The following is a 72,089-nucleotide window of genomic DNA, read 5'->3' on the forward strand; positions in this document are numbered from 1 at the left end:
AACCCCTACCGATTTCGCAGTCACACTGTTTAAGGTCCAGGTCACAGGAGCCTGAACTTGGAGAACCATTTCCAGTCAGTAACTTGAGAACCACTCGACTCAGAATGTTAAAATTTCATAGGATGATTGGACATACAGAGTACAATTAATAATCCCTATTGATTTTGGGGGTCACTCTAGATCTGTTAAAGGTCACGGTTGCAGCATATAGAAAAATGGAAACCATCTCCAGTTTATCACTTTAGAACCATTTGACCTAGAACTTTTAAACTCCATAAAAAATTATAGAGTAGGTGACCCCTATTGTTTCTTTTTAACCAATCTTGCTCACAAGTTGTATCACCATAAGATCAAGGCTCCTTTCATACAGAGTACAATTAATAATCCCTATTGATTTTGGGGGTCACTCTAGATCTGTTAAAGGTCACGGTTGCAGCATATAGAAAAATGGAAACCATCTCCAGTTTATCACTTTAGAACCATTTGACCTAGAACTTTCAAACTCCATAAAAAATTATAGAGTAGGTGACCCCTACTTTTTCTTTTTAACCAATCTTGCTCACAAGTTGTATCACCATAAGATGAAGGCTCCTTTCTTGAACCAACCATATCCCACAATGAGTTCCAGAGTTACTGCCCCTGTGTTTCCAGAAACTTTGTCCATTATGTTTCTTCTTCATGCATGGAGGGATTTTGGTGTATATTCATGAGACAGAGTGTCATGGGCAAGGACTAGATCTAAGGTCAAGGTCCCCAAAACCACTTTTCTGTGGTATAACATGTATGTTACATCCGATTTTAGGTGTATTTTGATCTCTTCCTAATAACGAGTTTTGGTGGGCTTCAGTTATATAGAATTAAGGTTTAACTTCCCTATATTGTTACTATTGATAACTAATTTTATAACTTTCATAATTGGCCAAAATATTTTACATGCAAATACAGGTTCTAGTGTAAAGAAATTTGCTACAGAAATATAAAGACAGTAATATATGTATTGTGGTAATTTCCACACTTGTACAAATGAAAACATTTCTTATTGTAATTTTGGTTGGTGTGGAAATTTCCACACCAAGATTGTTACAAATGATTTTAAAGGTTAATTTTTAAAACTACCATGTTGCTTGTTATATTCCACTAAAACGATTCTTTGAAAACGTGGAAATTTCCACGTTTATGAAAGAAACCTTTAGACAATTTATGTATTGTGGAAATTTCCACACCAAGATTGTTTCAGATGTTTGTAAGGGGTTACTTTTGAAGCTGCCATGTTTTGAAATTTTACACTTTTTATTACGTATTTTACGAGGTGTGGAAATTTCCACACTTGTACAAGTGATAACATTTCTTAGTATAAATTGATTTGAACATTGTTATGTTTAATATTTTACGGAATAATGGGTTGACGTGGAAATTTCCACACCAAGATTGCTAAAGATGTCTATAAAGGGTAAATTTTGAAACTACCCTGTTTTGATATTTTGAAATTTTACCCTATTTTATTGTGCATTTACGGGGTGTGGAAATTTCCACAATGTTCTTTACTGCTTGTAATATTTCGCCAAAGATTACTGTTTGAAAACATTTAGACAATATATTTATTGTGGAAATTTCCACACTGACTCGAGTGATCAGATTTCTTAGTAGATCTATAGATTGATATTCAACATTGTTATGTTTTATATGGGTTCACGTGGAAATTTCCACACCAAGATTGTGCCAAGTAATGTTGAAATTACCATGTGTTGATATCTTGAAATTTTACCCCGTTATATTATGCATTCGACGAGGTGTGGAAATTTCCACAATGTTTGTTATTACTTCTTTTATTCCCTCAATAAATATGTATCTATATGCCAACTATATTTGTTGTTATTTTATTAACATTAAAATGGGTATTCCTTAGCATATTTGTGGTGTGGAAATTTCCACATTCGCACAAAAAGATGAAAAGGAATGAATAAAAGCGTTGTGATATTTTACATATTGTCGTAGAAATTTTCACATTCTGTGTGAAAATAGGAGAAAAAAGAGGCAAAAAAAGCTAATTTTGCCTCTTTAAAAGAGGATTATTGGTGTAGAATCCTCTTTTTAAAAAAATCAAATTACATACTTTCGCTAGCTTTCTCTTCTAGTGTGGTTGAATAAGGTTGACACAAGAAACTACGGCCAAAGAATGCATGAATTTAAAACAAATGTTTGAAAGGAAATGACGTCAGCGTCATCAGACAACTACATGATGCTGTGCAACGTTATATTATTTTGAAATCGTTTTCACTTTAACATAAACATATGCAACAAAAAGTTTATAAAACTGGGCTGGTAGCCTTAAGGCGATATTGGCATACTAGACCGGTAGTAGCCCTCAGGCCAATACCTCTCCTAGTGTGCCAATATCGCCTTAAGGCACACCATCCCTGTATAATGACCTCTAATTTTGGTGGAATTCTAGGCATATCAAAAAGAAAGAAAACTGAATAAATTCAAATTTTCTCAACGTCTTTTTCTCACTGACAACAAATTCTATAAAATCAGATTGAAATGTTTGATTTTATAAACACGGATACTACTGGTCCGTGCATGCAGGAGGAAATGAGTTCAACGTTTTTGTTCTTGTGTAATGCGTACAATCCAGTTGTAATTGGTTTTATTTGACACATTCTCGTTCGCCCGAACATACTTAGGCCATTTGATGATTTGAATTCTTTTTTATAACATTAAAAAATATGTATAGAAATCGGAAGTTTCTTTTTTGTTCAGTATATTTTATGAAATGACATCTGAATACACTTGAAATAAAACTGGAAATGAGCTCAGTAGTGTAAATGAGTCTAAAGTTAAACTACAGAAAGTGCAAAATGTTCAATCCTTCCAGATTTTGTCTGACTGTAATTATTTTACTCCATTAATTTACACTTTACTACTTCCTTTCACTCCTACCAATGATGACATACGTTATAAGAATAATTAGAAAGGTGCCAATTCCCAATCATCCTTAAAATCATAGTGGTCACGATGTCTTATTGTCTCAAGCAAATTAACAATGTTAATGTTTTTAGCAGCTTGAAATAATAACAAAATGACCGAGAAATATTAATCAAAGGAAATGTGGCGTCAGCACTGGGTGATTAATATTTCATTTAATCCTCATTAAGATACAACTAAAAGTGTTGTCCCCAGTAACCATTGAAGACATTCACAGTTCAATCACATTGTTTCCCATGAAACTTCATTTTCTCATAATGTGAATCAACAGTTCAACTTTAAAAATGAACAATCTATGTAGCAAAGAATTTTAGATCGATCCTAAAAATGTATAGGTTCTAGTTGGAAATGTGTAGTTATTATCAGGAAGTAAGATACATAGAGCTGTTAATTTTGGCTTTGTTTTTGTTGGGTTTAACGCCGCACCGACATAATTATAGGTCATATGGTGACTTTCCAGCTTTGATGGTGGAGAAAGACCACAGGAGCCCTTCCGTACATTATTTCATCACGTGTGGGTACCTGAGTAGAACCATCGACCTTCCGTAAGCCAGCTGGATGGCCGCCTCACATAAAGAATTCATCGCCCCTAGTGAGGCTCGAACCCATATCGATGAGAGGTAAGTGATTCCTGAAAAGTCAGCTACTTTAATCACTCAGCCAGGGAGGCTTATGTGTATTTCATATTGAAACATAAATTTGTTCATTATGCTTAATTTATTATGGAACCACTACTTTAAGAGCTCATGAACATACACACATATATTACCAAAAACACAAGGACAAATGTATGTGACTGCACAAAATACATATCTAGAAAATGACTTGTACCTCAAGTTTACTGTTCAGTTCTCTTTTTGTAATATTGAATTGTTTGTTTTTAAAGAGATACATACCACAAACGACGAAATCGCCTACTAACAGCGGTTGTTGCAAACACACTTTTGGGAAAATGCACGCAAAGACGGGACGTATGGTAATATTTGTCGACCGCTGTGGAGTGCTCTGCATTTGTATACATCGGCTATATAAATCTGCAGCTAAAATGCATTTGGGCTATAAATATTAAGGTTTGAACGATGACAAGATATACATAACACAGGGAAATTGTATGAAATGTATTTTTATGCCATACCGAACATTAATTCACTATTTTTTGCAAAGATTAAACATTTATACTTCAATGGAATATTTTATTAAACAATCAAATATTTCAATCTATGTGTCAAAAAACGTTCACTGTACGTGGAAAATCTGGGAAAATGCACCTGGCGACGGGGCGTATATTAACACATATACTCAACCTTGACTGTAACTGTTAAGAAATCCAATTGATTGACTGAAAACAACTCGATTTATCTGATTTATATCGGTTAAATGAATCTTTCTCAAGGAACGTTCAGTGTGCAGGTTAAAACGAAAGAATGCAACACTATTTCTACAATGTGCAATGTTCAAACGAAAGCTATGTTAATATTCATTCTAGCAAATTCAATGCTTTTCAATGCCAAGACTGATGTTTTATAGGCTGAAAGATAACTATCGATTCATTTATCGTTGCATTGTTTGGTCCCGTATATTTTTGTACATTACAATTTCAATTGTATGATATTGAAACATAGATTATTAATTACTAATATAATTATGTTGTCCTCGTGTTTGCGTGTGCCTGAATTACGAATAAGGAAATGTTTCCTTTTAGATCAGTATTAGCGTAATCCTCATAATTCCGAATCCCAACCAAGTTAGGAGAATTTGCCCTGTAAAACGTCTTTTTAAACAGTTTTAAATCCCAACGGGACTGAACTGTTTTGATTTCTGCATTCTGGCCTGTTTTGTCGCGTTCTTAAGGGAGCTCTTGATATTTGGTCTAATACATACGTTTCATAATTAAATATTAAGTGACTGGAGAAGAACAAAAAAAAAAGGAAAGTTTTATCTAAATACGGATAATGCAATTACAAATGTATCGAAATACAGCTTTTCAAATGATGAAGTATACCATTCTCCTTTTTAATAAATTCTGATAATGTCCAGAACCCCAACACATTTGAATAACTGTCTATAATTTGTCAGACCAATTTCTGATCGTTTATCGTTTTCTTTTGTATCCGACCAATAATACACTGGCTAAACATTATAAATCATTGGTTTTTCATTGACTTTCAGGGGAAATATGTTGGGTCAGCTCGGTACATTGAGGCCAGGCCAGGCCAGGCCAGGCGAGGCGCTAGCTGTAGGTAATTAGTATTTCTTTTTAAACCGACATAAAACTCTGCAGACCATCTACAAAAATATAAAAATGCACCATGTGATCATTTTTTTTCAAGAGTGAAAATACCAGAATCTTGCAGAAGGTAAAACGGAAAAGATTAAATATATTTCAAAATAAAGTGATCACAGCCTTCGATGAAACATACAAAAACATAATTCTTAAACTAAAACCCGAGTTTAATAAACTACAGTCATTTGACTTAAACATATTAGTTGAGAAATACATATAATACGTCATCTGTCACTGGTTGAAGGTGCGGATTGAAATATCTGGCTCGAGGTTAACAGTTTAGGTGGTAAAGAGGCTCTGGCAAGTTACCGCAAAACGGTTACCCATCAGCCAGATATTTCCATCCGCACCTCATTGTGAGAAACTTCAATATGCTTTAATGACTTTGAGAAATGTGAACACTATGAAATTGTGAGAAAAGTGCACAATAAGTATGATTATTACAGGACTGTATTCTATTGTTTCTCTGATTGGCTGAAAACGGTTCGAAAAGTAATGAGTACATATCATATCAACCTATCTTGGGTTATGAATAGTACGAAAATAAAAATAGATCGAAGTACGTGCTTGGAAAACCAGTATCATCCTGATTTGGTCTAAATTTATTCCTTATTTCTTTATTAAAGATACAATTGTAATAACAAGACTGACTATACATTTATTCATGTAATAAAACAATTATTGACTTTTTCATAGGTTGATATCAGGATTTATCAACCCTCAAAAAGTTATATTTACCTCGTTTTCGGCTCGGTGAGGTGAATATAACTTTTTGAGGGTTGATAAATCCTGATATCAACCTATGAAAAAGTCGATAATTGTATAATATTCAAAATATATTAATGATTGTGGATTTGTGCATATTTAATAGCACTTAATTCATCATTTGTGGTTTTTCACTAACATTTCCAGCGCTTCCCTGTGTCCCCCTTTATTTGCTTGTGCTTTCTTTTTGCCTGTTCGTTTATCAGTTGCGCTCTGTATATATACTTCGTGTACATATTCAGTTATAGCTCATTCATGCATTTTTTTTTTAATTTTATGAAATTTTATTTATTTATTTATTTTATTTCAGTCTCATCCATTTACATATAGTAAAAACATATAAACAGTAAAAGTCACATAATGTAAAATGGCCACTCTCTAAGAGATACAGGAGACTATGGATAATTACTCATATGAAATTATTACATATATATTATACAAATACAACAATTAGTATGTTGTATAAGGTCATAAGAGGCGCTTCCTGTCAACTGACTGTGACTGTGTACGGATGAGTGGACAAATGAGAGGGTGGACAGGAATGAGTGAGTGAGTGAGTGAGAGTGAGTGAGTGGGTGGGTGGGTGAGTGAGTGAGTGAGTGAAACAGCAGACTGATGGGTGCATGAGTGGATGAATGAATGCCTGCATGTGTGTCTAAGTGTGTGGGCGAATGAATGAACAAATTAGCAGAGTTGCTTTAATAGAAATGCCTCTTATGACGCTAATACCTATATTTACATTTATACAGGTAAAAGTAAAATGTATTTGCTAATCCGTATACTAATAACTGCCATAAGAAAATGAAAATAAGACACTGATTTTGTATAATGGTACTAATGCACGACAGTTGAAAAATGGTCTTAAAATAAAGAATCTACATATGATCAGATCATCTGTAGTTTGATTAGCAAACATATTCTACGGGTGCTATAAAAACAAAGTTTATTACCAGATAAGAATACTAAGAACATTATCTACAGATATGTCTAAAATTACTTTTGACCACAATAAAATACTTTAATGCCATAAAAATAGTGCTTTTTAACCCGAAAATACAACTATAGACTATATGACATAATTTAGTACAAAGTTTACATCTTTATACCATTTGTGTATCTTTACATATATATATTCACTTAAAAACAAATAAAATGTTTGTTAAGTGGTATAAACAATCTCTTCTTATTCTAAGTATATCTGAGCAGGATTTGGCAGTATATTTAACAATATTTTCATTTGATAATAGGAAGCAGAACTTTTCAGTATCACTATATGTGTTAAACAGTGGACAACCATCAGTAGCTTTGTCAAACAAGGTCTGGTGAATATCATTATATTCAGAACAGTGAAGCAATACGTGCTTTTCATCTTCTATTTCTGATTTACAAATAGGACAGATTCTTTCATTTATATCTTTCATACCTTCCGGTCTCTAAACGAATTGGGGCCACCCCCATTCGAAACTTTGCTAGTGCTGACCTATGACCATAAGGCATTACCATATTTACATATTGTTCGTGCTCATAGTCAAATTTAAACTTCTGATGTAAACGTAGTTTGTTTTTACTTTTACCATCTTTACTTACTAAACTATGTACAGACTGTACCCATTCATCAATACAACAGTCCATGGCAGAACTCATTACTTTCGGAACAAGTATATATTTATTCAATGGTACACTAAAATCACAACATTCTGCACATCCAAATTTTAAAGACAAGTTGTTCACTCTAAAATACCAATTTCTACAATTTCTATTGCCCATATTATAACGATATTTTGCCACTTTGTAGCTGAGCCTAGTCTGGTTTATGACTAATATTCTAACCCAAGAATTTGCAAGACATTTTAGCTGTTTAACGTAAACTGAATCCCAGCCCATATCTCCAGCCACAGCAGAGCCAGGAATGTATTTGCCTGTTCCAAGAAAGAAGCGCATGGCTCGGTTTTCCACAGCCTCAATACATGAAAACCTTGTTGTCCCCCAAATAGCTGCCCCATAAGCTATAACCGGTCATACCATAGAGTCATACAGCTTTTTATATACATGATAGGGCATACCACCTACAAGTTTATATTTTGCAATTAATACACCCAAAGCTCTGCTTGCTGCCTGGGATACAAACTTGGCTGTGATATTATAATCTAATTGTTCACTTAAAACCAAGCCAAGATATACATATTTGTCAACAATCTCCAACCTTTTATCACCACATGGAAAACTAAAATTTGTTTTACAGGTAGAAATATTCCTAAAATGCACAATTTTGCTTTTCTTATCATTTATGGACATATTATTTGTATCACACCACTCTGACAAACAATTTAACATTTTCTGGAGATCTTCATTCGAGGCTAATAAAACAACATCATCCGCATAGAGCAAAACTGATATTTTCTCACCATCATCAATATCAATTCCAAGTCATAGCACCTTTATCTTAATTGCCAGGTCATTAATAAAACAGTTAAATGATAAAGGTGACAAAATACAGCCTTACTTAACATTGAACCATTCAGATAATAAACCATACACTTTTACACCGCATGTAACATTTCTGTATATTGCCTGGATAGCATTATACTTTTTTCCAACTATGCCTATATTTCTTAATTTATCAAATAGAATATTTCTATCCACATATGCCTTTCGAAAATCTATGAAGGCTGCAAAAGTACTCAGTTTTTTCTTAATACGTGATTCTATTACAGAAGAGAGCAATGATATGTGATGAACTGTGCTCCTATTTTTCTGGAATCCATTTTGCTCTTCCACAAGTTTGTTATTTACATCTATCCATTTTGCCAATCTTTCATTTATAACGGAGCAATATAACTTATACATGGTTGGGGCAAGGTTAATTCCACGATAATTTAAGGGCTGTCGAGGGTCGGTCATACCAGGCTTAGGTATAGGGTTCAGAATTCCTTTGCCCTATTCGGAGGGTGTTCTGCCAGTCTGATAGCAGACATTGAAAAGTATATGCATAAAAAGAAACAGCTATGTCATTTTTAAACACTTCATATGGTATATTATCAAAACTGCAATGTTGCTTTATCAATAGCTTTCCTTATTTCAAAAACTGAAAAATTATCTTCAAAAGCTACCTCAGTCATATCATTAATACATGAAGTTGAACTACTACTATTGGTATACAAATCATTATTCAAGAGATTACTAAAAGTACATTTACAATGATCTAGAACTTTGAAGGAATCATATTCGATTGAACCATCCTCATTAACAATTTCCATGGGTATTCTGTGCAATTTTTTACTAGCCACACCATTTTTACCAATAGTCTTCCAGAATTTGTTCGAATCTTTCTCAACAGAATCAAGTAGCTCACATTGTAACTTGTACCAATATTGTCGTTTACTTTTTTGTACATATCTATCAAATGATTTATGTCTGTTACAATACAAAGTTCTAAATGTAGACTTAAGTGATCTATCAGTAGCTCTAAGTCATTGTTTTTCATAAAAGCATAAATCATTCCATAAGTTTGTAAGCTGATCATTCCACCAGGGTTCATAAAGACGTCTCTTCTTATTATTTCTACAACTAAACAAAGCAGGCGTTTTACAAGACAATTTACTATTCATCTCTTCTTAAATAATTGAACATAAAGATTTATATGCATCATCAATATTTTTCTGTGTTCTCATACTTTGTTCAAGAATGTGTACCGTCTCTAAAAGACTATTACAAGGTTCACCAGAAAATAAATCATACTTGAAATCTAACATTATCTGCATTGACCCTTACATCAGAAACATTATGATTACTACTTTGAATATTTCTGTCGAAGGTAAACTCCCAAGTAAGCAAAGAGTGATCAGGAATTCCCATTAATCCCTGTACACCAGCTTTTTGTACTAGTTCTCTAGACCTTATTACTGTGAACTTACTGTAAAGGTGCAAAGATTCATGGCTCACCAGGCAATAATCTACAACAGAACATCCCTGTGGGCGTATGCAGGTAAAATCATTTTTCAAGCAATTTCTACCATTTAGCATTACAAAATTTACATCATTCAAAAAGTTAAAAGTAACTCTCCATAACTATTGGATGTATAATCAATAACCTCTTTTGAAGGCAAATCATCAATTCCTTCTATAAAACTGGTAATTCACCACAGCGACCATTAAAATCGCCAAAAATACAGATTTCACCTTTATTTTGAAAATCATATATACTAGTAAGTAACTTATCAAAATACATCTTAGCATCAATTAATCGTGTCGAAGGTTTTGGCGACAAATAGCAAACACAGCAGTATAAACAACTGTTTGTATATTTATGACTAAGCCATACCCATAAGATGCCTTCAAATGAACATTCTACAATTGAAACATAATATTCTTCCAATATTTCAGTTTTAATCAACAGTCCAACCCCTCCTGAACCTGTCCAGGCATTTACATGTATATCATTTCTATTGTTTCCATACCATTTTATAGCCATTTAAATCAATGTTTTCACCAGCTTTTAAATGGGTTTCAGCAACCCCTATAATATCAAGTTCTAAAATACCAATACATGCCTCCCTGATTTTAAAATTGTCAGAATTAAAATTTTTATTAAAACCATTAACGTTCCAAATCGTGACTTAAATCAGAAATTTCCGTATCTGCCACGACCTTGTCCTCTAGTGCCACGACTGTTGCCTCGAATGTTTCCCCGGTTTGTTCCACCAGCGACCATACTCCCCGTCCACCACGGGCACCACGAGAGTTACCATTTACCCTAGAAAAAAATATCTTAATTTCCACTATTGTTAGAAATGTTACGTTGATTACCACCATTTACACGATCAGTATGATTTTCACAAGAGTTATTATAGTCACTGGCATCTGAGCCTTTCATAGATTGTTCATTTGCAGACTGCTCCTTCAATGCTCCATCTACTCCATTGTCTGGTCACTGTGTATGAATACTTTTTTAGTAGGAAAGGGTTTTCCCTAATTTGCTTTTTGCTGCTAGAATCTTATTTTTGTCTTCAATATTTCTACATTCTCACGCTACTATTCCTGATGTACTGCCTGACATTGCCTCCTTACGTTCTACTCGTACATACGGGACTTCTGGCAGTTGGAGAACCTTTTGTGTCAAATCTGTCATTTTCTTATGAACACTTTCAGAACTGTTAAATGGCAAATTACGTACCACAATATTAAGTGCGATATCATCCTGTTTTTTCACATAACTGTCATTACTAGAAATCTCGTTAATCTTCTGGTTCATCTCATCCATATCCGTAGAGAGTTCACTACGCAGGTCACCAATCTTGTTCTCTATCTCTTTTGTCATGTCATTTTTCATGCATGACACCTCTGAACTTACACGTTTATCAAAAACTTTTGTCATTTTGTCTATTATGCGCTTTTCTGATCCAGAGAACTGTTCTTCCAATGCATCAATCCTTGAATTAAATCTATCTGACAACATTCTCACCTCCTTTGACAACTTTAAAATGAGCTCTTTCATGTCCCTTGAATCATCTATCCTTTCCCCTTCACTCTTAACACCATCCGTTTTTATTTTCTTAGTCTGATCATCACTATTTTTATCTGAAGATTCTGAAAAGTGTCTTTTCCTGGTTCTCTAAGGAGGTGTTGATACCTTTTCCGCACTGTTCGTGCAAAACACCGATTGTACATATTGAGACGCCTCTGTTTCCATAATTCAACTACTGTCTATCACCATACAACGAAGAATATGCCCAAAACTTGTCTTTTTGAACGTCGCGAAAAATAGGTGACACGATAATTTTAGACAACGTCCTGTCACGGGCACAACTAAGTTTCTTACGACAATGAATTCTCACAAACACTGTCGTCAAACCGGTGTTTATATATAAAAAAAAACAATATGGAAAAAGTGTTCGCTCATCGATTCAAAGTCTAAATTTCTCCTATGTTTCGTTGTCTTTCATGCAAAATCCGATTTCAACAAATCTATTACAGTTTAATTCTCCTCTCTACGCAGATATCCAACTGAAAGTCTGCCAATATATTTTTTTAAAACTGTAAATTTTGTCCTGTACGATTTTCAAAATAATGTGCTTAGGTCTAACACCACTATATCACTATGCATACACCGCTGCAATTTGTTTGCATACAGTTGGACGTAACATTATTGTGCAAATGTACAACAAGCATTGATCAAGGCTACGAAGTTCAGATTATGAAAATGATTATGGATAAACAATAAATTATAAAGATTTGCCTCTTATCGAAGTTTCAAAATGATTATAACATATGTAACAGGTCATATTTGAATGGCATTGTATTCATGCAGAATGTAATATTCTATGACCTTTTGTCAATGAAGGTAATGCTTATATAAAACAAGTACAATTATCATCCACCAGAAACAATACATTACATCATATAATCCATTGTAAATTCAATCTAGACAGACAAATAAAACAAAACAAAATCAAAAACAAAAAAACACTATAATATTAAATTAGCCATTTTAATGAAATTGGTATATGCGACGAACAGTATGCATTGAGAGTCGCACGCATCGCACGCAGTGGTACAATCATTTCAAACTATAAAATGAAATATGGCGAATGTAGAGTGGGTAGTTGTATGTTTTCAACAAAAACAAATCAGTATTCATAAAGCATCTTAAGTATAAGTATAAGAAATTGATTATTTACTTAAGTATTACTTAGGTAAGAAATTTATTTTACTTAAGTAAATTTGTTATTCATAAAACAACTTAATAAGTAAAAAAAAAAACAAAGACAAATATCAAACAGGGAATGCCACGTCCCAAAAACGCAGCCCCCCCCCAAAAACGAAACCCACAGCACGCAGACGCGTGCACCACAAGCACACACACACACACACGCACACGCACACGCACACACACACACACACACACACATACACACATACACACAAAGCCAACACATTAGGACAAAACGAACAAACAAAGGAACACAGTGGGGCACCGTCTTGGAACGGTCAGTGGCAAAAACACCACTGGGGAGTGAGGTCGGGTGCGCACCAAAAACCGGTTTAAGCTAAACCGGTTTATGGTGCGCACCCAACCTCACTCTTACCCCCACCATGTTCCAAACAAACGGGACAGTGTAAATAAAAGTTATCTCCTCCAGCTGAATCTCTAACACACGTAATGGAAACAAAAAGGCATGGCATGTAAAACACAAAAATGCTCGTGTATAAATATATAAAAAGCAAACTTTTAGAATCAAAAACATATGTACTCAATGCCTTTTCAGAAGACAGAGCAACAAGAAAAACACCCTTAAGGGCCCGACGAAACAGGCCAGAAGACAGATATCAAAACAGTTCAGTCCTGGTCGGATTTAAAAACTGCTCATCATAGAGTCCTCCTCTTCGTCAGACATATTCTTGGCTTTTATTGTGGACGAAAACATTAAAAAAACAACATTAATTTCAGACAGATACAACATGCACAATTATGTTTAAAGTGCTTTTATCTGAAAAACAATTTAATTTAATCGTACTCACGACGCTATTTTGTTTTCTGACTTAAGTCATTTCTTACGTATCTTAAGTTTAAGCTGTTTTATGAATAGGACTTAAGTGTTTTACTTAAACTGAAGCTGAAATCAACACAATCTTAAGTAAAATCTTCAACTTAAATCAAAACTTATACTCAAGATGCTTTATGAATACGGCCCCAAACCTAATCGTTCAGGGCTTTGTTGATTTCGTCTATATAAGATAGTGTCACGTTTTGTCGCCAGATGTATTTTATGTACAAGATTGCTTGTAAATCTAAACGAAATGTAAACTGGACATTGTGGAGTCATTGATATCTTTACTTATCAGTTAACTAACAAAACTTTCTAAAAGGAAATGCAAGATCTGAATACAAAAATTCAATTTTAGTCCCTTATGACTTCAACTGGTTTATAATTCAAGTAAGCTTCTTTCCATATTAATCTACAGTTTTGCATCTAAATGACGTTCGTTTTAAAAATAAGCAACGGCCACAAAATAAAACAAAATGTATGGACATAACATTAATTATGTACAACTTATTCAAATGCTTGCTAGAACTACACATACATAATATGCTTTGTTTCAATGCCTGCCCTACATACATACAATACTTCTTTAAATGCTATCGCCTATGATATTTTGTAAAGCAGTCGCCATCAAAATAAAGAAAACATACACACGTTACCGTTAAAATGCCATTCAAGACAAAATTTTGACAGAGTCTGTACATATTTTGTTTATAAAAGTCTTACAAATAACAGTAAAGTATTTCGCAAATGTGCATCAGAGTGCACTCAGATCAGTCTGCATTTTAAGACAATTAGTTTAACATTTATTATGTGACTGTCGCCGCCATCTATTCCATAAATATTATAGATATATAAATTTAAACGATATATTATCATATTATAACTGACTAAATGGGACCTCCGGGGGAATAATTTCTTTGTCTGTCTCGGACAGTCGCAAGTCCAATTTCTCTTTCTCTCCTATTTGTAGAATAGTGCATTACTTATAAAAGGAAGTGCAACTAAATTAAATATATTTATAAACGGGTGTTTAATCAGATTAACTTTTGTGTACTCAAAAATCGAATTATTTCATGAGCTCGTAATTTCAATATTCGCTTAATCCCTATACTACTACATCCCAAGAGCATCTTTATCGACCTTCATTAAAAGCGATTTACCATAACAGTATATATTGTTTCAGTATATAAACCGTGAAACCATGCAGAACGCCCAGGAGATTGCTTTTAAAACCCAGCACAACACATCAATTGAGCCCTGACCAGTTATGTTGCTGGGTACAAATGTTTCTTTGATGTGAATGAACAGGAACTTCAAACAGATAAAGATCAAATAATTAGCAATAGTGAGTCCACAGAGACGCAAAAAATATGCGATGTGTAGAAATAGTGAGTTCAAATTATATATATTTTGCTTATATACATTGTGTTAAAATAGATGTTGGTAAATTTGCGATGCTTATAAACATTTAGGTTTCTGTTTTGTTTTGTTTTTCTTGGGTTTCAAGCCGCACTGACAAAATTATAGGTCATTTGGCGACTTTCCAGCTTTGATGGTAGAGGAAAACCCCAAGTTCCCCTCCATGCATTATTTCATCACGAGCGGGCACCAGGGTAGGACCACCGACCTTCCGCAAGCCAACAAATTAAGGTGGCTTCCTCACATGAAGTATTCAACGCGCCGAGTGAAGCTCGAACCAAAATCGATGAGAGGCAAGTAATTCGATGTCAGCGACCTTAACCACTCGGCCGCGGAGACTCTAAACATTGAGTTCAGATATATACTGATCAATATAGGATGTGTATAAACACTGAGTGTAAATATGTGCTGATCAATATGTGATGTATACAAACTTTGAGTTCAAATATGCTGATCGGTATGTGATGTGTAAAAATATTGATTTTAGATATATGCTCATCAATCTGTGATGTGTATAATTATTGATTTAAATGCTAGTATATGCTAATCAGTCTGTGCCGTGTTTAAACAGCGAGTTCAAAAATATACCAATCAATCTGTGTAGTGCATAAATAATCAGTTCAAATATATATGCTGATCAGTCTGTGATGTGCAGCAGCTAGTTTAAACGTGTGCTTATCAATCAGGGGCATTGGCACTAGCTGTAACTCACAGCTTCTAGGTTTCAAGTGTTGTTTAGCTTTCTTCCTCATTTTACTTTAACATAGAACAGAGTCACTAGAAGCACTTTCATAATTCATTTTACCTTATCAAGTCAATTTGCCTCTTCTAATTCCTACGATTTGTATCTGTCGTATGAGTCAAATAATATTATATTGTTTCCTATTATATCAAGTGTAATAATATACAAGTGTATGTAATCTTACGTAATGCTCCCATCTATGAGAGATTCTATAAAGTGCTAAATTTCTGATAAAGAGTATTTCGAATCATGTTAAAGATATTGCAATGCAGGAGAATTGATTGCAGAATCTTACCATTGATACGAAAATCTATTGAATACACGCAATTTCAAGGCGAAAAGAAGTGTAGAATATAATATGGGTTATAAATAACAACGCCTTCAAAATGTCTAGCAGTGTATTTTTATTGAATTTCTTGTAATCACAACTAGACAAATGTCCGTCTTTGGCAATGTCAAATTTGGTACTTAAAAGTATTTAAAAAACGATACGTCAAATACGTACAAACAATAAATTGTTATGAATGAATATTACCTGAAAAAGCTATATGTTTAATAGTCAATATCATTTGTGAATGCCTTTTCACCGCACATGTGAAACGTTTGGACTGCTTCTCTATACCGTTATCCAAAATGGATAGTGATATAAGTAAGTAAGTAAGTAAGTAAGTTGTTTATTATTGTGACATGTGCATAAACAATTTCATTATAACACATAATTATATATACAACATGATAGCACCCGGCCCAATGGACCTATAAGTCACCAAATCAGATAATCAGTATGTACAAAAAGCCATATCAAAACATGAAACATAATAATCATGGTTTAAGTAAGTACGGAATGAAAGGATTCTGGATGGACTATGATTCAATAAAATAAACATAGATAGGATAAATATATACATCAATTGTATAGCATATACAGCATTGATATCTTTCTTGTTTACGTAATTATATCAGCTCTAGCGATCAGTGTTAAGAATATATGTGGTTCCTTCTGCAAAGATATGCCTTAACAATATATTTGGACACTTTTCGTGGAAATTTTACAATCAAGTGTGCGAGTCTTTGCTCATTCGTTAAGTTAGCGAGAGAATTGTCTGTCAGTAAATTTTCAAATAGTTCATGTCTAATAGAATTATATAAGCTGCACTCTAATAAGAAATGTGTATCTGTTTCAATGGACCCGGATTCACAAAGTGTACAAAGTCTGTTTTCTACTGGTTCACCAATATATCGACCTGTTTCTACGCGTAGAGGTAAAATACCAGTCCTGAATTGTGCTAACAGCGATCTTTCGTTTTTTCTCAGGTTTAGACATAAATACTCCTCAGTCTTAAATTCTGATTTAAAAAGTCTATATGTCCTCAACTTTGAAACGTTCTGTACATCTTGTGCCCAAATGTTTGAATAATAATTACTAATCAGTGATCGAGCAAATGGGAGATTAACCGGCGTTAAGTTGTCAAAATTAGTATTTAATCCCAATGTGTACATAACGGTTTTAAGATCACTAGACCAGTTATTGCAGCACTTTCTATAATCCATTTCAAACACTTTGTACGTAAGTCTTTCATTGTCCATTAAAACCAAACGATTCCAAAGGCGTAGAGCAGATGACCATCGGCGATACCGACTTGGTAACCATCCCGTGTCTCCTACCATTGCAAGCACGGGTGTAAATCTATGGACGCCCATAAAGTACCTCATTGCGCGGTTTTGAATATTATCTATCTGCTGGAAATGTTTATAACCCCAAACAGAAGCACAATAGTCAAGTATTGGTGTAACGCATGAATTGTAAAGTTTTTCAAAAGACTTAAATCCAAACTCTTTGTAGTTATGGATTTTGTTAATAATGCTGCCGACAGCACGTCCGGCACCTTTTGCTAAAGCATCACAGTTGACTGAAAAATCGTTCTTTTCATAGAAAAGTACACCTAAATACTTATATGTCTGAACAACCTCTAACTCGTTGTCTCCGATGGTGAATTTAAAGTTCGTTCTCTGTGACCGCCCTTTTCTAAAGTGCATACACTTCGATTTATTTGTATTTATCAGAACTCGCCATTTCCTGCACCAGTCGTGAATTGTATTCAACATTGTCTGTAATTTCTCTTCGGTGTCAGAAACAAGTACAATGTCATCAGCGTACATAAGTAGCGAAATTTTAATACCATCCATTGGTATACCGAGGTCAAGGTCATTTATTTCTTTTGCAAGGTCATTTGCGAAGATGGAAAAGAGCGTAGGCGACAATGTGCAGCCTTGCTTCAAGCCGGTGACACAATCGAACCAGTTAGTCATTTTCTGATTTATTCTGACACATGAGGTAGAGCTGGTGTAAATATTTTTTATGGAATTGTACATTTTCCCGTCTATATTATGCATAAGTAACTTGTATAAAAGCATATCTCTGTCAATATAATCAAAACAGCGCTTTAGGTCGATGTACGCTGCAAAGACCGATTTATTATTACGCACAATACTGTTTAGTGTAAACACATGGTCCTCACATGATCTATTGGTTCGAAACCCATTTTGCTCATCTGCCAAAATATTGCCATCATCTAAGAATGTAGTTAACCGCTTGTTGAGAAATGCACTATAAAGTTTACTAATGCAACATAGAAGGCTAATTCCACGGTAATGCATTGGTACTCGTGTGTCCGATTCAGGATCCTTAAGGATTGGACATACTATCGCTTTTCTCCAAACAGATGGTATAAGGCTATAATCAAAAACAAGTTGAAACAATTGCTGCAAAACAGTGATTATTATGGGATACTTAAGTACGTCGTATGGGATGTTATCAAAGCCACAGGCAGATCCTGATTTCGCTTTATGAACGATATTCACGCATTCTTCAACTGTGATATTCGCATTAAGTTCCTGGTTTGACTCATAGAGCGGGTCGGCAATGTTCATTTCTAGTAAATGTTTATGTAACTTTGCACGATTGTAATGATCTTCATCAAAGTCCGTATCATCCTGGGAATTGTATAAATTCTGAAAATCCAATCTCCATCGTTCGAACACAACGTGTTCGTCACGTATGATTGACCCTTGACTATACACTATTTCAATGGGGATTTCTTTATGTTTTCTGGGTCCAAGGTTCTTAATTTTACGCCAGAATTCATTCGGGTCATTCGTTGACATATCTTCGATTTCAGTAGCTTTTAATTGTCTGTAAATGCGCTCACTTTTCCTAAGTATCTTATCAAAATTACTTCTGGCTAAAATATATTCCCTTCTCAAACGTGTCCTAGTTTGCTTATTGTCGCAATTTAAATATCTATTTTCTTTATCTCGCATTATGTTCCAAAGTGTGTTTAAATTGTCATCCCAGTATGGTTTACGTACTCTGAAACGCCGAGAGGTACCACGCGAAGAGCCAAACTTGGGAATTTTCTCATTCATTTCATGTCTGATTGTATCGCATAATTTTTCGTAAACTAAGTCTACATCATTTTGTGTTTCTCTTGTTCTTTCAATTTGAGTAATAACATTTATAAAAGCTAATCTACTTGTTTCGCAGTTCATGAAATCTACAGGATATATTTAATTTCACACCCTTCTTAATTAAAAAGTAAAGTGATGTGTTTGTTTATTATAGTGTCACCCCTACTGAAAGGGTCAGCCATATTGGCTTATGAGACGCATTCATACATTGAACAGATTTACTTCCCGATTCATATTTTGTAATGCCAGGCACCCGGCAGGTAGGCAATTGGTAACCGTTATTTAACTATCTGGCGGCTCACCAACCGGTCTCTCTTCAGTAATAAGACCCGCCTCTGACAGGGCAGGTGCCTTATCGATTAGTTAAATATACATATTATTCTTCAAATTCAATGAAATGTATTTGTGTTACACAAAACGTCCAAAATACTTCATATCAACAAGTTTAACTGGCTTTTTAAACCATATATATATATATATATATAAAAGCTAAAATGTATTTTAGACTATAAGTAGGTACAAATGACAGAGTGAGTCAGTCGTTGCTTTACTCATGAAGTAACCAAAATGTTTCTTATTGTTCAAGCATATAAATAGACATTAAAAACATTGAAAGTAGATCATAGATGTAAGCTGCAGTTTAGGTAGGTGGCATTCGTGGACCGTGTCGTTCCCCGTGGTTATAAAACATCCCAAAGCAATGTTACCATTAAAAATCTACCATTATTTCGAGTAAGGCATTAAAAGTACTGTGAATGACAATTATAGAAACGAAGTCAAAGGAAAACTGAAATAGTATATAACAAAAATGAACAATAGGCCATGTGTCAATCGATCATTTCTTTCTGAAATTGAAGTCCTTTGATTAACTGAATTGTAAGAGTCAACTACTGAAATTTATCCATATTTGCAACCTCCTTATTTCAGTAATTGAGAACTCTTTTTACTAGCCTGTTAGACACTAACTACGTTATCACACGACGCTGAAATATATAAAACCATGTACATGTACTATTTGGAAAGGAGATTAGCTTCCATAAAGGACTTAGTTTGGAAATATGTTTTAAACGTGACATATTGCGTCTCGGGGATACACTCGTTTATTCCTCATAAAAACGTTTAATCATGCTCCAATTCAGCTGATACATGCCTCGGTATTTAAATTAGATTAGTTTAAATTAACTTGGAGAAAAACACCATTATTAATTTGATTCAGTTTCTTAGCATTAAACAACATTGTTAAAATCACAAATTTGACTGATGACTTAATCTGGTTTCGTGATCATTAAAATCCATACATGTGTGTCTTAATATGGCAAAACACGTAAAGAGCAGAGACAATTCTCTGAAAATACCAGATAAGCCCTCCGAGCAGATCCGTAAAGTGAAAAACATAACAAAATCCAAACTCTTTGATTATAACTTCTCTGATTTAATCAAAGAAAAAAAACTTCACAAAAGAGTGGTGAGTAAAGAGATCAAATACTTTGGAAGCAAAAGTGCATCTTCATAAAAAGTATATCAGGCATTTTAATATTCTTTTAGTAAAAGTTCCACATTTAGATGTGGACGTACCCCATGTTACATCTCAAAAGATGTATATTTATCAGCTGATTAATAGTTCCGAATTATCATATACATGTATATAAACAAAGGCCATAATAAATTAATTCCTAGATTATCATCCCCGCCCGACCCCTCTATTTTAATAATATCTGTCATGTCTGCAAGCCTCATTACCGCCCAATGCGCAGGTGCCCTCGAGACAGATATTTCTATCCGATTCGTAAACACATGACTGATATTTTTTCTTGCATATCGCATACATGCTAGCATTTTTTTTCTGGCACATCATTTTGCTTGCATACCGTATTTTACAAATAACAGGTAGAAATACTTACATAGCACTCTTTCTTATAGTAGAGAATGAACACAAAGCGCGGGAAATTAACGTCCGTAAGCAGAAGTGACGCCATGATGTTTTGCGTTACGCACAATTATAACAAAGTTCCACATAAGTTTTATCGTTTGTAGCGTAACTTCAAGTTCTTACGGTAAATCGAGAAATATACTATCTGGAACGGAGAGAAACTATCAAGGTACCTGCTTTTATCGAATGTTTACATAAACAATATATTATCAGTGCATAAACCATTAGTTGTCATTAACAGCACGAGAGTCATCTGGCATGTGGGGGTGGGTGGGGGGTGGGGGTTTGGTGGGGGGGGGGGGTCAGATGGGTTTTGCCGGCATGGGTAAAATCACAGGAAACGCCAGTCCGATGTGCAAGAATATGCCGCCCCGACCTTTTTTATTTCTCTCTCACAAAAAAAAAAAGAACCAAAAACGTACGAACCGCAATAGGGTCCCGTATATTAATTTTAATGCTGCCGCAAAATACCCGTAGATACCCATGTATAATGGATAGCTTTTTACCCCCGGGACCAGCCCCGTCTCGTGGGTTGGCATTTTACACAGGTAAAGACGATTTTCCAACTTCAAAACAAATTTTGTGTCCGATTTTCGCCATTTTGGTAAAGGGAAACTACACTCCGCGCTTACTATCTACGCTAAAATCTAAGATTGCCGTTATGTTCCGTAAAAGATCGAGTAGTTCATTTTTTCTTTCAAACAAAATTAATTTCATATAAATTTAAAAAGTATTTTGATGAAAGAAATATTAAAATCACACACAGTAGGATACTTATACAAATCGGGGATTATTTTAACCGAGATCAAATTGTGAACAACAAAATTGACACGAGGTGACAAACTTATTGCCGATAATTACGCAAGTAATTATCTGGCTATTTCGTAACAAAAAGACTATCACACCTTCCGTTATCGGTTTGAATTGAGAAGCTCATGTCATTTTGAACGATACCATTCCGATTTATTGAAACAGTAACTATTGCTCTCTATTTGTTCAAAATTTAATTAAAAAAAAAAAAGAAAAAATAACAAATGTAACAATATTTTACTAGTTTTATCTCGAAAATAAAAAAATCGATAGTACTGCGAGACGGATACTGCTCTCCGCCGCGGAGGTAGATGCGCTACTTTCGTTTTCTATCCACCTCAAAGTTGAACAAAATGTTTTTTTTCCAGGATTTTGGGCTAAAATCGTGGTGCGCATTGCAAAATAACAACTTTCACTATGGCTTTCATAATCATCGTGGTGGTTTTTCAATGTAAAATAACACTCAAAGACTGGTTTGTGTGCAATTTTTCCAATGCTAACTCGTTCCTGGACCTATAAAATGGCTTTATTTCGGGCAGTCTAGATCATAATGTTGGTTGATCTAAAGTCGGTTCATCAAAAACACAGGTCGATCCAGCTCCTAAATAAAATGTTGAATTGTTGATAAAGTTGTTTTAAAAATAAAAAATAAAATTCTCTCCCACCGCCCCCTTATTAAACAAAATTTGGATGGTAAACTAGGAATCAATTTATTATGGCCAAAGGAATAAAAGTGGAATTGTCTTCGGTTAAGGCAACAGCTTCACCATGTATCCTAACCATGTTCCGAATTAAACTAGTATACCCATGACATCTGCATAATTCATTTTTTATTTTTACACTGTAAAAATTCTGAAATGCATTTTCTTAACGAAGAACCGTAGTGTCTAATTGTCTTACTCAATCAAATTATCAACACAAAATTGATTTAGTCCGAACTGTTGATATTGTGAATTGATCTAAAATAAATCTTATAAGTCTTTGGAACACATCATTACAAACTTGGCTGTATGCACATGAGTAACAGCGATGTACTGTTATGAAATATCGGTATTTTTCATGTTATCATTCCAACATGTTCATGTTACGGAAACATTACTTTAGTCAATTTGCATAAAAGCTAATTCAAGTATTGCAACAAGACTACAAGTTTTCAAACCCCTACACTCAGAAGATATTGAAATGCCGGTTATAATTAATGACTTTAACATGACATGATTAGATGATTCAATACAGTAACTCGTCTTCAGAAAAATATCTAACACATGTACTTCCTTATCAGTTACACGATCTCAAACCACAAACCAAAATGCAATTAACAATTATACCTTATATTCAAATGTCCCATCAACGGTAGCAAACATCACTTTATTAAGGAACATTATCTAGATGCCATGCTCTCATAATAGTCCTGCATAACATAGTGCAACTCACAGAGCAGCTCGAAAGGGCTACTATAACCACTCGACACTTGAAAATTTAGTTGAAGCTGCTAACAAATGTAACATAGCGTGATAAGATCATTTTCATCACGAAACAGACTGTATTTTTCGACACATTTTGGTGTACAGTCCTTATAATAATATGAACAATCTTTCATTTAAACGGGCATTTTTTTATTACTCGCCTAGTCCAAAAGGGAATATGCTTTAACAATCAATAATCGCGCTATAATGGATTTACTGTTTATGAAGCGTACTACTGCGTGTTTGTTCGTTTTGGGTTTAACGCTGTTTTTCAACATTTTAATGCAAGTTATTACAGAACGTGCTTAATAAACTAAAAACTGATATCTTAAAACCAAAGCTGCTGCGAACATTATAAAACAAGTTAAAAAGTTTAACAAACCATCATGTTTAAAATTTATTAATTGATGAAGCGTTATAAAATTGATAGCTTTTAAACTTTGAACGAAATCGTTTCTCGTTTTTCAGTGGAGGATGGAATCATTATCAGATATGGGTTTCAAATCATTTAGAAAATACCTAAATGTGTATAAAACATATTTATAGCAATTCAAGCACATCATCAGTTATACACAAAGTTAGTTAAGTACGTTCAACTCTAGACTAATACACCAGTATAAGTTATTAGTTTTTGATTGTAAAGGGAACAAATTTGTAATTAATTAACTAGAATGTAAATCCTGATATGATTAAAATAAAAGCACAACATATAGCTTTTGAAGATTTCTAGGAAACTACCATAATACTGCTAATGGTACATTTTTTATTATAATAAAATAACATCACATCTTAATGAGGGTTTGTCGCCTTTGCTTACAAAGAGTCTAGCATAATACAAATGTATCAGAATATGAGCTTCATATGAAAGTTAATGTGTTTTTTTACAATAACACGCTAGTATTATTAAATTTGATATAAAACACATAAATATTGTATTTAACATCGTTTACAAAAACATAAACTGTCGGTAAATGGTCTGGTAATTCTTTCATTAACAGGATGCGGCTAAATGTTAATGGTTATCCATCTGTTTTTCATCAATATGATGAAAATGATTGCATGTTTCTTAATACATGGTTTAACATCAAATCACGATTACATTGTTAATGATCAAATGTGAAAATTAAATGCGCATTATAAATAGCGACTGAATATTACAAAACAATCCTTGATAGTAAGGGTTGCCTTTGATACCATCATTATTGATTGTTTTCCAAAAACAAAATGTATCAATCAGTTTTGCAAAATGCGCTTTGTGGAGCCGGAGGCATGCTTTTTTTTTGTTTTCAGCCTGTGAGGAAACTTTCTGTAATTACTCTTTGAATTTGATATGAATATATAGAAGTTTCCTGTATTTAACCCTTGCAGGAACATACCTTTATTGAAATCACTTTTAGATATTGAATAAGATCAATTTAAAAGTTACATAGGTTATGAATACAGCTCTGTACTATCAATTTTCAAAACGTTTTTTTTTTTGTTTGATTTGGGTTAAGTATCATACGAAAATCTGTTTACTCTAATAGCAGATACTTCTGATATTGTGTATATATATATGATACAATCCAGAATCCAGTATATGGTCATAGTTACCATGGCTATTTCTTTCGAACACCTTTTTGCATCAATTTTATCTTGATTTCCCGAGGGAATATCAAAGTCGCCATTCGTTGTGAAAGAGAAAGAGCAACTGTGGTATTGCGACTTATTAAGCTTGCTAGAAACAGAAACGGAAACAAATATACGGTAAGCGAGAAAAAGGACCTTAACTGACCTTATGATGTCTGCTATGGTATGATAAATTGGTTAAATAAATAGATTAATTGCATAAATGAAGAATAAACAGAGTACTCAAAATAACGACATGTCCTCGTTCGAAAAAGATGGCTATTTATTTTCAGATGTCTATCTATCTGTCTGTCTATCTATCATTCGGTTTCCGGTCAGTTAGTAGAGAACACTTGAAGATGCAGCCGTAAAACTTCATAAAAGACGGAAAATTGATTTATCTGATTGTAGATCATAGTCAGTGGGGCAGTGCTATTGAGACGGAAATCGGTGGGAAATCGGTGTCTAAGCATTACTGTGTTAGATAATAAACTTCATGGAGTGATTTCCTGTGGCCGAGTTTATCGCATACAGGATAATGCTTTAACATATATCAGATAAATATGGAAAAAGATAATTGCCTTTGTGTAGTAAATATTGTTTACAATATACATAAAACTAAAGGTAAAAGCTTCCTCTGGCAGGCCATAATGCGGGGAATGTGTGTTAGTCACTGCATGAATTTATTGCTCCTTTCCCAAATTTCATTTAATTTGCAAAATCAAAAACTAATGTAATCACTTAGCTTGGATTTGATTCCTCCTTTTAATATTTCGAAAACATGTTCGAAGGAATATTTATAAAGGCATGCAATAACATATTTTAAGAATTATCCAATTACATTACATTTCTTTTAATGTTTTGTAGCATTCAATTTGTTAGCACAGGTTTTGCTTTAAACTGATTACACAACTTGATGAATTCTTTAATTAATTAAATACTTGCTGGATCCGAAGGTTCAGCTCTGTTTAAAAATAGTTTTAATTCTTTGTTCCTAGAAAAAAATGAATTATAAACTAATCTTGTTTAATTATCATATCAAATGAAGTTGAAGTGAGAGCATACTCAAACAAATCAAACATTTTTTACGGAAAAAAAAAAAACATTGAGGAACATTTAACTGTGTGCCATAATATTCAAAGTTTCGTTTTAAATCAAATAGTTTTACTGAAGTTATTTTTCTTGTTTTATGGAAACCGAATTAATTCAATCATTTGTCAAGGAATGTTTTCCCTTAAGCCAGTGCAAAGGTTGGAAAGAAAGGTATAAGAGATTCTTATACTTTATAACCTCCCAGTGTACATATTTGGTATTGTAAAATTTCTCTTGGCAATGCGTGTTATCAGAGCACACAATACGTTTCGAGCATTCGTCGTAAAGTAACACATTCAAGGAAACATAGGATTGAACATTTTAAGTATTTTGCTCTACATTGTCCCAAACCCCTTTTCTACCCCCTACCTCTTCCTCCCCCTTTTTCTATATTTTGCATAAAATTAAAATGTACTTGTTGGATTTTTGAAGCTATAACACTTTTCCGTTACAGCTTCTTTTTGTTGTGGGCCTACTTTGCAAATGCGTGGCTCTATAGCTGTGTTTGTGGTGCTCTGTGCTTCCAAGAAATCTACCCTTACCTATTATCTTTTAAAGTACACATAACGGCAATATACTTTATATATATATTAGCTGTAGCGAAATAAGTATAGCAAAAATATTAAAACTAAGTTTAATTTTGGATAGGAAGAGGTACATAACAAGATTAATTAATTTTCATAGCAGCGTTGTTCTAAATCATTTCCGCGGAAATAACGACAAAAGAGGAATTCTTTTTGAAGGTTTTAGAAGTTCTGTTTTAGAGGCCAGGAAAAGCGATGTATTTTCAAAGTTCACCAATTACATATACATAATATAACAGTTTAAAGTGCACAAAGACATTTGAATTACATGAGGCTATTGCTAAAATAAACATTCTATCATCTTTTAAAGTATACAGTTTTTTTTTCCAATGAATAAGTGATATTAAGAGAGGCACAGAATACTTCCTGTTGTAAACAAAAATGTTTATAAGAATCCATGATATAACAAATTGTTGATTGTTAAAATATAATGACTAAACCAGTGGGTAATTGTTTCGTTATGTCAGTTGTGTGGGAGACATATTGATTTACTCCTGTCTGTGTGTCTGTCTGTCACAAAGCTTGTCCGCACTCTAAGTCGAACATTTCTCTTCCGATCTTCACGAATCTTGAACAAAATGTGTTTGCCAATAAGTCCTCGGCCAAGTTCGATAACCAGCCAAATCGGCCCAGACTGTTCGGAATTATGGCCCTTGACCATAATTACTGAACCATTCATCCTAATCACATAGACTCATAAAATGCTGAAACATTCATTCTAAAACTTGCTCCAAAAACCATTCATCCTAATCACCTAGACTCATAAAAATGCTGAACCATTCATTCTAAAACTTGCTCCAAAAACCATTCATCCTAATCACCTAAACACATAAAAATACTGTACAATTCATCCTAAAACTTGCTCCAAAAATTACTGAACCATTCATCCTAGTCCACCTAGAGTCACTAAACACTGAACCATTCATCCTAAAACTCACTCCTGAAGTGTACATTTTTACTATTCAGATGATTAGGCAGTTGTGGGAGACATGCGCTTTTCTCAAAAGTAGCTCTAGTTTTTGTTGGGATTAATGTTGCCCCGACACAGTAATAGGTCATATCGCGGCTTTCTAGCTCTGATGGTGGCGGAAGACCCAAGGAGCCCCAGCGTGCATTTTCATCTTTGGTGAACACCCGGGTAGCATAACATACCTTCCGTAAGCCAGCTGGATAACTTTCTGAAATGAAGATTTCAACAACCTGAGTGAGGCTTGAACCTACATCTGTGACGGGCAAGTGATTTGAAGTCAGCAACCTTAACAACTCGGCCACGGAGGCCGCTAAATCAGTGGGAAAGTGTCTTCGTTTGTTTGAATAGTTTGTCTTTAACTATAACATACCACTTGCTGTCAAGAATCATATAATATAATACATTCTAATATGCTTTTCTCGGTTAAAACACTCTTACGCTAAAATGACGTCACGTTAACGTGCGGTGACGTCAAAGGTTTTGTTGCGACCAAGAAAGAGCGCTACTATATTTGTTATCTATTGTTTTCGATTAAAGGCATATTAGAATTAAAAAATATTATAGCAAAACCGTGTTTTAACACTATTTGTAAAATCGGGCGGTAATACGTCGAACAAATATTTTCACTCCGGCTGCGCCCTCGTGAAATTATTACGCCCGACGTATAACCGCCCATCGTGCATACATAGTGTTAAAGCACTCTCTTGCTATAAATTATTTCTTAAATACATTGTAATAATAATCCAGTAGCATTACTGATTTTTCAAAAATATGTAATTTTGTGAACTTTTATATATTTATTTAATTAAGCATAAAGACAATATGCATTGTATTATATGGAATAAGCATCTTGTCTTTGCCAATTTGAAATATCTTGTCGTTGGTTAACATCGCTGAAACTCTTTCAGTATACAAATGAAGTATTTTTGTAGTGAAAAGATAGTGTCGAGTGATAATAATGAGTGTAACTCTTTAATTCAAAATGTTTCAGTATAGTTGATATTACAGACGAGCAACAGTTTATTATGTGAATGAATTATTGTTATTCGTGGCACTAAATTTGATTATGTAAGTCATTATTTTTCCGTTCCTAAAACATTGTATTGTAAAACAAATCAAAATTTAAAAAAAAAACTGCTGACATTTTCCCCTTTAAATATTCAATACTTTCAGTCAATCTTTATTCGTTAAAACAGGCACACGTACACAAAAAAGAAAGAAAGAGTTACCAAAAAAAAGTATGTCTAAAACAAAACTCTGTAGCTGTATTTTTGTGGATGTGCATTGTATATATTCTATTCAACCAAAAGTGTAGAAATTAAAGTAAGTGGACAACAAAACAAACCGTTAGAAACAATGTAGAGAACTGTTTTGGAATGGTTAGCGGCAATATGAACAGTTGAGAGTTTAACCATACTAACTGCATGCAAACGTTTAGTACTACGTTTCAAAGGCACATAATATGTAAACAAAACAATTACGTGAAATTTTGATGCATTGTTACATCAAGTTTCTTCAAATACAAGAAAGCGCCAATATCGGCTGACAAATAGCAAACACTCAGAAAGGAAATATTAAAATATCGATCTTTTTAAATTCATTATGCTGTTTTCGTGACTGCGTTATTTATATCTTTGCTATTTTTAGGATCAACTATGACACAATTATACATAAATTTGATGACTTCAGCCACAAGCAGAAGAACAATGAATTATTGATACGGGTTAAATGAAAAACAATCTAAATATTAAATGGATACAAAAGGTTTGACGCAGGACCTTTATTTGATTCTGTTTAACAAAAAATGATGCTCCAGAGGAGTCCAGCACATTATCCGGAAGAAGAAGAAGAAGAAGTAGAAGAAGAACGACATAGAAATTCGGCCTTAGAAACCTGAAGTAACCTCAGCCTGCATCTAAAGATTCTGTTTCGTTCTTTTTGTAGAATTATAATTGACATAACTCAGAAAATAGATGAAACTATGATAAAGACAGTTGTCTGCCCAAATGTGGCAGAAATGCGTCAATGGAACGATTTGTTATTACCTGCACTGCATACATAAAAAAGAAGATTTATGAAATTGGTAAATTAGTAAACCAAGTGTTCTATTTAAGATACCATTTTAGATACCAAATGTGTTTAATAACGGTCATAAAGGATAAACAAATGTAAAATTGATACTCCTTGCGAAATCATGATTATATTTGGCAACATCAGCATAATATCCGTAAGACACTTTTGTTTCTAACGTTTATCAATCGAATCTCTTTTGCGAGTACATCAATATCAGATAAATCAAACTTCAGGTAAAACAAGTTTAAGCTATATGTCACTTAACATATCTAATGGTTTAAATCCAGAAAGTAAGTGTAGATTAGAATTCAAAGAAAGAAACACATGTCAGTATGTTTTGTTTTGCTCTTGTAATGAAAATTCTGGGGTAGAGAAAAAAATGAAAATTTGTATAGATAAATAATCTGATACAAATTCCGTTAACCATTTTTATCATCAAAGTGATTAAGGTTTCAAGGATATATAAATAGATATGTCTAAGTACAGAAAAATTAAAAGTCGCATCATATCGTCAACAGATCATAGTGCATGTGTCTGTTATTTTTTCTGACGGTACAGTTTATAGCTATGTAGCATCTCTGCACTTCCGAAAAATAAATGTATACATTGAAATGCGTATTTAATATGCAAATGTAATCGATATACTACACCCACTCCCCCCCCCCCACCCAAAAAAAAAAAAAAAAAAAAAAAAAAAAAAATATATATATATATATATATATATATATATATAAATAAATATTTAAAAATATACCGAGAGGTCGCGGACGTGACGGGTCTTGTGGCGATTGTAAGAAGTCTGTCCGTACTTGGAATCAGTGTTGTTATATTTCTGGTCTTTTTGACACATTGACTACATTCAGTTTTCCTATAATAGAGTGCCGCTTAGGTAAGTGCTAAGGCCTAATGGATGTTGCACATTTAATTACCTCTCATGAATAGACTCAATCAAACCGAATTTGCTTTGCTATCATGTTGACTGTACTTTGTTAATCCGCTAATTCATAATTCAGTTTACCCCTTTCTGCTCTGAAGGGCGAACAGCCATTCATCATTTTCTACATTTTCAATTAAGAGATGCAGAATCATGCCGCTGGAAACACTTTAATAAGGTATTTGATCAAAAGATGCATGTCTTTCTTTTTCATTATGTTCGATGAGTCCGTTTAATTTCCTAAGCCATTTGTGCCAAAACGCGAGGGAAATATCCTCTTGTGTAATTGAGAGTATAAAGGGCACAGATTTGTTCCATTAATTATACACTTCCTTTAAATTCGCATTCCTTGGTTTATCATTATATGCTTGATACTCGTAATTTGAAGTATTTGTGATTTATTTATTATGAAACAACTATTTAATTGCTTAACTATTAGTATTATGAAATATTTTCCTTGTTGCTATTGTCGCTATTTTCTGCCATTTCATTCTGGTGTTTTGGTGCGTTTGAAGAGCGCTAAAAGATAACATGCTAGAACGACGAACTAGTACGCCAGTATGACAAGTACGTTATGTTTTGTATTTGCGCGTGTATTTGTCATTCTTGCGTCTTGTTACCTTTTAAACGCTGCAACACACCAGAATGGCAAAATAGTTGTGTCGTCCAGAACGACAAATAAGCGCGGCAATATGATACATCCTCTATTTGTCGTATCGACGCACTTATTTGTCGTTCAGGCTAAAACGACAATTTAGCGCTCCGATACGACAAATACACTATCTGTCGTACTTGCGCGCTAGTTTAAATTTGGTCTGTGTGCGCTCTTCAAATGCGGCAACACGCCAGAACGAAATGGCACAAATCAGCCACCATAACGTTGCCGATGTTATATCAATACGTTATCTGGATTTAGTATATCGTCGGTTGGAAGTCAAAATGTCGTAACTCTTTTCCAGGAGTTTTACAGGAGACTGTTTTTTTCTACTTGTTCGCTTACGGTATAAAGCTTAGCTGTAAATTTTGACACAAACAATATTCACTAGATATGTATATGGATAACCTATCAAGTTTGGGTTCCCGTTACATGCAAGGGCGATAACTATGAGATACGATATTTTGTCCCATGTTAAGGTCGACTTACGACATTTTTGCACTTATGTTTACATGTAATAAATTAATTATTTGATAAATATGATTGTTGTTTTCTTTTCTATTACTTTTATCTTTCTAGAAATCTAAAGAAAGTATACTAAGTAGAACCAGAAAATCTCATCATTTGTATTGCAAACTTAGCATATAACTAAACTTTGGTCAAAATCAAAGCCATCCTTTACAATATCAAAGTTTTATTTAAACTGATTAACAAATAACTGAACACATGTTTTAATACAGTAACACAATCATAAACAGTAATACAAAACAGTGAAAGAAACACTCTGTGTGGTATTTTATAAAGACAGTTCGCCTTAGAGTTAGAGACATTTCTTAAAGTTCAGGTATTTCAACAATAACGATTTTATGAAAAAAAATATCTTAAACTGAAACGTTATGGTATAACAGAACTCACTTATAACTAAACATATTACTACAACAAAACCGGAATCCAGCGCAAGTTGCATGAAATGATATGAATGTACACGGATCAAACATCAGATAAACATGCTCTTAATTTCTGTTTAATAATGGTGGCAACGCTTATGATCGCTATAGGTTTATTGTTAATCCATTGTCACAGTGGGCAGAATACCCTTTCACAATTACTGGTTAATGGTTAAGGTTGTCGTAAAATCCATGATAATCCCGAGGTATAACACTTTTGAGTATTTGAAGATGTTCATATTTGGTCGACTTTATTTTCAGGGAACCGTCGTGTAGTTTCGCTGGTTCCTCGTGCGTGTAGGTGTTATCAGTTATGCGCGCCTTGCGGGGAAAATCCGTCAATTCGTCGTCGAATGCGATTTTGTACTGTGCAGTTCCGTTTGCGTTACAGTGGAGTACGCGCAGATCGGTTACCACAGGATCTCCTACCTTACTCCCTGGTCTGATCGACGAGTAATAAGATAGCTCAGAATACTTCCTGAAGAAACCATGATCTACATAATGAACTGTGTAAGGCTGATTTGGTCTGGCAGAAGCTATTGAATCAACATAGTTTTGTGGCACATAGATATTCTTGTTTTTTATTTTTCTTTCTACAACACTGTGTACCGCATCCACCTCCATTTGGGTATGACCCTTTTCTAAAAAATTTTGAGTTATTTGAATTCCATGTTTTTTAGAGATATGACATAATGTATTTGTAAGTGTAACGTTCCTATTCTGATATCCACAGCCATCACTATACACTATCACATGTTTAATGGCACTGTCCTTTAACACAGCAGATTCAATGTAATTAGCAACACAACTAGCAAACGAGTTTGCAGACAAATCACCCTCACCTTCGTGCCAAAAATAGCATGTCACGTCTTTAGTTGGCAGATCAAAAATCGTAAAATTGTGACACGCCAGTTTAGTTTTGTAATAAAGCGCACTTGCGTTAAGTTTTGGTGACAGAAGCACAGACTGTAGGTCCATGGTAATAACTCTAATAGAAGTATCGGATTGTGCCAGTTCTTTGTCTCGATCTTTTTCTGCTCTTGCAGCCACTTTTCTCTGTTGATGAGCCTCAAACTGCTCATCAGATATGGAACCAACCTGATGGCCACAACACACATCGCACTGATCCTTTTTAGGTTTATATAATCCCAAATTCATTCGTTCAAATTCTTCCTCCAGCAGGCGTCGACTAGCTACTTTGTCAACACACTGTTTTTTGTATTCTCTGTATAGGGCACTAAACGTGTCGAACACTGGCTCAAGATACAGCTTACTAGTAGAAGATCGGCAATAATGGGATTCCATTTTCGGCAGCGATAGGAGAAAACTGCGAACACTTTCCCTCAGCTCGCTATGTCTTTCAGCTTGAGCTCTTTTGCGTCCCTCTGTAGAAATTTAAAAGCCGACATGAATTATGTAAATACTTTAAACTTTTAACGTCTGATTATTAAATAGAATTTTAATAATACAATCAATATTGGAGCAAAACAAGGTAATATATTTTTACTGTTCAATAAATTTACAGCGTATTTTCCAATAAAAAAAAAAAAAAAAAAAAAAAAAAAAAATCGGACATTTTCACAAATGATCATTCCTTTCTTAGACCATTTTTAAGTAGTGTTACTTTCTTTTATGGTTACCTGTTAGAAATAGAATTAGTAATGTGATATTAAGCCTGTATGTCTGTGAGAATATACGTCTGTGATACCACTTTTGTTGTATCTTGACCCATATAATATTTGTTTGGGATATCTTATGTCTGTGATATCTTGTTTAAAGTGATATTTTGTTTCTGATATAATTTCTGTGATATTTAACTTCCATTTATATTTTTCTGTCTGTGTTATTTGCCTGTCCGTGATACTAGTATGTGATATATGCCTGTCTGTGATATTATTTTATACAATTTACTTAACATATTATCAATTTTCTTTCAAGCAACATTTCTATTGAAACTTTTATAAATGTATGCATAATAAATGATCAATTCAATTGCTATTATTCATACCTGATGATGTCGATTTCTCAGGAATACCAGAAGTTGATTTGTTAACCCATCCATAAACTGTTCTCTCGCCAATTCCAAGCGTCGACAGAAACATGTTTTTGCAGACGCACAACCTCTCACCATCTACTCTCAGGAAGTACCTATAGCTCAACCCTCTCCTGCTGTTTTCTACAGTCTTCTCATTGACAGCTTCTGACGCCACAAGCGAGTTAACATAAACTTTCCTCTCATCCCAGTTCATGCTTTTCCAAAAATTCGAGAATATTACTTTTCTGTCATTTTCTGAAATCTTAGAACATTGTTTAATTCCTGGTTTTCCACATCGCTTGGAACAATTTCTTGGTGTCAGAATGCGTTCTGGTTTTTCGACGTGAAGACTCCATTTGCCGTCGACCTTTTTCAAACCTTTGTATTTTTCCCCTTCCATGCGTAGACGTTTTGCAATTTTCCTTTTAGATTCTGATTTCTTTTTTGTGCGTTTTTGTGATACGTTTACATCGGTTTCAACAATTTCCTCGTGGTCTATGACATCACTGTTATCGGAAGACGACGAATCGCCTGACTCCCCCGGGGGCTGAAAGTCAGGGTCATGTAACGTATCGTCAAAATCATAGAACTGCTCCTCCTCTAGTTCAGTGGCTATTAACTCGCTAACAACTTGTAATTGAGAATCGGCACATTCAAAATTACTCAGAACACTTAAACCTTGATTAATCACTTCGCCAACATTTTCTGCTTCCAAATTTTGAGCAGGTAATTTAGGAGAGATTTCGGTTGAATAATTACATGCAGCATCGTTATTTGTATACTCACTGACATTGTTATTATCATCAGTTAATTCACTGTTTTCGTCAATATTTTCTACTTGCGAATCTTGAGCGGGTAATTGAGTAGAGACAAAATCCTTACATGCAGCATCATAATTTGTGTACTCGCTGATATTGTTATTATTGTCAGTTAATTCACGTTTTTCAGATTGTTTTTGTAAGGACATTTGAAGCAATAGTTTACCTCTTGACAATGCCATCTTAGAAATTTGTTGAAGTTCTGCCTGGTTCACACTTAGGACAATGGATACCGTTTTCTCTCAGATCCTCAAAGTGAGATTGATTTAAGTGTTCATCAGGAAAGGTTGGGTGAATGCAATGTACATGATAGTATCGTGAACAGTCATCAAAGAGACATCTAACATAATAGGTTCCGTCTGGCAATGAAAGTAGAAGCGGTCCTACATTTACAATTTGTTGAAGTAAAGCTATTAAGCTATTGAAATCAGGTTTGTACTGGCATACATTGCACTTGTAAGATTGAATATTTGTCTCTGATGTTGACTCTGTATCGCTTTCACCAGAGTAAGACATGCCTGAAATAAAAATAATAACATAGATACCTTTTTTGATTTTTAAATCGATTCCAGACAAATACATTTAATATCTATTTAACAACAAAAGGTCGTATCTCGATGATACCAGAACATAAGATAACAGTGTAAAAAGTCGTATCTCGTGTTTCATTTTTAGAACTCATCCTTACATCACTGTTACCATACAAATGTGGAAAGGAATGAAGTATAAGTAAATATATATAATAAGTTCTGATATTGTCCTTCAAAATGTGTGTTGTAAATTGAAAGTATTTCAGAAATCGAAAAATACCACACCGACATTAGCAACCAAAAGTTAGTAGCGATTAATTCATGCTTATATATACATACCTATAACACATGAGAAGAGTTTAATGACTGAAAATACATAATTACTACTCAAAAATCAGTAATAGTTCAATAAAATGGTATAAAACCTACCTTCGTCCAAATATTTGCGTTCTCTAGACACCTACCATGAACATATTCGAGATACGATATCTTGACCGGGAAAAAAATAAACCAATTGTACTACGACATTTCATCACGTGCTTATATTGAAATAAGTGATTGGCATAGAGGTACGACAATTAAACACAAAATTGGACATGGTTTCACGAAAGTACTTACATCAAAAAGTCGTTTTCCTAAAAAATCGGAGTTACGACCTTTTGACTCCAAACCGACGATATTCTTGTGAAAAATGTTCTTTTTTTACATTTTACTTACAAAATAATACATCAAATAGCGAAAGTAAAAAAAGGAAAGTCGCCCAACACGATATAAATGAAATTGTTGCAGGCTCGGTTTGGTTAAGCCGGTGGAAATGCAAGCTACTGTCCACACAATCTTGCCTCTGATCAAAACTCAACAGTAATACGTTACACGTACAGAAATATAATTAAGAGGTATCAGCAAATGTGTTCATACGTCCGTGTACAAGGACCTTTCAATGATACGGTTAATTTACACAGTATAAATGTCGTGTTTGACGACCTGAAGAGATCCAAATATAACAACTGTGATCAAGTCAACATACAAAGGCGTTGTAGGATATAATACATGTTTCCATTACTATTGAAATCGTTCAGCGGCATAATATATAATTTTACAGAAACGTGGTGGATAGCACTTGCTTTTTGTGTACTGTAATATTAGTAGATCATCAATGTTAATAGTATAGAAACGTGCCATTATTTATACAAATAGGGTTCTTGTAGTCATTTGTGAAATTCGAATAACCTTTTGGCGCTCTTGAAAAGACAAGGGTTAATGTGAAGCTATATACACGCAATATTAACTTAAATGAGTCTTATCAACTGATATACAGATACAAACAGTGGTAACTGATATACAGATACAGTGGTCTAAAACAACTTTTTTACAGACTTATTGAATATAAAATAGGAAAGTCTTATCTGTGTATTTGTTGAACCCGCCTGCTATTATTTACACGTTAAACAATTCCTTCTGCAATGATATTAATTTATCCGATATTATTTTGCCATGTCAATTTTATTTGATGTCGTTAATACGATTAACAGGATTTTGATTTTAAGGAAGCAGCCATTAACACTTAAGTTATTTTCCTTTAACACTGAAGCAAGAACTGTCTTTTCAAAAAGAAGTTATTACATTTTTATCAGACTTTAGGGGTGAATTACATTTGTATCATTATAACATAAAAGAACTTCAAAAGCCAACAAAATGAAAACAAAACGCTAAAGTAAGTAGGAAAAGCTAGCATCAGCATCTGATGTTGATGGTTGGAGAATGCTGATAACAACAATGTCTACAAGACTGGAAGCTTTTTACGGATACATTGAAGTTCTTTTCATAAGATAAACCGGTAGGTCTAAAGTACGAAAATAAGGTGATTTTCTGTTTATTAAAATCGCTAATAATTTCCTAATTGTTGGACTAAAATCGTTTAGTTTTGTTTTATAAGTGTCAAATGATCGTCTCTATATAATGATATTAAAAAAAAAATTAATTAGATATATAATAAAAAACATATGGCTTATTTTCGTAAAAAAAACTTATTTTCGCGAAAATAACCTCATTTTCGCACTTTAGGCCTACCCAGATAAACTGTAGATCTTTTCTAATATTTGTGAGAGATGTGAAAGATCTCACTTGAATAACAATAAATCAGTTTCTGTACGTATTCTGACACTTCTACAAATACAATGGTATAGCTCTCCAATACGGTAACAATCAAATATCTAGTAGATGTATTGTTACCGCCCTAATGTAAAGAATACTTATTAGATTTAATCCAGGGTAACAGAACACTTACATGAAAACGCCATTAGATTTTGACCAATCTTTCAACTAGACACTTGCTGCTCATATACGTTAAAAGGACTACTTGCAATAGGAATCTTATCTAAACGTCTGTAAGTGTAAATAAGATGTTGCTGTGGGTTTACGTTTTTAATTAGTTTACTTTCCATTTCCTTTGCATATTCGCATGTAAACTTGAATGTACATCATACATTAAAAATATTATCAAACGAAATTCAAACAGGTTAAATAAGAAGTAAATATTTAATTACGTAGGACTTGATTTGCTGCAGGTTGTACAGGGTTCATAAACATCGGCTACTAATATGGTTATATGGGTTTTATTATGATATTGATACAAACACAGAGGAATAAAAGATAATGAGTCCCTAAGTACAACAGCAATATATTTATAGCATACTTAGAGAGTTTCTTTATCTAGACATACGTACACGTTCTTTCGTCAAGAACTTAAGCATATCTACCGATACACAACCAATTAGCCATTAATCATTACTTATTCCTTACTTTTTATTTGATCCGTGTATAAAAGTGTGCACTTATATTAGATGCGTGATGCCATTTTTGTGTCTTCATTTACGTGTCAAAATTTCATTTTAGTTGATTTTTCAAATTCTATACATCATTTATAAGTTAAAATTCGTATGCAGTTCATATTTTATTATTTCATATTTTCCATTGGTAAAAGTCATCTTATATTTATAATAGTATTTGGCAAATAATCTGTAGTTAGTTTTTTAACTTGTGTAAATGTAATCATTTGTACGGAAATAATGTTTTATTCTGTCAGATGAAACGAACATTTCAAAACGACCGTTTGAAAACAAAAGTAATTTCCCTTTCGATATAAAAACACGCTACTCTCATAAAACAGAATTTTGTGAAATGATAAAAAGTCATGCTAATGCTACTTTCAGCAGTCGATTTTTTTTCTGATGTCATTAATTAAATTTCACCAAGAAAATGCATCAAAATGTGATGCGTTGAAACATGCAGATGCTTTTAATATCTAGTCACGTTTCTCCAAGGAACTCTCAACTGGTTGTAAAAGCTTCTTTTGAATTGCTATGATTTGAGTTAATGTTACGCAGAAATATATTTAGCGATTTGTTTGTCAAAGTGGACCCCAGTGACACACGGGATTCAATTAATTATTCGAATACAGTAACTTTTACATCTTTGTTCCTTGGTGACCATTCGCGTTTATAGAGCATGGCTTTCCCTGTTTTATGTTCTTCCTTAATTTTCTTCACTTTCCCCAACATTCCCTCCCATGTTTATACCCCTTAAAAATTTGTGCATTTTGCGGATAATTAAAATGTATTTGTTGTTGGATTTTTAAGCGACCCATCTGCTATATATTTCCAATACAGTTTTTTTTGTGGGCCTACTTTTTGAGGCATGGCTCTATGGCTGTGATTAGGGTCCTCTGTGCTTCTACTATTACCTCTTTTTTCTTCTATATAGCAAAACTAGCAAAGGGCCATAAAATGCAAAAAAAGAAATAAATAAATAAATGAAAAAATAATATTCTAACACGACCAGCAAAAAACCATCATACATATAGAGAAAAATCTATCTCGGGTTATTATGCAATAAACCACTCGCGTGCAATGACGTCATCCGATCCAGGTGCGTAGCGCGGTCGTAAAAAGTAGTTACCATTTTTTCTAACACTGTTGATATTATTATATCGTGTTAGAATCGAAATAATTTGTTCCCAATTGTGATTTATCGTAGAATAACCCGAGTTTTACGTTCTTATGCGAAATAATGTATCACTCAGGCCTACGGTCTTCGTGATATATTCTTACACATAAGAACTCAAAACTCGGGTTATTCTACGATAAACCACGTTTGGGAACTTATTATTTCTTAAATAATAATCATAAAAAAGCATATAAACGAACAAAGCGGCAAATCGCAACAGACTGATCAGTAAAAAAACACCACAAGGGTGTTTAATCCATTTAAATATAAACAGAAACCTTATTCTTAGCATAGTAGCAGGCTTGAAGTTTTATCAGATTAAAAGATTTATTTGATTTTCGTGGAAATAACTCACAAACCCCGCCTAGTACCTTTAACAGAAATACGTTTAAAACTATCATAAACAGCAAGCGTTTATGCAAGTATCTTTTTTTTTGTCATGAATAGTGTGTGTGTGTTGAACGTCTTTTTCAGCAATTTTTCAGTCATATAAACGACGGTGTCTACTTGTAGCAGTGAGCACAATGCCCAACTTTATAGTGCTGCCTCACTGGAATATCACGCCGTAGACACGGGACATGATACCCCACCCAGTCACATTATACTGTCACCGGGCTGACCAGTTCTAGCACTATCCCCTTAATGCTGAGCGCCAAGCGAGAAAGCTGTTAGTACCATTTTTTACGTCTTTAGTATGACGCGGCCGAGGATCGAACCCACGACCTCCCGCACTCGAAGCGGACGCTTTACCACTAGGCTACCGAGGCGGTTACTTGTGATGAATAGATTTCATACCAAACTCATATGGTTTTAATAGTTGAAATTAAAATTTATTTAAGAAATGGATTACGAGAGAGAGAGAAAATTGTAAACTGTTAATAAATGTAGGAAAACTCGAGCATTGATCAAACATATCTGTTTTACAATTTCTCCTGTGTTTCAAAATGTGCTCTCCTAAATTCCCTTAAGAGAGAAACACGAGTCAGATATAATCAAACTAAAAGATATAATGTGCTTCCTTCTTAGTCGCCACGTTTTACAGTTATTAATGGCACATTTTGTCCCTGCTGAATGAAAGCAAAATGTTACCGCGATAAAAAAATGTTTCAAATTCACAAAGGAAACAATAAAAAAGATAAAAAAAATGGCGTCTGTATGGTAATCGCTAAATGAGTGTGATTAGCTAAACATTACTACCTAAACACGAATGAGATAATGTACCACGTCAAATTTATAACCGTTATTTCCTTTCTTCCGCAAAGTTAATATATTATTATAATATTTTAAAAATAATATAGTATGAAGAGATTAATCTGTTACGGCATAATCAGACTGATGTTTAATTTTTTGTTCACGTGTGTAAGGTTCGGATATAACATACAATTGGTACAGAACTATATTAAGTAAGAGTTTTGTTAGATACATTCACACATGTTGGTTTTATAAAGCAATGTCTTTTCGATTTAAATTACCATACCTTCAGTTTAAATAATTGGAATTAAAGTATAATCACTTAATCATAGACCTATTACATCAGATTACAACATTTGAGTGAAGGTTTTTACAAATGTTATCAGATGTTTAATAAATGCGTATATTGTCCTTTAGGTTTGTTTTTATACATTAACGTGTATTTCTGCGTGTTTTTCATAGACTTTAAGTGTGTATTAGATTCATTTGATGGAGATAACGTTGACTGACAGCGTGACTTTTGGATAACATATCAATAGAAACTTTAACACATAAAACTTGACAAAATTGTTTGTCGCGTCGGCGTGTTGTTCTGATGTCTTTGAAATATTCAAATATTATGTAGGTGATAACAGTTCTTGCATTATTTCGTGATTATCGAAGCGAGAATAATCATGGTAATTCCCTGTAGCTACATTTTTAATTAACGTAACATGCTTGTGGTATGTTTTCCCTAGACAATTAATCAAAGCGCTTTACAAATAAAGCGTGATATCTAGCTTGGGAACATGATCTAATTCACATCTTTTTACGCAAAGATTGATTTTTCATTTTATTCTCTGCCTCATTTCTTTGATATTTGATATGTATATATCGTCTACATACCTAAAGGCATAATATAATATAAAACATATAATAATTTTCGCTTCCCAAGTGGTGACAGGACATCGAATCTCTAACAATATCTAATATGTGTATTCGTTTGAATAAATCGACGTTTATCCGCAATACAAACTGTATCAATTTATATTGATTTCCTAGGGGAACATGAAAGACGCAATAAGGCTTAATTAAAGACCAAAAAGGTACAAAGTTACATAGCAATTCATTCCAATTCCATTATGTATGATGTAAGTAATGATTAAATGTAAAATATAAATCAAATCAAAACGGAAGAAAAATTTATAGAAGAAAGGCAAACACTATTCTTCGGATTTAGATGTCTGCATATGATAAATTATAATGAAATGTCGCATTCCAGGGGTTTCCTTAGAAATAAAATATATTATAGAAAAGAGGATTATCAATACCGAAGGGAAAATTCTAAGTAATTAGCAACTTAACAAATGCTATTTGCTTCACAAGAGACAGCCTTATCCAGCCATATCTATATAAAGAGTTAAATTAAAATATTAGACCGGGTTAAATGATACATCCAAAAACTAAAATTAGAAAGTGTTCCTTGTAAAAACGGAAAGTTGAAGTTAAGAGGCGGGATAGAGGGATAAAAGAGATGCGCTACAGAAATCAATTCGATCTGAAAACTAAAATAGTCTGTAACAGAGATGTATCTACAAATATTATTTTACATTATTGTTTCAAATCAAACGTGTTTAGATAATTCTGATATAATAACTGGTATATAACTGTATTTTACCTTTCAAACGTTATATACAAAATATATGTATAAACTTTCCCAATGAAAAAAATCGTTTGAACTCAAACGTTTGAAAATTGTTTCCATTTATATGCTGCACAAACAGTGTGAAGATTTAGACAAGTTATTTTCTCCAAATCTATCGGGTTTAATGGTATTTATTTTGATGTTTGCTTACCTTAAAAGTGTTATGTTCTATTTTGCTTTTAATCTAGACATCACATATTTTCTCTAAAAGGGCAATTTTAAAGATAACAACACTCTGTTATTCAAGTCTGTGTTGTTTTTACTCAGCTAATATATGGCATTTGTATTGTCTGGTCTATAGATGAATAATTCAATTTAATATTTGATAGTTCCACATCAATTATTTTGTGGCTGTACAATCCATTAATAAATCCTTGGATGAAAACCGACTTCTGATGGACCGAAAGCTGCTTGAGTTGTAGCGCATAGGGATAATAGCAGTATTCTAATCAAACAAATTATTTTGACTTTGAAATATTTTCATCAAAAAGATAAGCATAATTCAAAATTATAATGAATGCATTATAAATGGACGTTTATCCTTCAAGTCATCGCTTCTTTACTGTCGTTGAAATACGAACAAGGTACGCCGTGTGCACGTTACTGTTGTTGGGAAGGCATGCAGTCTGGCATAATTACAATATGAGGTTATTCGCTTCAGATTTGCAAGGGAGACTGTAGTGTTCATTTTTTTCCTTCATTAAAGTATATGAAAACTAGAGACAAAGTGTACTTTTTTTGAACAGCTTTTTGTACAGTTTGCCGATTGTCATAATGACTGTTTACTACCAAGTATGATAAGTTATATAAACAGGCAAACGAAAAAGCTTGAATATTCACGAAGAAAATATGTTTTTGTAGTTATCCAAGTATAATCAAAGTATACGTCGCTCCCAGTGTATACGTGAGTCTTTCTTGCATACCAGACTGGGATTTCACCGGTGATGGAAAACTCCAAGATGACTCTCGTGCTGTAAATGACGAATAACGAACTACACATGTACAGAAGATTCGTGTAGTAATAATAATTTTTTACGTTAAACGGGATTAAAATCAAATACCTTGATAGTTTCTCTTTGTTCCTTATAACATATTTCTCGATTAAAAAAAACGCCATTTTACGGAAATAACATAACGTTTCACTAGGGATGATAAACTAAACCGGAACTATTAGGTTGTTTTCGACTTTGTAACGTCATGACGTACTTTCTGTTTACGGACGTAAAGTTCCCGCGCTTTGTTAGTACGCTACTATCAGAAAAAATGCTATAAACATCATTTGTTTGAATTTATTTTTACTATTATTTATTGAATATGGCATGCAAGAAAAAGATTCTATCACTGGCTGTAGGTGCAGATAGGAATATCCGGCTCTCCTCGGCAGGAGCCTCTTTACCGCTTAAACAGTTACCCTCGAGTCAGATATTTCCATCTGCACCTACAACTAGTGAAAGAGTCTTATAGTAATTACCACATTAATAAGCTTAAAGAGATTTTTATTTACATTTTTTTTTAATTTCTCTTTCGTTCGAAGGTATATGATGTGTTTAGATAAATACTGTTTAAATCAGTATTGACCCTTTACATAAGGAAGACCTATATATCTCTCACAGCTTTTTTCTAGAACTTCCACAGTTTTCTCATAACCTATTCTGTCATGCTACTGACTTCATATTGATTTGATTCATTGGATTAGGTTGAATTCATTTGTAGGATGTTACTGGAGAACAATTTTTCGATTATCCTAATTTCATTTCCGCTACAGTAGGACTGCTCAAAACAATGATTGTCACATTGTAAGATATAAATAAGCTTGCTCTTCATTTGGGAATCGGGCACTGCAGTAATTTGGGACTTGATATATTTCTATCCATTAATTTTAAATATTTAAGTTCTGTACATTCGTCGACCGCTATTTCTATCAAATTACTATATTCTGTAAACTGTTTAGTAAATCGACGATTACTTCTCGGTTTTATTTTGCCATTGCTCTCAATGGATTTGTCTAGGTATTTTGTCGGGCAAAGATGTCTTCTGTATTTTGACTTTGTGTTTAAAACCTTTTATAGAAATCATGTAATAATTTTTGTTCATGGCGAGGTATTGCTGTGTAATTACTTAAATTTGTATTATTTCCAGCAGCAGTTACGAGGACTGGGTAATTGGGGACAGTTTATGACACAGTCATGCCTTCGCTAGGTAGAAATACATTCTTGTCAGTTCCTAGTGCGCATTGGTCGGCTTTGTAGTAAAAATTAATTACCTTGTCGACTTAAATAACATTTCATGTAACCTAAGAAATCATTGTGTTATTAAAATGCTTGCATGTTCTTTTTGTGAGTTGAATGTGGAAGTTCTTTTATGTTCTGTACATTATCTTTTAAACTATCGATGGCATGAACCATTATAATGCAAATCAGAAAAAAATACATGAACTAAAGAAAATAATTTTATCTTTAGAATTTCATCTTAGAATTCGTCCTCTCGTAATGTAAAATGGTCGATATGGGAAACACAAATTAAAAACATTCGCATCAGTTATACCTAAATAAAACTAAACCAAAGAATATTTTCATAAAATCTAAATAGAAACTGTATTATTATGAAAATTTCAATTGGACGAATTGCCTTTTAAATGATGTTTTAAATGTACCCGAATTACTAATGACAATGTCGAGGGGGTGAGATGTAGGGGCGGGGCGATATTCGCAAATGTATTGTTTTATATCTCTTTGCACCCACGTGGTCCTTGACAAATTATATTACCTTTTTAACTTGTATTAAACATACACAGACTTAAGCAGAAATTACGGGAATGCGATTATGATGTAATTTTATTTTTGGCCAACAAGAAAATATCTTAAGGTTTTTCTCTAAAATAAATATGGTTTAAAATTTTAATTTATTGAAAGATATACAGGTAATGAAGTACATAAGCATTTTCACTGGCGTACTATCTTCGCCTTTTATATACAAATAGATCACAGTTCCTGATCAAATACGATTAAATTGTACTCATACTGATTTACATTGGCCAGGTAATACAACAATGAATTGCTGATTTTAAGATTTAACTTAATATACAGTAATTGATGTTTAAAGTGAATACGATTTAATTTGTTGGAAAAATGAATCTGATTGATTAAGCAGTAAAATATAAATAATTGAAAAGTAAACATGTACGTATTCGCTAAAAGGTAGCCTAAGAAGCCGTTGATAATATTCTTGCTTTGTCAGAAGAAACCATACCTTATATCTATGCGCTAATTAGTGTTAATTGGCATTCATCGAGTTTCTGATATTATCAACAATTTGCAGGCAGAAAAACATTTAGAAATTGTCAGACTTGATTCCAAGGCTAGCTAAAAGGTGATACTCTAGCAATACTTTATCTTTATAAATTGGAATTGCTGTTTGTTTATTCTATTAAAAACATCTAGTTACCTTGAATATAAATACATATATACAAGTGACAATGAGACCCTATTGGGAAGACATACAATCGAGTAGAAACATATGAGGACCTCGGAAAAAAAGAAGCTTTAACTACTGCGGTGGCGTAAAACAATCTATAATTATATATTATGCAGATTATCCCATCATACTGGTTTAATAAACTAGAACAGCTACATTAAAACGTAATTATATATCATCATTTTAATGTCGGTGCTGTTGCACAATTACAATGATGCACGAAAATAAAGATATATAATTTCTCTACATTTTCCTGTTCAATAAAATGCAAATAACAAACTGGCGTCATCTTACTGACTGCAAGTAAACACTTACTAACATTATAGAACATGCGGTATGGGAAATATGTGATTACGTCTACAGAACGGAAAGGCAATGAAACATTTAACTTTGACCGTAAATGTATGTAAGTACTATTTTATGGAAATTCTACGAGGAGCAGACAATTTGCTACCAAACAACTTGAACAATATATATTTTCCTTAAGTACATGGCGTCATTAATGAGATCAATATCCGTACTATTACCAATTTGACCTTATTCCAAGTCCTCCTACATAGATGTTTTCTATTTTACCAAGAATTTTCAGCGCAGAAAAATAAGTGCGTTTTCATTTTATATTGTATGAGGACAGGATAATAAAACTGTTAATTTATTTAACTTGTTAAACATATTATTTAGGTAAACTTGTAACAATCAAGATCAACGATCCAATATGAATAACCACAACCTCGTATAAAATGCCTCGTGCATTTGAGTATGAAAGCAGATAATGTGAATCCGAGCAATATACTAGCTCAAAAAAGGCGAAAGCCGATGCTGTCATTACAGTATCTGCTGACATATGCAAATGCATGTGATATTAATTTTGTTTCGACGAAAAATATAACGATATCAAATTTAAGAACGATTTTACAATATTCTGAAAATAACACAAAATAGCGACATGATTATTGGAAAAGCAAATGTCTATTTTATGCATGTGTACATTATGATGTGATATTGCTTGCTTTAAGGCTTTTAACTCTCCTTATATATACAAATGCAAGTGAGATATAATATATAATAACTCAAAAATATCTTGCCAGAAAGGAGAGATTTGTCTATTATTACATACAGCCGTGGCCTGTAATTATATCGTGTCTCTGCGGTAATTCAAAATATTGTGTCATATACAAACTGTTTCTTTCTATTTCATTTACAAAATGAAATATCTACATAGATATAATCAATATTTTATTTAAGAAATAATATAAAGCTTGAATTGTGATACCTCAAGAAAGATTTTAGACCGGTTTGTAAAAACCGAAGAATATCTATTTAAGCATTTATTTAATTTTACACAACAATTACTCATTCATTGGGATCCTTACTTATGCATGCAAAGAGATGTACTGAGCCATAATACAATCTTTATAGATTCAGACTCTTTATAGAGTATGTGAATTAGGAATAACAGCGTCCTGTAATATAATTTCTATCCTAAGAAAGTCTTTTACATAAAATTGTAGATGGAATATGGTAGCATTCTTTCTAGGCGCCTGTATTGCGCAAATAATATGTCCAAGTGACGTGAAATTGTGCATATTTTTCATATTTTCATATTACAATATTATTAGGTTATTTAACATTGTTCTGTACAATACGGAGATATATTTGGACGAGTACCCAGATGAGAAAAACATATTGGACGAGCCGCTAGGCGAGTTCAATGTAGTTTTCTCAGCTGGGTACGAGTCCAAATATATCTCGTTTTGTACAGTACAATGTTAAATAACCTTTTTATTCTATATCTATTTTATCTTATCATAATAATAGTTTAAATTAAAAATGTTTCACTGAATATTGTATTCCTAGTTTTTCCCAGCTTGGTATGAGTGCAAATATATATTATACAGAACAATGTTAGACCTTAAATAACCTTTTTATTCTATATTTATTTCATTTCATACGTAATATGCGTAATTCATTGAATTTTTTTTTTCTGCGAATCATTAAAAAAATTACATGGTGCAACCTCCCTACAACAGCCATATAGCGATTTGGGTGGTAATGATACTTGGCTGAGATATTATGCCCACAAACATTCCCCGTTTTTTGAGTAATTCAAGGACTATAATCAAAGAGTGCTTGGTACAATTTGGCTGGTTATCAAAATTGGCCGGGATGTAATGCCCACAAACATTGTCAGCAAGTTTGGTGAAGATCCGACGAAAAGTGAATTATAGAGCAGACATGTTTTGGATGCTGACCGCCCGTCCGCTGTCATTCATAATCTTGTCCATTTTGTTTCTTAACCGTTAAATGAAAACTGCTGAGGTAGCTATTCAGACAGTCAGGGCTGATACCAATTTCTAGGTTTCGTCCGGAACAGCTTCTTTTAGCGACTTTTCAAATATTCCAATATCTGATGATCTTTTTTACTGTATTTTTAAGTTTTTGATTATTAACGAACGTTTTGATATCTAAATCAGGTAGCATTGTTATCCCTTGAATCGTTTTTTTTTGTGTTGTACACAAAAAAAACAACAAAACAACTCAAATTAAATCTAGATTCAAGACACATAATCAAACTCTGTACATAGAGCGCCTACTTGATCCGATTTACATTCGGAAGATTTTCACGCGTTGCGGGCTTTATCTTATGTTTAACATGGGTCTGCTGAACCGTCCAAATACAGAAAATACAGGATTCTTTTTTGTACGCGCGTGCGTCCAAATACAGAAAATACAGGATTTTTGTACGCACGTGCATCCAGATACCGTAATATATTGTACGGTCACGTGTTGCAAATGAAAGTTCGCGATTGGATAGATAAAATAGGTATAGAAAAAATCTTCTTAATAAAACAAACCATAATTTATGTCTTATAACCATAACCATAACCATACAGAAAGTAATTATATAAGCTTATTTGACATAATTGCATGTAACATAAATTAGTACAATATCGATATAGTAACCCAGTACTTATTTCAAACAGTTAAGACATTATGAAGCACAGCGCATTATCGCAGGAACAACTAAATGACTGTATATGAAAGGCAAATTAGAAATTAATTTGAAATATCTCATATCTTTTTCTATATTATATAAAATATATCTAAATTAAGAGTAAATGAAAACGAGATCACAAATCTTGGTGACGAAACCTTGAAGGAAGAGAAAAAATTGTATGAAAACTTATATTCCAAAAAGATTGCAAGAGAATCAGGATATGATTTTTTGACCAAAATATAAACAAATTAGGAAATGATCAAAAGAAATTATGTGAAGGGATGATAACAGAATATGAATGTCTGCAGTCATTAAATGAAATGAAAAATCAAGAAAGTCCTGGCTCAGACGGCATTACCTTTGAGTTCTATAAAACTTTCTAGGAAAACATTAAAGACTATTAATATATAAAATCTTTAAATTTTTCATACAATACGAAACACTTAACTACTCTTCAGAAACAGGGGATAATCTCTCTTCTCTCCAAAACTTGAAAAGATCCATTTATATTATCAAACTGGCGTCCCATCAGTTTTCAAACTTTAGACCATAAAATAGAAACAAAAGGCATATCAAATCGCCTTAAAAAAGTTATTAACTCGTAATAAGTCAGTCACAATCTGTTTTCTTTTTAAGAACAGATATATTGGAGAAAATGTTCGAATATTATTTGAAACGATAGTATATTTAAACGCACATAATGAACCTGGTATCTTAATGGCTGCAGATTTCGAAAAAGCATTTGACAGTTTAAACCACGAGTTTGTTGAAAAACTAGTTCGTGTAATTTCGGATTTTGAAAACACGTCGGGATTGAAATTAAACAATCAAAAAAAAAAAAAAAAACAACAATTCTGAGGGTAGGGTCTTTAGCTAATACAAACATTAGACTGTGTCAGGAGAAAAGTTTTTCCTGGACATCAGAGTCAGCAAATACCCTCGGTATGACATTTACAAATAATGCAGAAATGAACATTAATATTAATCTAGATCCAAAGCTCAACAGGTTCAAAAACTGTCTAAAACAAAGGGAACATAGGAAACTAACACTCCTTGGAAAAGTAAGAGTAATTAAGACCTTTGCATTGTCAAAACTTATTTACCCTTTTACAGTTCTCCAAAGTCCAAAAATGAAACAATTAAAGAAATTATAAAATCCATATATAGTTTTATATGGGATAAAAAACAGACAAAAAATAAAAAGGGAACTATTGCAACTGGACTATGACCAAGGAGGGATCAAAATGATTGATTTAAATAACTTTCTTAATGCCATCAAATCATGCTGGGTAAAACGATTTAAAGAAAATCAAACAAACAAATTACGAAAAATGTCTGGAAAAAGTAGGAGGAATATAAATGAAAGTGACATACACCAAATTGGTAAAACACATGTTTTTCTTTGTGATATCATTATTGCATGACATAGAGTAAAGGAAAATAAATCGTCAAAAGGAATTAGTAAACAAGTTTTATGGAATAACTCAAAGATAAAAAATGGAAACAAAACTTTATTTTTCCGAAAATGGTATGAAAACGGTATCGAATATGTGAAAGACTTATTTGATTACAGAATCGACAACTTTTATTCTTTTGAAAACTTTAAATATATATATGATGTAGAAAATAAGGATTTTTAATGTACCATCAACTTATAAACAGTATTCCTTCACATTTCACACATTTCAAAGAACAACTTAAAACCGAAGATATGTACGCTCCTAGGGAAAACCTCATAGAAAAACTTTGTACATTAAAAACTCCAAATAAATGCCCGTATGAGAGGTAGATGAAACAGAGGCAGTATTGAGTGGAAAAAAGTATATACTCAACCCTTAAAGACCACAGTGGATACAAACAATCAGAAATTTTCAATATAAATACATCAAGAGAATCTTGCCAACAAATACAAGATTATTTTAAATGGATATATCCCCTACACATCTTAGTGAATTTTGTAATATGCAGCCTGAAAACTTGGAGCATTTATTCTGGGCATGTTGCCAGGTACAAATTTTGTGGAACAATTTACCTCAATTTCTTAAACAAAAGAAAGTTGAAGTAAAGTTTGATATAGAAAGCATAAGTTTTTTTTGCAAAATAATGTAAAAAAATAGTGTATAAAACTTTATCATTTATTTGGTGAAGTATTTTATATTTCAAATGAAAAATAGAAAAAGAGTTCCATATTCTGAGTCATTTCTGCTTTATTAGAAAATAAGGATCAGCATAGGAAGAGAATTAGCTTTACTGTGTGGTAAAATTGACTATCATGAAAAAAAGGTCTATGTCTAAAATACCGGTAATAGCAGACGAAAATCATATTTAAAGCAAAAAATAATGTGTATGTATGTTTTCTTTATATATATATATATACATAAATATATACATATTCCTGTGAAAGTTAAAAGAAATGTAACAAAAACAGTGTAAGTGGATAGAAACTGGAGACGACAAAAAAACAACAACAACAACAACAACAACAAAAAAAACGACAGAATAAAAAAAACAAAAAATCCTTTTTTTTTTAGTTTTTTTTCTATAGAATCTTTTCTCATCTTTTGTTGTTAACTATAAAACTTCATCACATACAGCAAATGATAAATTTGAGACCTTAATAAAGTAACTGGTATTTGTTTCTGAAGCATTTTAGCTAGTTATGTAATCATATGTAGGGGCCTACGTGGCCGAGTGGTTAAGGTCGCTGACTTCAAATCACTTGCCCCCTCATCGATGTGGGTTCGAGCCTCACTCGGGGCGTTGAATTCTTCATGTGAGGAAGCCATCCAGCTGGCTTACGGAAGGTCGGTGGTTCTACCTGGGTGCCCGCTCGTGATGAAATAATGCACGGAGGGGCACCTGGGTTCTTCCTCCACCATTAAAGCTGGAAAGTCGCCACATGACCTATCATGTGTCGGTGCGACGTTAAATCCAACAAAAAAATATGTATCATGTGATGACTATATAAAGATAAATTATAAAAAAAATCTTTATTTCTACATTGTGAAAAAAAAGAAACTATATCTAACAATACGGGCTCCTCGTATGACATACAAATTGTTTTTTTTTTTCTCGGTGTGACATTTTGAACTTTGAATAACCGGTTTTTGACATATTAAAGGTCAAATTCAAGTTAATATGTATTTTTTATATCAAATCTGAAGGTAAATGCGGTATTCGTTAGTGTTCTATCTACCCTTACCAAATACATACATGCAAACAAAGTTAATTTACAGTCATAATTACAAATACTGCAATAGAATCCAGAATTGTTTTACCATTACCTTAAATAACGCATTAACTTTTATTTGGCTGATAAAACTCTATGGACAACTTCATTAAATCAACACATAATGATATATGTTCCACTTTTTCCATTTTATGGGATTTATCTAATTAGCCCATTTAAGCCTAGCGTCCCCTTTTGTAGACGATTCATAAAATGTGCTGATATTGTATACCAGTTAGTGTTGTTGGGCCTGATATCTCGGGAGATGCTGAAAAGTATCCTTATTTTTCTAAACAAAGGGGTAAAATGGCCAGTTTATCACTAATTAGTGTTAGTTGCTGGAAAATCTGTGTGAATGTGGGGTCGGATACTTCGAAAGATGGCTGGAAGAAATAAGTAAGTATTTTCTATCATTTACATCAACTTGTTTTAAATACTATAATGAACAAAAAATGTTAATTACTGATAATTGATTTAAATAATCACAATTATGACTCGGTGTGTGTATTCCTTACATTTTTACTTCGACAAAGACCGTCCTCAAAAGAGGACGCTAGGACTAAATGGGTACATGTTTATTTAAAAGATGCCTACTGTTATTTGCAAGCGTTATACCCTTCATGATGTTGTTTCCATGCTGGAAGATGATACAGAATTCTTGAGGGCTGAGATTAATATTCAACCACCACCGGTAGACGAACTTACAGATGAAGACAGTGCAGGCGAAGACTCAGAAGTCATTACTGACAACCTTCCCGGAAGGAATGCGAGAACCGGCAAATGTAATCCTTGTTAACCCCAGCGGAAGAACAATGCAGATACATCTGGACTATCCAAGTCTTGTCCTGCTTCTTTTGACGATGATGTCATTGACATGATTGTGGAACACAGTAAAACTTACGCCGCATCAAAGGGAAATCATACCATCTCAACGACAGAGCATTCATTGGCATACTTCTAGTGTCAGGGTATAATGTCATACCAAGGAGAAGAATGTATTGGAGTCTTGAACCAGATTTGAGAAACAAAGCGGTTGCTGATGCTATGACCAGGGATCAATTTGATGAGGTTCCTACATTTGAATAACAACAACAGGCTTGACGTTGAGGACAAGTTTAGTAAAGTTCGTCCTCTTTTGGCTATGTTGAATCAAGAGATTTTCGCTCTAGTTCCAGAGGGGGAAAAATTAAAATTATCTATCGATGAGAACATGATCCCGTACTACGGCCGGCATGGGGCAAAGCAGTTTATCAGAAGAAAATCCATACGATTTGGGCTCAAGATATGGGTACAGACAACATCACTGGGCTATATTCTGCAATTTGAGCCTTACGAAGGGGCCAGGGGTCGTCAAACAGAGGATCGCTTGCATTTAGGAATGGGTGGGCTGTTGTTATTGACCTTTTATCAGAGCTGCTGAAAGACAATGGGTACCATATCACATTTGACAATCTGTCCAGCTCACTGAAACTTGTAGATGAGCTAACAAGTCTTGGAATAGCTTGCACTGGAACAATAAGATCAAACCGCATTGAAGATTGTCCTGTGCCACCAGTGAGATATAGGCAAAAGAAACGCAGGGGAACTTATTACTACGCATATGACAAAACCAACAGGTTTATTGTCATACGGTGGAATGACAATAGATAGATAGATTTATTTCAACATAAAATGTACAATTTACATGGCGACTTATAATTAAAACATACAATCAAACAATAAACAAACATGTATGAATTAATATAGCCATGTCAATCAACATTATATGTTAAGGATAACACAAAAAAGAGTTAAAATAAAACTCTTATTTCCATTGTGGTCCTTAAGATATAGTATTGTATGACATAGGAAGAATAATTTATCATAGTAAAAAAATAATCACAGCAAATGCCTTAAGATAAGTTTGTATAAAAATTCCATGCTTAAAAATGATTGACTAGTATAAAAAATGATTGACTAGTAAAAACACAATGCAAAGATCTATCTATAATGCAATCTAACTAAAAGTCATATTAAGCTTAAAAAGTGTTCCTTAACCTTACATTTAAATGAATACATGGTGGTGGTATCCCTAACATTTTGTGGCAGACTGTTCCATAAACAACAACCATTATAAGCAAATGTTTTTTCCCAAAATCTTTGACCACTGGGAGAGCATATCTCTTACTATCTGACATTGAAAAACCTGTACCATCAAGGGAGACATTTGCCTTTGCTCTGAACCTTGTGGGATAATCGTGAACAGTATTGATAGGGGTAAAGTGTTCACTTAAATATGAAGGAGCAAAATTAGAATTGATTTTATAAACAGAGAGTTATTTGATTAACTCTACTTGAAACTGGTAACAAGTTAAGACGTGAAAAATGCTCAATTCCAATGTGTGACATGGGATTTAAATTCAACACAAAACGTATAAGTTTATTTTGTGTGACCTGTAACTTGTGTTTTAATTCCTGTGTTAAACTATTAAACCAAGTAGAAGAGGCATAGTCGAAATGACATTGTACAAGTGATGTAACTAAGAGCTTTTTTGTGTGCAAAGTGAGAAATTCACTTTTACGGTAGAGGAATTTTAACCGAGCATTGGATTTCTTAATAACAGACCTAGCCATTGACTCAAATGACAAACTTTGATCAATGGTTGCACCAACATATTTAACTGAAGATTTAGATTCAATAGTTTGATCATTGCAATTTATATCAAGATTTCCATGTTATTTTAACCTTTGCACTGACCCAAATAAAATAGATTCTGTCTTACCAAGGTGAAGAGATAGTTTATTACATACAAGCCATTGACTGACAATATTCAGATCCTGACTTAAGAGATTTTCAATATCACACTTGTTTTTGGCAGACACAAGAATTGCTGAGTCAACAGCTTAGAGAAGCAGCTTGATTTTTACAACAGCTGACATGTCATTCACATAAATAAGAAAAAGCAGAGGACCTAATATAGATCCCTGGGGCACACCACATGTTATATTGGCAGAAGAAGACAAAGTACCTGATATTTCAACCAATTGGCGTCTATCAGACAAATACGAAGAAAACCATCTGATAGAGGACTCTGTGAGACCCAATGCTCTTAGCTTCATTAAAAGAATTGAGTGGTTGACGGTATCAAACGCCTTTTGGAGGTCTAAAAGAACCATACCCACAAGATGACCTTTATCCATCTGTAAACGAATGTAGTCTGTGAGGTGAATAAGGCATGTATCAGTTGAAAACCCATGTCTAAAACCTGACTGATATTCATACAAAAGATTATTTTGAACAAGGTACTGTTCTATCTGATCATAATACAATACTAAGGATAGAAACTGGACGATAATTCCCTACATCCGTCTTATCATTCTTTTTGTACAAAGGCACAACACGAGCAGACTTAAGTTCATCAGGGACATTACCTTGTATAATTGACAAGTTTATAACATGTGAAAGTGGACCAGCAATAATAGAGGCCGAGTCTTTAACAAAACGTGAGGGAATCCCGTCTAAACCTGTCGCCTTATTTGAACAAAGATTGTTTAAGTACTTCAAAACCTTATTTTCAGAGACAATTGAAAATGAAAAACTATCAGGCTTTACACCTTTAGAAGAATAAAAATTAAAAACAAAATTCATACCAAAATTATTAACACAGTTTGGTAATTTGCTCATAAGTTTATCTGCAACTGAGGTGTAAAATGAGTTATTTTTTTCTGCCACCTTGAGTTTATCAAAACAAATGTTACCATCAATGGTCAGACCAATATTACTTGAGCATTGATTATTCTTACTTGGTAAACCTAGATCTTTTACGCTTTTCCATAAAGACTTTGAGTTTATTGTTTTCAAGAGAAGATCTAAAGAAGTTCTCTTTTGCATTCATAATAACAGTATTAGCCTTGTTTCTCGAGGACTTGAAATGATTAAAGTTTTCTTCAGATCTGACATTTTTTGAAATTATAAAAAGCCTTATCCCTAGCCTTAATACATTCTAGAACTTCAGAGTCAACCCATTCTTCAGTTCTTTGTTTTATGCGAACAGATTTTAGGGGAGCAATGGTATCTAAAGTAGAGACAAAAATTGATTTAAAATTGTTCCAAGCACTGTTTACATTATCACAATATAAAACTGATGACCAGTCTGAACCCAGAAGAGACTGTTGAAAACTTTCTTTATCATAATGCTTTAGAGAACGAACAGTAGCAGTATTATGTTTTCCAATAAATTCACGTGAAACTTTCCTGGTACAAAATGTCATCATATGGTCACTAACACAACAGTCAATTACACCACCCTGTGAAATATTTTTAGGATCTGAAACCAAGACCAAATCAATAGCTGTAGAAGATGAAAGTGAAATTCTTGTAAAATTATTGATTATTTGTTTAAGACTAAACATATCACACAAAGATTTCAAACTCCTGACTAGTTGACACTTGTTTTTAGTTGACACGTCCGTATTAAAATCCCCTAAAATGACTGTTTCTGATTTAATCAGAGATGCACTGGATAAAAATACTGATTCTAAAATCTCATAAAAGTTAGACTGCTTCGGAGGTCTGTATAAAACATCACATAAAATCGGTTTCGTTTTTTTGGAAGTAAAATATCAATAAAAGTTCTTTCAAGCTCCTGATGTTTTAAATCGTCTCTGTTGTTGAAAGCAATGTCTTTACGAATAAAAATACAAACTCCTCCACCGTGTCGATTTCGATCTTTACGTTGGATGACATAACCATTAATGGCAACTTCCGAGTCGAAGACTGATTGATCTAGCCAAGTTTCCGTTAGCAACAGACATGTGGCATTGGTATTTCGTGCAATAATGCGGACTTCATCATTTTTTGGCAGCAGGCTGCGAACATTTAGGTGGACGAAATGAAGACACTCTGAGCCACTTGGATCTATGGACACTATTGTCAAGTTCAAGATGTTGTAAATTACGTCTGGACTTCTTATCGGCTAATTTGTATGATGTTACAAAATGTTCATAAAAGGAAAGTTCACCAAATGTAATGTTGTCAAACAGGAAACTGTTCATATGAACGTTGGAAAAAATTTGTCCGAAATGTTGATTGTCCGAAACGTTATGATGTTCAAAACAGTGAAAATTATTATTGGACTTCTCGCCGACAATGTAGTGTGAAGTGACACTATCTTCTTAAAAACAGAGTTCTCCAATTGCAATGAAGTCAAACAGGAAACTGTTTACCTTTACCGCTGGAAAAGTTTGTCCGAACTTTTGGTTGTCCGAATACATGTACTGTTTATGATGATCAACATTAAAATGTGTGCACAAACGTAAAATCAAAGGTAAAATCGTCAATTAAATCCTTGAAATGTCCATTTTCAGTGTACGATGATTAAAAGCTTGTATCTGGTTGCTGAATTGACGAAAAAAATGAAAAGTTCAGGTTTGTTTACATTTCAAAACTTCCTAGGTCACACACCACTATAATATAACAATAACATTGTTAACGTTGTTTCGAACCGACCTCGTGTTGAACCAGTGCAGACAAAGAGTAGATGGCCCAGGGCTGACCATGAGAGAATACGTGTGACGCAGGCATTTGCAATCAAACACTAAAAAAGAAAAATGGGCGGCATTGACCGCATCGATCAAAATGTAGAGCTACATAGGACCGAAATACGTTCTAAGAAATGGTGGTGGCCGTTGTTTGTGTACTGCGTCGATCTGTCAGTACAACAGGTGTGGCACCTGTATAGAGCTACCGAGAGTGGCAGGACTGAGCCTTTGGATCTGGTAGGAATACGTAGATCCATTGCGAAGGTACTCCCCACCCAACGCGAGAAAGTGGTTAGAGCAGGTCGACCAAAGGGACGACCTTGTTTAATTATGAAGCGGGCTCCCGATGGTGTGCCGTTTGACAGCAATAACCATTTTGTCAGGCCCTCCAAACAACGCCGGTGCGAACTGTGTGGAAAGAAAGCCAGAACCGTGTGTTATAAGTGTGATGTTGGATTACATCACAAGTGTTTCGAGCAGTTTAACTCTGTGTGACATCAAAAACAATTTTAGCTTTGACCTAACGATATGTAAGCAGAAAAGATTTAAAATGTCAAAGATGTCTGTTCAACAAGAAACTACCAAAGGATAGATATTTTATGTTAGACATGACTTATTCACCCGAGTGTTTGATGTGATAGTGATATTTCATCAATTTTACGACTTTGCATCAGTAAGTATTTTTTTAATGTTTCTACCTAGAGGCCCCTTTTGGGGACGCACGGAAAATGTACCATTTCTGCATAAAGACGCATTTGCTGAGCAAACACAACCTGGATCCTTTCATTTAACAACATTTCCGTTATGAAAATGTTATTTTGAAAAAAATAATTCAGGCATAAGTGGGCTAAGAGAGAAAGAAAGAGTCGGGTCACTATTATAAATTAATGTTTACAAAGTTTTATAATTTCCCCATTATTTTGTTATAGCAGAATATTTCAAAAATATAATTTCTATGTTTCGCTTTTCTGTTTCGTAGATCTGGGATAACCAATATGTTATCTAACGTTGCTTTCAATTAAGATAGACCAACATGTGGAAAATTGGCTTTAAAACCTTTCATTTGGAAAGAATACGTGCTTAAACATATATTTCCATGCTTCTAAGAGACAGATATACATGTAATACGGTTGTTTTATATTCATATCATTCCGAAGTTTGTTGATCAAATCTTTGTTTATACTAAAGTCTCTTATTAATAAGCAACCAGAATAGCAAAATCGAATTTTAAGAATACACTCTGTGAAAATTTATCATTGTATGAAGTGCTCAGTGACAGATGAGAAATGAAAATTACCGTACACGTCAATGAATTATGTCTTCTTTCATACATTTTTATTTGACTGATTCAGAACCATGACGGCAGAAGCACTGAATAATGAAATTGATAAAAAGCATTATTCTTGAGTGCATTAAATTCGCAGAGCTTGTCTACCAAAACCGAAAATAAGATCTCTTGAAAAGTACAATGCTTGTTTGTGCACTTGCCAATGTAACAAACACTATTTCTTTTGTCTATTCATCACATAGTCTACTCTATAAACATATAACCAACCACTTCATGTGGATTGCCTTTCGCAAAAGAAATTTAAGTTGTAACAAAACCCAATATCTTATCAGTCCTGTCCTTAATGCTTTTTGTTATCTAAATCCATTTGTCTTGTGTCTGTATTGCTTCAGATATGTATTTGCTGACACTATTTTGAGTATGAAAATGAATGAACGCATGAGAAAGTGTTATATAAAAGTATTATAACATTTATAGTATATACAACTTGTCTTATAATGTGAGGAATAGTATATAATGTGTATCTGAGTGTATTTCTTTAGTTTAATCAAATTTTATTGTATATTATATTTATTCACACATGTATACATCACATTTGTACAAGCATTAAATCAAATACATACAAATCGGTTGGGCATAAAGTTATTCCAACATTATCTATGGCCATCCCCAGGAGTGTATTTCTTAACTGTACAAACCCATTAGTTACATAACGTGGAAAACTCGATAAACTAAACTACTTCCTTACTGACTGCCTCCGTGGTCGAGTCGCAAACTCCGAATCACTTGTCCCTCACCTCTATGTGTTCGAAATTTTATTTATTATGTAGAGCTTTTTGGTTTGAAGAATTGGGCGGAAGCCTTCCAGGTTTTTTATGGACGGTTTACTTGTGCTCGCTTGTGCCTGAAATATTGTCCAAAGGGGCACCAGGGATCTTTCTTCACCGTCAAAAGCCTGAAACTCGTCATATGACTAAAAAGTGTCGATGTGACTTTTCATGTGATGATTTCAAGAACTGAAAAACATTTAAGTTTTGCAATATGCAATTTCACGGTAACTCATTTTCTGCGAAAATTGCATTTACGGCCCAATAAGTAGGAAATAACCAAAGTAATTATTATAATGTTCAAGATATGACTGCACTGCTTCATTTCGACACCAGATTTATTGTTTTATCCCCAAAGCTGACCAAGATATGACTGATTATCATCTATACGGTTGTCCTTTCCACAAATGAATGGTTGTCATGGTTGTCAAAAGTTCAAAAGTGGTTTTACATGGGAACATGTTTTTTCATTTTGAAAGGGTTTGTCCTGCCAAACAATTTGGTATCTTTGAAATAAGTCTAGGGGAGGGGGTGCATGGTGGACGTTTCTGGCCCCTTGTACTTATATAAATGACTTTAAATTCAATTTAAATTCATACATATAAGCATAACAGTTTAAAACAAGAAGAGCACCCGAAGTGTTTTAATTTAACGTGGGCTATATCAATGTGATTCTGCTGTTAGTTTGCCCGCTAGAGTTATTTTGCTTCAAAAAGAGTTTTCTTATCTATCATATTACCTATTCTAACACGAACAGCAAATAACCTACATACACAAGAAAGAAATCAATCCACGGTTATTTTGCGATACCATATGCATGTGCAAAGGGTTGTTTTGGCTGTCCCGCCTTCGCGTGGAATTCTTTTTATGAATGAAAGTCACGTAACGTTTGTAAATATTAGTGTAATAATCGTAATATCCGCGTACAACATCAACAACAAAAGATAATAGGTCAGGGTAGCAAAATGGCACAAACAACTAATCTGTTGTCTACGGGAACAATCTGCGAGATTGGCCGTGGTTTTAGGGACTGGAGGGTAACTGATGAAAGGTTTGATGGCAATGTTACACAATATACGCAGCTGCAATCCTTAAGCAATAGGGAGAATGCATACAGCCAAATCCAGGTGCGTAGCACGAAGTGTAGTTCATGACGTAAAAAGTAGTTACCATTTTTCTAATACTGTTGTTGCAAGTATGTTGTGTTAGAATCGAAATAACAAGTTCCCAATTGTGATTTACCGTAGAATAACCCGAGTTTTTCGTTCTTATGCGAAACAATAAATATTATATCGCTCAGGCCTATGGCCTTCGTGATATATTCTTACGCATAAGAACTCAAAACACGGGTTATTCTACCATAAACCACACTTGGGAACATATTATTTCTTAATCACAATATCTAACTATTTTAACTGCCGATGGGGTCTGTCAAATGCAAACTGACCTGGCTCAGATCTGGCATTTTTTCTGGTCCTTCGGGGTCATGGAATCCATCAAGTCAAGTCAAAAAGTTTATTGGCTTAAACATATACATGTCCATCGCCATCGATATAATTCCTTTTGAGTACTTGTTTGTGCTATCCTCGATGATAATTTGTGTGAATTTTTCGAAGTTCGCTTTTACGACTGATATATTCTATGAAAAATATAAGTCACAAGACCTGCTGTTGTAAAGGTTCAAGTTGTCCCGGCTATCCGAATTAATGTAATAACTATGCAATATACGCGCTTGCACAGCGTTGTTTTAGCGCAGTGTAATCCTCAAGTGTTTAAAATTATGTTATGTAATATCCTCGCAGCCATTACAGTTTTCGTATCTCAAAAACATAAATGAATAAAAGAAGATTGAGAATATCATATGAATATGATAGAAAAATATGACCCAACAGACTAAGTAACATTCACATCAAGGAACGATAACCATATTTATATAGGCTAGTAAATGTAGTAAAAACGATAACAATATGTCAGAAATGATTTATCTAGTGTTACACTTAATTTGCAAATTAGGTTAAAATGTATGCACTAGACAAATTTGGTGAAATACTGTCGTAAAAGCAAATTATCACAAAGAACATAATGTGAAAGTTGCCTTCAATCATCTAGGGAATAAATTACCATTAATCATCCGTAAAACTGGAACACGTTTGCCAGTTAAAATGATTCAATTTGTTTAACAATTCTCAAAAGGGGTTTTAAACTGCAAATAAAATAACTAATATTTTGCATTTTCGCCAGCAGTATGTTATATTCATGGCGTTACGTTCATTTGTGTATAACCTCAGTATGTATAAAACGCTACTCAAACGTGAAGCAAAATTACTCATTTACGGAGTGTATTCCAATGAAATGCTGTGTTGAGGGATCTGATTTAATGTTTACGGTGTTTGTAAACATATATTTCTAACTTATTAAGTATAAACAGTGTTTATCCGACATTTTTTCATATTCATTTTCTTACGTTTGAATAGATTGATACTGTTAAACCAGTGGCATATAAGCAATTAACTGACATATAATACGTACAAAATATAAGGCAGACGTGAAGACAACATTATAGAAATAGTGTGGTACCATTATATATTTCCAAAGAATAAATGCGTACAAATAACATCTACTGTAAAACTGTCAGTCTTAGAACATGATAAATAAGAATATACGTATACATAAACAAAATTATTAATTAATACAAAACTGTTGACCTCTTACAAATTATACAGGAACTTTTAGAGTCAGGTTTTAGCTTCCAGAAACCTTTATTATTGCTTGCCAAGACGTATTTTAATAATCGAAAATGTATAAATACAGCACGTATCAAACACTTAAATGTTCCATATTTGCTTACAAGATTTCCACTTTTCTCTATTCTGATTTGCTTATTAATAAATAGAAATCTAGTTTTAAAATAAATAAAAACAAAAACGTCGTTTCGTGTTAATCGTCCGTGCTTTACATGGAAGCATTCCTAAAATACTGCTGTGTTGCAAACGTTCGAAACATTACGTATTAAATACTTTGAATTATACCTTACAAATGACGGATTTATTACCAAGTGAATCACAGTCTCTTATTCTTATATAACTAACATATTCGAAACGCAGAATACTTATATAGTAACATAAGCGTTGCTATATGTTATGCTATAATTTTTTTGTTAGATAATTATATTCATCTTTTATTATGCGAAACTATTTACACAAAAAAGTAAGTATATTAATTCACCAAAGTGCGCTTAAAACTTATCATAAGTGCAAAGTATTCCATTAGAATGTGAAAGGAAATCGAAAGCTAAGAAACACCATAAAATCATGGATATATATGCCTTTTCTGCGACATTTAGATATTTCCTGGATTTAGGTTCATTTTTGCAAGAGCCTATAACTCTACTATCAGGCTGCATTGTTATTATCCTTCTTGGCTCAGAAAAAATCGCCCTTTACTTGCATGTTTTATAGAAAACATAAAAAATAATTAGACCCTTACTGTTGTATTCATTCGTGACAGCTATATTTTCTTTACTTTCCTTCGCATCACTATTTAACATATATCTCTTTTTGTTACATTTCCATTCCCTTTAGATAGAAACCCGCAATTTTGTTTTGACCGAGTACCACATGTTTACATGTCCGAAAATAAATCTACTCTCTATTTAACGAAGAACAAAATAAAAAGGTAACTGACCGGCCGCTACGCAATAGGATGCACACTAACAACTGCCGTAAATGCCCTTAAATTCATAACGGGACGACTTTATTTATGACAAAGTAATCATTAATGCGTATGGAGCACCAGTACATTGCTAAATAAGAATGAATTTAAGACAATATTTAGGTAGTACCCAAAGCGTGGATGTAATCCCCGTAAAGCGACCCAACGAACTAAAGTAAAACGTAATTGAAACATAAATGGAAAGGGTCTCATCACTGTAAATGTTGAAACAACCCTCTATCATTTGTATGTAACGCGAAGAGTTGTATAATATCCTGTAGTAGACGCGGATCACTCATGTGTGTCGCCTGCGAAACTGCTGGCTGACGTAAAGGATGCTGGGATCGCCCTCTGACTAGGAGGCCGCCATATTGGAAAAACTATTGGCAGAACGTTACACAAATTACTTCATTCTAGAAGGTATTCAGCGCTCGACAAAGTTGGTAAGTTATTATATACTTTATATTAGTACATTGTAAGGGTTGTAGCGGGTTCAACACTGGTGGCAGCGGTTAAAAAGCTCAGAATCGCCGATCTTCGAAGACGCTACCACGTTCCCTATTGCGCAATACAGCGCAGCACCAGTGCATTAAAAAAAACCCTGTAGTACTTCGACCCTGATCTGGATCGCTCGAGCAGTGTTACAACATCATTGTAGGATTGGTTTCATCGTAAATTTGTCTGAATTAAACGATTTTAGGCAATTTTTGTTTGGTCAAACATCTGCGCATGCTGACCGGAAACTAACCTTTTTCCGATAGTTTGCAAAGTGTAAACATCCGTTTCGTGGAAATACAGCACTTTCAATTGTTTAATTTATTTGTGTAAGTTTACGAATGTCCCTAAACATGGACAATCAGCCTAGTAATCTTCCTTGGGGGCCAGTGGCAATAAACTTTGCTTCTGTGGAACAATTAATACAAATACCTGGTATAAAATTCAAGTTGGCTTCAGCAATTGTTGCTGTACGGGAGAGTAGCGGTAACCTAAATAAAGAGGTATTAGAAACAATTGCCCGTAGGTCTTTTTCAGAAGAGGTATTGAGCCAAATAGATTTTACCAAAAATGCTAAACTAGCCCAAATTAAGGCGGAAAGCTCAGACCTTGAGGATTCTGATGAATTTTCAAGGGGGGAAATGCATGTCCATTCCCCGCCGGGGTCTAAAGATACCCCACCCCTTTACGGTGATATACTGACAGTTCTCGCTTCAGCCCGTAAACTGTTGAAGGAGGGAAAAGAGGGCATGATGGAAGATTTGTCTAAACAGGCGGGCCCAGAACAGGTAAAAAATCCTGACTGTGAAACCAAACAGGTCTACTCGGCTAAATCCTCTCAATATTACCAACTACCTACTGGCCCGGATAAGGTAAGTGATTTTCCTTCTGATGATTTTACTGAAACTGATCAAAGTAGCTCTGATGATGACAGCTCAAGGAAATCGCACCGCTCCAAGCCATCACGCAAGCCGAAAACTGAAGGTTCGGTTAAACAAAAGCCGAAACGTTCAGTTGTTACTCTTCCAAAGAATCTAACCTATGATGGGAAAGGTAACTGGAAGGCTTTTAAAATGCAATTTACCAGGTATGCAAAGGCGTATGACTGGACCGAGCAAGAGTGCCTAAACTGCCTCTGCTGGAGCCTAAAGGGAAAAGCGCTTGATTACTATGCGATAATCAGCGATAGGTCAGAACCTTTGACTTTTGGTGCTTTATTGAAAAAGCTGGGAGACCGCTTTGGTGAACGCGAAGTGCCGGCTGCTGCTCAGGTAAGATTTCAGCAAGCCACCCAAAACCAGGGTGAGTCATTGGAAGACTGGGCAGACCGAGTTCTGACTTTGGCTGCCCGAGCGTACAAGGATCTTCCGGATAAGTTTTGCACTGAACAGGCCGTTAATCGTTTTTGCCAGGGTATGGTTGATAAAGATGCAGGGCACCATGTCTGTATGCAAGAACCGCATACCGTGCAACATGCTATCCAGCTGGTCCGTAAGTATCAGCAAGTACACACAGCAATGTATGGTAAGTCTAAGGCTGATCGCCAAAAACGGCGTACCGAATCAGATGATGACCTGTTTACTGTAAACCAAGTTTTTCAAAAACCTTCCAAGCCACCGCAAGAGCCAGAATTTATGAAGGCCCTTAAGGATCTGGAGGAACGTCTCCAGAAATCAATCCTGGAAAACAGAGGGCGAGGGAGAGGTCGACCATCGCGGTCAAGTGGTTGTTTTTACTGTGGTGAACAAGGTCATTTTAGACGAAATTGCCCAAAACGCAATGTACAGTTAAACTCCAAGGGGTCGGGCAGTACGGCCGAACCCCGACCCAATCCTCAGAATTAGGCCTGTCCAATCCGCTCACATGCCAGGTCACAGTGTCAGTTAACAGGGAACAGTTAAAAAACAGTACAGTTGAACTTCGGGAGCTTGGTACCCAGGGGGACTCATTGCAAAAACCATGCAATGATCATTTTATCAATACGGATACATACGTAGATAATTTTTTTGATACAGTAGCACCTCAACATCATGGCCATCTTGAAAACCAAGGTCAAAAACTAAGTCCTATTCATCTTAACAGCAAGGACACCCCAAATCATAACATTTTTTTCAGCTACAGTCAACACTCAAGAGTATGGTACCTTCAACAACCAGTGCCAAAAACTTGGCCAAACAGGTTATCCACCGACTCAAAGTAGTTTGGTATCAGACAATAGCATTTTTAAGAATACAGACAACCCCCGACAGCATGGTACCCAAAGTGATCAATTGCAAAAACAAAGCAATAAGGGAAAACCCGACGACATGGCATCCGAAAATCCGGTTTTGACCAGTACAGTTGATACTCTACACCATGGTCCCCAACAAAACCAAGTGCCAAACAGGACTTTTCAGTTCCTAATGGTGGTCAAGGGGTAGAAGAAGTACTTGTATGTCAAATAAAGTCAGCATCTGAATTTTCCATGCCAATTCAACTCAACGACCGTCAACTTTTGGCAGTTGTAGATACTGCTGCCCAAGTCACTATAATATCTGACTCTGTTTACAATTCCCTGAAAAATCCTCCACCAAAAATTAAGGTGGTGAAACTTCTAACTGCTGGGAGAGAAATGGCCGTGTCTGGTTTCATTGCAGGTCCTTTCAAAATCAGGATAGGGACACGTTGGTACAAAGAGACCTTATACGTAGGTCCCATTGAGCAAGATATGCTATTTGGTATCGACATCTTAAGAAGGGGTCAAGCTGTTCTTGATATGGGTAGGGGTGTGCTACATTTTGATGGCATGAGGATAGCGCTTGATGAGGCATCATATGGGGACAAGCCCCACGTTGCTAGAGTTACTGTTGATAAGCGCGTGGTGGTACCTCCTCATTCTGTAGTAAGAGTACAGTGTAAAATGGAAACACCACTACCTGATTATGTCATTGAACCAGATGAAAACTTGGGATTTCTTGCCCCTAGAGTTGTAAGAAATGGAAAATCAGATCCCATGGTATGTTTAATTAATCCGGGAGACAGGTATCGATTAGTCAAAAAGGGAAAGGATTTAGGCAGGGCATATGCCATATCTGACACTCTGGCTGAGGAGTCTGCCGAGGGGGTACGGGTCTATCAGGTAGGTGAGGTCTCAGAAAAAGAGACAGATAAACACAAAGGTGTAGAACAGGATATCAAAACTGGTATCCCAGAGCATTTAAAATCCGTCTGGAAAGAAGCAAGCCAACGCTTAAACAAGGAACAAAGTTCAGAACTTGAGGAAATCCTGATTGAATATCAGGATGTCTTTGCCAAAGACGAATTTGATCTAGGTCATTTTGATGCTATTGAGCACACAATAGATACAGGTGATGCTAAACCTACAAAACAAAGGTTGCGCCGCACACCTGCATGCTTTGCGGGGGAAGAGGAAGCTCACTTGCAAAAAATGCTCAAAGCTGGAGTTATTCAAGAGTCCACATCTGATTGGGCATCGACACCAGTTCTCATCAGAAAGCGCGATGGCTCAGTTCGTTGGTGCCTGGACTTCAGAGCTTTGAATGCATCCTCAACCAAAGATGTCTTCCCATTACCTCTAGTGGATGACTGCCTAGATACGCTGGCTGGTAGTGTTTGGTTCTCTAAACTAGATGCCAATTCTGCGTACTGGCAAGTGCCTATCCGGGAAGAAGACCGGAAGAAAACGGCATTCATCACTAAGTACGGATTGTATGAACATGTGCGTATGGGTTTTGGACTTTGCGGAGCTCCAGCCACATATGCGCGTGTCATGAATCTTGTATTGCGTGGTTTGTCATGGAAGATCGTCTTGGCATTCCTAGATGATATTTTAGTGCTAGGGTCGAGCTTCCAGGATCACCTCCAAAACTTGAGGGAGGTCCTGGAGAGGTTCAAACAGTATGGGTTAGAACTAAAACCCAAGAAATGTTCATTGTTTCAGAAGGAGGTTGAGTTTCTGGGGCGTAGAGTTACAGGTGATTCCTTGCAGATGTCCGACACTGACATCCAAGTAGTGAAAGATTGGCCACCTCCAAAATCAGCCAAGGAGGTAGAGAGATTCATGGGGCTGGCCAATTACCACAGGGGATTTGTGAAAAACTTTTCACAAATTGCCGAACCTCTTTATGCTGTCACTTGGAAAAAACAATTCGAGTGGACTGAGAAACAGGCGGAAGCATTGAGTTTCTAAAACAAGCTCTCATTTCACCACCTGTATTAGCGTTGCCGAATCTCAAAGATGAATTCATTCTAGACACTGATGCCTCTAATTATGCAATCGGAGCTGAACTCATTCAAGTGCAGCAAGGCATTGAAAAAGTCATTGCCTAACAAAGGAGCAACGTCGGTATTGTACAACCAGGAAAGAACTTCTGGCGGTGGTGCGTTTTACAAGACAGTTCAGGCACTATTTACTAGGCAAACCATTTACGGTTAGGACTGACCATTCAAGCTTAAGATGGCTTATGAACTTCCGGGAACCGCAAGGTCAGTTGGCGAGATGGTTGGAACAGCTATCTCAATATAATATGGTGTTGAAACACCGGGCAGGTCGTGAGAACTGTAACGCGGATGCATTGTCCAGAATGCCGGCTGTAGAGGGGACATGCGAAGGTCACAGTGCCGGGGTGCGACCTGGTAATTTACCATGCGGTGGGTGCCAATATTGTGTTAGGGCTCATGAAACAAATTGGGCAGTCTTCCAAGAAGAAGTAGATGATGCAGTGCCATTGGTGACAAGATCAGCTTTGACGGTTTCCGCTGTTGCTGGCCACTCCAGCGATGGTCAAACTGTGAGGACCCATGGGGGCACAGGTGAAAACATCTACGGGATTGATTGGGGAAATTCAAACAGCCTGAACAGCGACAGTGGCAAGCCAGTCTCGAACCAAAAAGGGTTTGATCTAAATAACTCAGAATCAGAGATTCTTGGCTGTTGCACAACTCAGCAGCATTTGGAATCTGGTGCAGTATGTCAAGACGACATAGAAGTTTTGCAGTCTGTAATCGACAACATTCCATGGCAAACTGAAGAACCTGCAGGTTGCTATGGAGTGGTAGGTGTTAACATGGTTACTACCCGGGGTAAGGCAAGGGATAATGCAGCAGTAGACCAAGGTGGATCGGATGTGCCGAAAACAGACTCCGACGCTCCGCTAAAGCCAGTGGATGGGGATACCGCTGACAATAGGTCGAAAACAGGGCCTTTGCCAGTCAGATCTAAACAACCTCTTGTGACTCAGACAGACGACGACAGTGGTGAGTCGGATAAAGGTAATGAAACAGACTTACCAGGTGTAAGCAATCGAACCTTATATAGCTGGGGCTTTTCTTTAGATGAGCTAAAACAGGCTCAATGGTCTGACGAAGACCTTCGGGTTATAATTGAATGGTTAGACGATATTCGGGAGCCAGATCCATCTGAATTGTTACGAGCTAGTCCCGCGCTTAAATCTTATTGGCTGAACAGGGAAAAATTCTTGTTTATCCAGGGGGTTTTGTACCTAAATGACCCAGATACAGATGACAAAAGACTTGTCTTGCCAAAAGAGCTACGAGAGATTGCAATAGGGTTAAATCATGACCTCCCCTCTTCAGGTCATCAAGGGGTAGGGAGAACTAAAGAAAGACTTAGAGAAAAGTACACATGGTATGGGCTCAAGGATGATGTGACCAGGTATGTATCAGGGTGTGCTGTTTGTAATCAAAACAAGAAGACAAGCAGGCATGGCCGTAGCCCTTTGTCCGAACACCAGGCAGGGGTGCCCATGGAACGGGTGCACCTTGATTTCTTGGGGCCTCTCCCAAAAACTTCTCAAGGTAATGAGTATGTCTTGATGATGGTGGACCAGTTCACCAAATGGGTCGAGTGTATACCCTTACCAACTCAGTCAGCAGAGGATACAGCTAGAGGTGCGGTTAATCATTTTTTTTGTGAGATTTGGTGTACCTTTTGAAATTTTTTCAGACCAGGGCAGAAACTTTGAATCTAAACTATTCACTGAAGTATGCTCTGTTCTAGAAATTCACAAAGCACGAACCACACCATACCGACCCTCTAGTAATGGACAAGTGGAGAGGTATAACAGAACCTTAATGGACGCTGTGCGTTGTTTCATAGGCAAATCCCAAAACAAATGGGACCAGTACTTGCCACAATTGGCCGGCGCTCTTCGTGCTTCGGTCAATCGTATGACAGGGTTTACACCAAATAAGATGATGTTGGGTAGCGAAGTAAATACTCCAGCTAGTTTGATGTTCCCACAGGGTCAAAATAAACAGGTAAGTCCAGATGAACATGTTACTTCGCTGGTAACAAGTCTACAGCAAGCTCATGAAGTTGCTAGGAAAACACTAAAAACTAGCACAAAGAGAATGAAACGTGACCATGATCTGAGATTATTTGAAAGATCTTACCAGGTAGGTGATGCAGTCTATGTCCTTAACACAGCGGCCGTAAAGGGTAAGTGTAAGAAGCTATGTCCACCTTGGAAAGGGCCCGGGGTAATCGTCACAAGATTGTCGTCTTATCTTTTCAGGGTGAAGCTTAGGAATGTAGTGTTTGTCGCTAATCATGATCGATTAAAACCATGTCAAGACAGACAGTTGCCAAGCTGGATCAAACACTGGAAGGCTAACCCCGAGGGCACTAAAACTGCCAGAGGGGACGACCGAGTCTATTGCTTTTGCAGAAAACAATGGCAGGGTAGATTCATGATACAATGTGATCATTGCGAGGAATGGTTCCATGGATCATGTGTGGATATTACTCCGACAGATGCCTTGAACATTGGCATGTACCAGTGCGCGGATTGTAAGGGTAGAACATAATCAGGGACGTGGTAAGTTATTTAAATTCTCTTCTTTCTATTTGCAGAAAAGATGGCAAATCATGAGCAAAATCTCAAGGAGATACAATACCTTTCCAAGGTTGGTAGGCTGTCTGCAACAGAACCACTGGTGACCACACTAACTATGTGCCCACCATAATTCCGTCAGCAGGCCGAGGCTACATTGCTGAGTCAGGTCGAACTGGCAAAGTCCAGAAATTCCAAGAAAGCTTGGATTAAAAAACTGTCAAGGGACCTCTTGGAGCTCAACTTCCATAACAGGTCATGGCTGGAAGCTAATGTGGCACCACTCCCTCCGCCGAAGCAACGCACTTGGAGTGAGGTAGTCCAGGGTCCCAGCAAGGATATAAGAATTCAATCAAATCCTGAAATCGAAAGGATTGAGCAGCTGGTATCAGGGAAAGCAGCATCGTCTCTGTTGGAGGGGGAGGAAGAGATGGAGTTGGATTTGACCGAGGAAGATGAGTCTCGTCTGTTGGAAGATGATGTCCAGTTGGTGAACGCGCCAGACAGACCTAGGACTCCGGAACGTACGCCAGCTGGCACTAAACCTGTCAGCCCAGTTAAGCCATAGGTGAAGGATGTTCCAAAGGGCAAAGCTTCTTCTGAACAGCCTAAAACCAAGGAAAAGTCTAGGGAATCCCCAAAACGTCAGGATTACCGAGATAGTGCCTGTGAGGCCCACAAAGAAGGGCATGAAGAGAGCCGGAGATAATCCCGGAAGGACAAGCATGTCGAACGAGGTCAGGAGAGTAGGGGAAACCCTAAGCAGCCCCATAAGCAAGGGCATTCATCAGGCAATAGGGGCAACTCGGGCCCAATCAGACCGAGACCCACCGATAACCGAGGTCATGGTACGTCAGACAGGCAGCGTCAACGAGATGACAGCCACAGGCATAGGGAGGAGCAGTCGAGAAAACGGAGCCCCTCGCAGCAGGCAGGCCAGGAGTCTGGCAAGCGTCCTAAATCGGCGCTGCCTAGATGCCCAATTCAAGGATGTAGTGACAGAATGGAGGAAAAACATGCCTTCAAAAAACATCTGCCATTGCTATTTCATCCTGCGCTGAATGGCACGGAAGTTGCTGAGAGGAGGAGGACGGCTCTTGTCCATCTCCAGCGAATGCTGGTGGGAGCTCACAAGACGCTGAATAGTTTGGTGA

Source organism: Mercenaria mercenaria, chromosome 14 (genome assembly GCF_021730395.1).
Source record: "Mercenaria mercenaria strain notata chromosome 14, MADL_Memer_1, whole genome shotgun sequence".
Classification (NCBI taxonomy): domain Eukaryota; kingdom Metazoa; phylum Mollusca; class Bivalvia; order Venerida; family Veneridae; genus Mercenaria; species Mercenaria mercenaria.